We start from the raw sequence: 72,089 nt of genomic DNA, 5'->3' as shown, positions 1-72,089 counted from the left end.
CTCCTTTTCCCCCAAATTAAGGTCGTCTTCCTCTTCTTTACTGCGAATCGGCGGCAATAATTCTGAAAGTACTATACAGCAACAAAATCCAACTCCTCGTCGTCACAAACGTCTACGAATATCTACGTCACGCAACAGATCGAGTGAGTTTTGTTTTGAATTTTTTTTCTGAAAACTTAAAAATTAGGGTTTTACACAATCTAATATGCAGGGGAGATGCGAATGAAGGGTTAGTAGGACATAAATGTGCTAGATCCAGATTAGATTGTGCATATGTGCAATTTTCTGTTTCATTATGTTCAATCATTGGGTGTCTATGAAAATAGTTTGGTGGTTTGAATCTCTAATTGGAATTTACTTATCTGTGTTTACATTCTGCATATTTTTTCAATTATAGTTATAGTCAGTGATATGTTTAGGCGTATTTCTATTGTAGTCTATGGGAATATGCAGTGGGTTGTGGTGTAGTAACTGTTATGGTAGTTTATGTTTAAGATTTCTATCGTAGTCTATGAACTTCTCACTGCAATTCTATGGTATTCCGTAAACTGGTAAGGTATTTTGTACGGCTGTAGTTATGTATTGCTGGGATTCGTTTATTTTGGCTGATTACAAAGTAGTTGGTAGAAGAAAATTGTATATTGAATATGCTTCTGGGTATTTGTTGTTGTGGCATAGTAATTGCTATTGTAGTTTATGTTGTAATATTTCTATGGTAGTCTATGAATTGATATTGTATTTCTATAGCAGTCTATGAAATGACAATTGTATAAATTTACTTATAGTTATATTGTTGTGCGATTTGTTCATTTTTGCTGACCTATGTTACCGACCTACGAAACAGTTGCTATTATATGATTCTCTGTGTAATTGAGAGGCTGGCCTATATTGTTTATTTGTTAGTTTATTGCTAATGAGTTTTGTATGTCTAACTGTATGTATAATTTATGTAGTACTGTGGTATACTATGGGTACTGTGATATTCTATGGTTTTCTGTCGATTACGAATATTCGAATTTTTTAATAAAAAACTATTGATTCTACAATTACATGGTATATGTACTTTTTTATCTTCCCCAAACATTTATCTTTGTTGACAAATAAAGATGATTTTTTATATTTACAGAGAGGCCATGAATGTTGCTCAAAGAACGATAAAAAAGGTGGTTACATATCTCAATTCAGGTCTAACTTGACGTCTACTGGGCTTTCTTCGAAGAAGTGCGACTGAATAATGCTCACCTAGAGTGCCTGAAGAGAACCCCATTTTCAACCTCGTATTACCATTCGCAAATCACAAAATCACGAATGCTTCCGTTACTGGGACGGAAAATGGGTGTGTAGAGTTTTTTTTTACCTATAAACAGAGAACATTGTATAGCATCTTTTGAATTACAATATCATTTGAGCAATGTAGTTGTATTATTTTGTTTTGTCTCGTGTACGCGACTTCGTTTGCGCAAATGAAATTTAAATTGTTGGCATGTAAACATAATTATGGTTATTAACTCTAGTTTGTTGGGTAAAATATTCGAAACACGTTCGTCGTTGTTGACACTATGTCTTATTTATATATTATTGGTTTTATTTTGGATTAGGACCTTTGGTCATAGTTCAACATAGCTATTGTCTAACATTTGGTTTCATTCACTGCTTTACAAGAAATAAATGTACTAACTAAGAAATGTTGTACACAAACTGATATTCTATATCGCAAATTTTGAACCATAGTTTTACTATGACATAATGAATTCATCTACGGTATCCTACAAATTACTGTAGATACTTTGTATTTACGCAGTTGGTGATAAAAGTGCACCAATCCTGGAAGAATACAGTGGTGGAAGATCATGTCAAAGTACTTAAACAAGCCTGGTGTGCAATATCTCTTTGTTGATCTACAAATATATTATGATATACTGTATTTATCAACAGTATCCTATAGATGACTATAGATACTTTGTATTTACACAATTTAAAGTGCACCATCCCTGTAGGAATACAATTCTGGACATTGATTTCAGAATACTTAATAGAATATGATTCCATAATGATTAAACACTCCAGTAATTTTATATTTAAAAAACATAAAAATATATGAAATACACACAAACTCATATAGCATAGAGAAACAATAACAAGTTTATTGAAAATTTGCAATTATGTAATTGATCATATGTAATTCCTAAAAGGAAAAACAAAACAAATCTTATGTAAAACAAGTGAATCCGGAAAACTTAAACAAAACATACATCGCAAATAAACCACGATGCGGAAATAAAATAGTACTACCCAAACATAAATGCAGGAAAAAAAACCAAAGAACACTATCGTTTAACTTACACTCAAATTCAAAAGGCTAAAAATACTCCAAATCAAAACTACTAAATAGCCCTTGTGCATGTCTTCTTGTTGTGAGTTCTAATCTGGTTGCAACGACTACACATCGAGCCACGGGAAGCCCGAAATTTTCCACATTCGGCATGAGCATGATATGTTCCATAAGTCAATCACAGCAACAGGTTCACTCACACCTCATACCCCGAGTCAGATGCTTTCCTTGGTAACCATGTGCTACTTTCCTGTACCAATACACCAAATCGTTTTTCATCCAAAGGACAAAGTTCAATGTGTCAAGGCACAGTAGTGTCGTACCTCAAGCACATCTGCAACATCAGTAGACTCCTAATGGCATTTATCATCTCCGTAATAGGTAGTTCACGATATTTGCTAATCTGCGAATACCAAGACTCTGTTAAATTGGAAGTCATCTCACCAAATCCCTGGCCAACAAAACGGAAAGAAGCCCAATTTCCGTATGGCGGATCTAGCAAAAAATTATTCACTCTCGGGCCACTATTTTTCGAAAATTCTCCATGCTATTATCAAACTCAGCACGTGTAGCAGCGTAAGCACCTTTTCAAAACAAAAAACAAAAAATAAAAATCGAAAGGCATCGAACCAACAACGCACGAAGAAGAACCACTGTTATACGATGATGGAAAACAATACATTCTTGAGGATGAGACTGAAAATACTACGCTCAATGTTTTGCAGATTAACACTGTATATTGTTATCTATCGGATCTTCTTCACTTACGTGAGATATATTAATGAGATTATATCACAGTTACAATCACGATGGACGTGATTGATACGTGATCCCTAATTATAAGGAATGTGATTTATTAAAAAGATGTAACTTTTTAAAACGTCACACAAACGTTCTGTTAATATTAAGGGTAATATTGGGATATTTAAAATAAAAAACCCTTATATCATATATTTTCTATACTGAGGGATTTAGTTACCAAAAAAATATTGGGCTCGTATTCTATATCTAATAACGTTTCGTTTGGGGGACCTCTAGCATATTAACCCTTAAATTTTTGCTTTCACCTTCTTTATTAGATTCATTCCGAAAACGCCCTTAACGAAGAAAAAAAATTGCACCAAGTAATATTCAAGCTTCATTTATCATTTTTTATTTTGCATGTAATATCTTCATATTTGTATCCATCATTTCACTTAGGGGTGGGAAATCGGACGGAATGGATCAGAAATAAATTTTTCGATAAAAATCCAATTTTTTTCGGAAGTAGAAAATGGGTTCCAATTTACGTTCCGAAAAAAATCATAATGCAATCTTTCATCCTGATTTCGAAATACTACGGAATCGGCGGAATTTCTGAAATTACATTAGCTTATAATCTTTTGTTCCAAATTCGGTCACAATGGAAATTTTCACAATATTTTTCTATCCTTTTGAAATGAAAATGCAAGAAAATCGAAAAGAGAATTCGACAAGACACAATAAATAAAAACACAAGTCGGAACAACAAATTGAAACATAGATTTTCTTATAAGCAAACAAATGCAACATAAACCTTTTGATACCTAATCCTTTTTAAGGTTTCAATTCACTTGTGCCTTCGATATTTATAATTTTTATATAAAATATAAAATAAGTTTTATTATCGAATTACACAATATAATATAAAATTATATTATAAATTTCGAAAAATTATAGAAATATTCGGAACTAAAATCGGATTGAAAATTGGATTTTCGTATGATTATATTTACCATTCCAACTATGTTCCATATAAATTCGAAAAAATCGGAAATCGGAACTTCGAAAATCGTAATGAAAAATATGATTCCAAATTCAGATATTAATAAAGTCTAGACAAAGTCTAGAGATGTACAAGACTAAAATACCTCTACACTTTCGTATAATAGCTTGCAAACTATACGAAAAAGTTAAAGCACACTGGGCTAACCATACGTGACAAGCTCCAGCTAACGACCGTTGACAAGGAGATTCGAACCTGGATCAATTAACACAGACTCACTTGCCCTAACCGCTAGGCCATCCATTGCGGGACTTTAACTCACAAATCTTACGAGGATGTCAAGTGGTTGATAATATCGCTCGAGGACTAGAACTTCTTGTTTGAGAGGCTGAATACATTAAATTCTATCAACCAATAACGAGTAATCCTAATGTGGGTGGATTTGAAAATAAACCTCAATTTGACCGTTAATTGCACTAAGTATTCAATTTTGACCCATAACTCAATTTTAATCATTGTTATCACCATTGACTTAAAAAAAAATTAAAGCAAAATTTATTTTGGCACATGTAAAAACAGTAATATTACTGTGGTTGACAGTAATATTAACTATGTTATTGTTTAACACAGTAATACTGTTATATTACTATCAAGTATAATAATATATATTAATTCAACAAAATTACTATGTTACATAATAAATTATTGGAATAAAATAATATTATTAAGTTGACCGATCAACAAAAGTGTACAAAATAAAAAAGGCAAAAAAAAAAAAAAAAAACTAATATGTTTGTGGTTGACTGTAATTTTATTTTTATTTTCATTTTTAATATATTTTTTTAATTTCGGTTTTTAAAAAAATGGGTTTTTTCAATTTTTTGAATAAAAAATGTTTAGCTTAATTTTATTTTTTTTAAACAAAAATTTGTTCGTGTTTTTGAGTTCAAATAAAAAAAAATCTTAACTTTTCCGGCCAGTTTATCAAATTGAAATTCACTACACACTTATCGAAATCCACTATAAATTTATCGAAATTCACTATAAATTTATCGAAATTCACTATAAAATAAACCTAAATCTACAATAATATTGACGTAATCCACTAAAAATTTAACTTAATCTACTTCGATATTTATGTAATCCACAAATTAATGTTATTGGCTACAAAACTTTTGTAGTCAAATTTAATAAATGTAGACAAGCAAACCATAAAACTTTTGTAGTCAACTTTAACAAATGTAGACAAGCAAACCATCGATGGTAAAAAAAAAAAAAACAATGTGCTTTAGAAGGAGAAATAAAAATGACTTTATAAAGTCATCACTTCACGTGCTCAAGAACTTGAACCGAAGAAAAAGAAAGTAACGATGTATTAGTTCAATTCATTCAAAAAATTCCTTTTAAAAAGCAATAATTTAAAATCCACTGCAATTTCATCAAAATCCACTACATAATTATTAAAAAACACTGAAAATTATTATAATCTAGTACGAAATTAACCCATTCCACTGTAAAAACAATATACATAATTATTGTCGTTATGAATCAAACTTCTATCAAGAATTCAAGAATTCATCCGAATTTATGAATGCAATGTCTACATGTTCTAGTGCGATTATATCTAAATTTCCATTATATAGATACATAAATATACATATATGAAGTACAATATGAATCCTAGAATTCATTATTTACAAAAAAAACATATCCTACCATTACTTGAACATGATCTAATTTATTAGAAAAGAAAATCACAACATATATGATAAGCTAATCTGGACTAGTTTGTCTTTAACACGGCCCAAGTGGTTTGGGCTGATTTGCTTTTAATAAACGCATGGTTCAAATAATATATGAGGTCCACTTGCAATCGCTCATGTGCGGAACAAACAGGACAACCTTGTAGAAATGTGTCAGGAACTAGGCGGAAAGCCTGATTAAACAGGAGAACTTGAGAGAAATGTGTCAGAAGTAATAACCTCGCTAAACGAAAGTCAACTCTTGATCATCTCGCTCTGGAACGACGAAATAGCAAGGACCACGCCCTAGGGAGGATGTGCGTTGGGTAACCTCGCCAAAGGGTATTAACCTAGCTAGTCTAAAGGAAATGAGGAGACGGGAGGTCTGATGTGAAGGGACATTTGGCAGGACAAGATAGGTGAGTGGCAACGGCTTCCCACGTGGCATTGTAGGATAGATACGTGGCGATAGCTCAGACTACTACGAGCCTCCCACGTGGCCCGATGAAACCTATGGAGCTCAGACTAATACTATGCCTCGCTATATCGTCTAGTGATTGTGCGTATTAAATTAATTTTTTATTTAGAATTTTAATATAACTTTTGCAACGTATTTAGTAAAGGACCCATCCCTCTCTAATTAGAATTGTTGTTTCAATTAGACTAATGTAGCGATGGAAATTCGAAATGAACTCTGTGATGAAATTAGAGACGAATTTAGCGATGGAACAACATATGTTGGTTCATCAAATTTAGCGACGTCGTTTTGTCATTACTAATGGATTAATCCATTGCTTGAGTTAATGATAGATGATACATAGTCGTAGCTAAAATTTAGCGAGGCGTCGTATAGCGAGGCTATTAGCGACGGTTTTTTGTCATTTAGTGACAGATTCGTCCGTAGCTAAATCGTGATTTTTTAGTAGCGCATAGAATTACATATTCCTTCCCTGTTATCGTTACATTCCGACTAACTTCGCCTTCAGAGTGCTAATGTTAGGGAAAACACCCTCCAACACTTTTTCTTTTGCAGTTAAGGGTCTCGGGAACCAAGTTCGTGGATTGGAGAATCTATTAGACCCCAAAAGCTCATATCTATAGAGCTCATACTGATAAATCCCACAATCTTGTATAGTCCATATCTTGTTTGGCCAATCAGACTTCATCAGAAGCAAAGAAAAAGAAATAAACAAATTAGAAAATCAAACTTCTCCTAATCCTAATAAAAATCATAACATATATGAAAATCCTAATAAGTCTCATTTTTTAACTGAATTGGTAAGAGTCAGTTGGTTCCATTAGCTAGTGTCATCTCAATTGCATTGAATATTGATGCGTCTAACCAAATTAGAGAGATGCGCTATTAAGAGGTCATTAATTAAAAGCTTATTAAGCACTATCAAACAAGGCCTAAGTTTACTTTTACATACATGCAAAGTAAATATAACACTGAACCTAAAACAAAAAAACCCATAACAATAATAATAATAATAATAATAATAATAATAATAATAATAATAATAATAATAATAATAATAATAATAATAATAATAATAATAATAATAATAATAATAAAAGTAATAATAAAAATAATAATAATAATGGATGGACTTGCATGTATAGTACTTTAAGAGCAAATTGGGCATGCAGCATTAAATGTTGGGGGATGAGTGCATGTGCAAAATTTATGACAAGGCAGACCAAGTCTTACACATATATATATATATATATATATATATATATATATATATATATATATATATATATATATATATATATATATATATATATATATATATATGAAAACTCGGATAATATTATCTTCGTAATCCAATGAATATATAAATGAACTTACAAAATAAATAAATAGATGGAGTAGCTTAGACTTAATTTATTTAAGTAGAGAATTAATTAGTTGTGGTTACAAAAGATTTCAACTCCTAACAACATTTCACATGACTTTGAAACAAACATCCCTTACACTCACAAAAACCCAGTGTTTGACCAATTCCCATCACCATTAATAGTCCATTTTAGTGTGTGTGTGTGTGTGTGTGTGTTTTAAAATTTTAATCATAGATATATACTATATCTGTACATGCATGTATAAGTGGGCTGTGTGTGTGGGTGTCGGTTAAAGTGATGATCTAGACCAGATATAAGGCCTCCCTATTGTATGTATGTATGTATCTATCTTGATGCTTAATTTCACTTTGCACCCTTAAAATATAGTGTTTTGCACTTTGCATCCTCAAAAAGAATTTATAGCATTTTGCATCCTTAAAACACAACGAATTATCTATAATGCATCCCAAATGAATTTTAAAGGTGATGAATGTAATTTAATATTTTTTAGTTTTTTCCGATTCCAAATGTCAAATTATTCTTTTTATTCATCAATCATTTCGAAATTACAAAGTGCAAAAATTAAAATAAATCTCATCAACATATTAAATTTTTTTTGACACACACAATAATTTACAATAAACGAAGAGAACAAAAAATATTCTTTAGCTATTTAGTTATCATTGAAAATTATATTTTTCTTCCAAAGATTTCTACCAAATATTTGTAAGTGAGAATTGTTTTTTTTTATTTTTAAGAAAATATAGTTTTTTCAGTAATTCATTGCGATATTTGTTTTTTCGTATTTTGTACCTCAAAATTATGTTGGGGTGGAAGAAGATACTAATTTAATTTACTATTTTACACACTGGAAATAAAAAAAAAAAAAATCAATAAAAAAATGAAAGTATCCTCATTAAATTTTAAACATTCAATTCACGGTGCATTGTGAATGATTTATTGTGTTCCGATGGTGCAAATTGCTATTAATTTTTTTTAAAGGTTGTAAAGTGGGATTAAGGCATATCTTGATGATTGACTTTTGAATGTGCAATTTGCGTCATTAAATGCGTTCCCGCCAGTTCCCCATCCGCTCAAACGCGTCGTCGTCGTCGGGCATAATAATAATAATAATTAACCATGTATGTATGTATATATGCACAGTGTTCACATCAATTAATGTTGGTCTGATCTTCTAACTGCTAAGTTGAAAATTTAAAACGTCCATTATTGAACCAGTTGCTTGCTTGCTTCACCCTATATATATACATACATACGCTCATCAGTTTCAAGAAAATACAGTGCAGAGTACTCAACAGTGAATTATATAATATATAATATAATGGGTTTATCTCGGAAATGGGTTTGCTCATTGGTTTTTGTATTTGTGGTGGTGTTGAATCTGAGTGCACAATGTGCTTTTGGTGATGAGAAAGTTGATAAGGCTGATTGGAGAGGTAATGATGATTGTAGATACAGTAGGCGTGGCTGCTACGGCCGTGGCCCCGGTGGTGGTAATTGGGGTGGTCCTGGTGGCGGCAGAGGAGGGTTTGGTGGCGGTCCTGGTGGTGGCAGAGGAGGTTTTGGTGGCGGTCCTGGAGGAGGTCGTGGTGGTGGAGGTGGTTTTGGTGGAGGTGGAGGACTAGGTGGTGGTGGTGGTTTGGGCGGAGGAGCTGGAGGAGGTCGTGGTGGAGGTGGTGGATTGGGTGGAGGATCTGGAGGTGGTTTTGGTGGAGGAGCTGGAGGAGGAGTTGGCGGAGGTGGTGGTTTGGGTGGAGGAGTTGGAGGAGGTGGAGGGTCAGGTGGTGGGGGAGGTGGTGGTTTAGGAGGGGGTTCAGGTCATGGAGGTGGTTTTGGAGCTGGAGGCGGCGTAGGTGGTGGTGGTGCCGGTGGAGGTCTCGGAGGAGGAGGTGGAGGAGGAAGTGGTGGGGGAGGCGGCATTGGTGGTGGTTCTGGATCAGGAGGAGGATTTGGAGCTGGAGGTGGTGTAGGTGGTGGTGCCGGTGGTGGTCTTGGAGGTGGAGCTGGTGGAGGAGGAGGAAGTGGTGGTGGAGGAGGCATTGGAGGTGGTTCTGGATCAGGAGGAGGGTTTGGAGCTGGAGGTGGTGTAGGTGGTGGTGCCGGTGGAGGTCTTGGAGGAGGAGGTGGAGGTGGTAGTGGTGGTGGTGGTGGTATTGGGGGAGGATCTGGACACGGTGGTGGATTTGGTGCTGGTGGAGGTGTTGGAGGTGCAGGTGGAGGTCTCGGCGGTGGAGGTGGAGGAGGTGGTGGCGGCGGCGGTGGTGGAGGTTTAGGTGGTGGTTCAGGGCATGGTGGTGGTTTTGGTGGAGGTGTTGGTGGTGGAGGAGGTTTGGGAGGTGGAGCCGGTGGTGGTTTGGGAGGTGGTGGTGGCCATGGTGTTGGAGGTGGTGGAGGGTTTGGAGTTGGTATTGGAATTGGTGTTGGAGTGGGAGTTGGAGGTGGCTCCGGCAGCGGTGTTGGAGTCGGAGGTGGATCTGGTGGTGGCGGCGGCGGTGGACGGTGAAGATCATTTTAGTTTGGTTGATAAAATGTTACTGCATTGTTTCAGTAATCTCATGCATGTTTCTAATTAATACTAAGTTTTTGTTATGTAATCAAATGTTGCTTCAACAATTTCCATCTTCTTCCATATTGTTTGCTTTGTATTGTTGCTTTCTCAACAAAAACAAGAGAAAAAGAAAGCAAATTAAAATTTGTGGTTTTTGTTAATGAATGTCTATTACATGTTTGTTCAAATCTTACAATTTACGATTCAAATATTACAATTCGTTTCGATTTATACTTTTCTCGGTTCGTTCAAATCTTAGAATAAATCTTGAATTTCAAGAATCTCTACTGAATTGGTTAAATATAGGAAATTTCCATATACTACTTACTTTTTGTGGGATTGTCTAGGGTGAAATACTCCAGGAACACAACTTCCATAAGATAAACTTTTTTTTTTCGGGAAAAACATAATTATATTAGACACCCACGATCATAAAAGGGGGGAGAGTTACACCTTCCAAAGAATCCAAAGTCTCGCACAAAGAGATAACATGATCTAGTTTATTGGCATCACGCCTTAATCACACCCGTCGGTGGTGGAGACTAGACAATGACATGGGTCCGTTTGGCGACGACGCTTCGGCTCACTAGAGCTTCACGATATGAAGCAATATACGTGCTGCTCCATCCCACAATTTCCCCAAGTGCTTGATATTCCTCTCCATGCACAAGTTTATTCAGACGATCCCAAATGCTCCAAAGAATCACTATTGCAAGAGGAAACGTTTCAACAGTTACTCTTGAGCCAATCTGCATACCCAGCTCCAAACCGAATGATGCATGTCACCGTTTGTAGAGAAACGGGTAATTGTTCCCACAGCTTCCTAACTCCATGACACTGAAAGAAAATATGTGGCGGTGCATCTGATTCTGTTCCACAATCTCACACGACGGGTCTGAGACAATCCTCCGCCGAAACAATTTAACTTTACATAGTAATGCTTCCATACATACCCTCCATAAAATTAAATACACGAAACTTTGGTGGCAGATCAAGTTTCCAAAGCCATTTCCAATTGTATAAATGCGATCTACTGTTTGATCCGGACGAGCTATCTCCGACCTGCAAACATTGGCGATTCATAATGTCATGACAACAAATTTTTACCGTAAAATTTCCCAATTTCGAAAAACCCCATATAATTCGATCTGCCGTTCACATGCCCCCTGCTTGTCACCGGCCAAAAAACACTATCCAAAACCTCAACATTCCACAAACCCATATCATTGTCAATAAGGTCCAGTTTGACCCGGACCCGGTCCGAACCTGACCCGGAGACCGCCCGCCCCGCCCCTGCCCCTGCCCCATTGACCATTGACCCGGACACGGACCCGACAAAGTATGGGTCGGTTTCGGGTCCCGAGGCCCGACGGGTTTACTCGGCGGGTGGACCCGAGGACCCAACCTGAGTACCCGTCGGGTCCACCCGGATAAAAAAATGTTTTTTTTTTTCAAATTTTGAAAATGCAACGACTATAAACCGGACCCGAACCGGACCCAACCCGGATATTCAATTTTTTTTTAATTACAACGGCTAGAAACTCGGGTCCACCCGGAACGGACCCGAACCCGACCCGGACCCGATCCAAAAATTCAATTTTTTTTTAATACAACGGCTCGAAACTCAGGTCCACCCGGAACCGACCCGGACCCGAACCGGACCTGGTCTGACTGATTTCAAATTTTTTTTTTAGTTTTTTTTTTCAACGGTCACGATCATCCGACCGTTTGAGATGAAGGGCCAGGATTGTTCGACCGTTTAACCCGACCCAAACCCGACCCTAACCCGGCCGGTCAAATTAAATATGTAACTTTTTTTTTCTCACATTTTTTACCTATAAATAAACTTATCCCCTTCTCAATTTTCTCACCAATCCACTCACAATTCTCTCTACTCTCTCAATTCTCAAATCTCAAGTGTTTTCTATTTTCGATTAAATTTGCAAGCATTCTACTCTCATTCCGATTTTCCATTTTCGTTTTTGTTTTCGTTGCTCTAAGAAAAAAATGTCTTCAAGTGGTAATCGTGGAACGGGAAAAGGAGTAATCCCTCCCGAATTGGAGTAGGATTGTTCCGATAATTGGCAACACCAATCAATTCCCGAACTCGAATCTCACACTCTCGATTTTCGAAATGTACTTGTTAGTAGTGATGATGAGCCGACCGAGGTACCGCCTCCTAGCCGACCGACCGGAGTGCCACCCAAGCCAAGGCGATCAAGGGCCTCTACGCCATCTCCTAAGCCATCTTCTATGCCGTCTCAATCATCACTCGGTGGAGGATCCTAAATGAATGACACGGAAACAAAATCCGAAATGTTTCGTGTCCATTTTACTAGAGCGGTTATGGGGGACGGGAGCATCCAAGCGTTTTGCAATTATTGCAAGTTATTTATTTTTGCAAGCTTTTTATTTTTTAATTATTTGTGTATTTAATTTAGCAAGTGTATTAATAGTTTTTTTAATTTAATATATAGGGTGCACCTACATCATACGCGTGGAAAAAGGGCGACGGGCATGGGACCTTTCGTAAGCACTTGATTAGCAAACATCAGACGGAATTCTGTCGCAACCAAACTCAAACACAAATACGATTTAATTCTTCACAGGAAAGTACCGATTCTCAACTTTTTAAATTTTCAATAACTGTAGAAAGAGAAGAATGGGCTAGAGTTATTTCATTAGCATCACTTTCATTTAGTTTTGCTGATAATGATTGTCTTATAGATCGTTTTAAAAAATGTATGAGCCTAGTTGTTCTTGTCAACCAAAAACTACATCTACTCTAACTACAAAAGAATTGGTTTCTAGTACAGGAATTTCTTATGCTAGACAACAAAGTTTCTATTTGTTCTGATATTTGGAGTGATCATTGGGGTCGTAATGACTATATGGGTGTAATATGTCATTGTATTAATCGTGCATGGAAACTTGAAAAAAAATTGGTTTTCCTGTTATGAATACTGGTCATACTGCATCTGAAATTGCACAATCACTTCGCTATGTGTTAGATTCATATTTATTAACTGAATTTTTTTTTTCAATTTCATTCGATAACGAAAGTGCCAATACGGCTTATATCCCTGATTGTGTAGCTGCATGTAAGTCAGCATGTAGGGGAATTTTTTTTCATATTAGGTGCATATGTCATATTTTAAATTTATGTGTGCAATATGATGGTTTACGAATGTTAGTAACGCATAGTACTAAAATTAGAGCATGTATTCAATACATATGGTGACACAAGTCGGTTACCAGACAATGGTGGGAGTTTTGTCAAGCCCACCACATACATCAAGTTAGATTTAACAGAGATACTCCAACTCGTTGGAACTCAACATATAGACTTTTAAAACAAACTTGTGCATATAAAGAATTAGGACAATGCTAAATGCAGAATCTGGCCAGCCAGAATCTGATTTTTTTTTAATTTTTTTTTTTAATATTTTATTTAATACCGTTTCTACCCCTTAATAAGGGTCTGGTTCCAAATTTACTGCCGGGTCCGGGTTCGGACCGGGTCTAGGCCCAAACTGGAATTTTAATCCGAAAAAGCTGTGGTTGAAATTCGAACTCGGGTTGCTAAAAAGGTAAAGGATTTACCTAACCACGGAGACATAGAACAACTTAACGAAATAACTAGCAGGAACACTAATCATTATGATAAATAATAAATAGATTATTAATTAGCACATTCATTATTATTTAATAATATTAATTAAATTATTGAAAATGCAATATAATAAAAAAATAATAATAATATATTTTTTTTAAAAGAACTTGAGTTTAATCCATTTAAATCCAAAGATTCAATTTAAATATTTAAATAAAATGTAAATGTCAAAAAATGATTAAATTTTATTATTTTTATACAATAAAATTCACTTAAAAAGATATTACTTAGTTAATTTGATGAATACGTCATTGTCAATAGTTGAGCTTTATCAATTCAAATCTTTGAATAAAGCTTACGAATTGAAAGAACTTGATCTTAACCGATTCAAATCTTACGATTAACAGATTAATTCTTACGATTTTAAGGAATTGTATTAATATTATTTTTATGATAAAATTTAATTAAAATATATTATACTTTAATTATAAATAGTAAATTCGTTTAATATCTTCTTTAAAAAACTAATCAACCAAGTATTAAAAGAAAATCACAAATGTAATATTTTTATTTTACTCATCATCTATAGTTTTATTTTAAAATATAAATACTAATTAGAATAAGTTATAATATGTTTTTTTTTCAAATAAACATCATCTATATTTTTTTTTTATAAATATGTTCTTCTCAATAATTGGAATTTGTTATAATTTATTTTTATTAAATAAATATCATCTACATTTTTTTTATAAATAAATTATTTTCAATGATTTTCCTATATAAAATAATCAACAATTTCAGTACGTTCTTGTCAATAATTGATGTCAATCGATTCAAAATTATGAATAAAATTTAAGAATTAAAAGAACTTGAGTGTAATTACTCCAAATCTACTATTTGATTAAACTAAGTATCAAGTCATGCATTTATATATATATTATATATATATATATATTACAGTAAATAATGGATTTGTTCGACCCTACACCCGGTGAAAAACATCGGGTGGGTCTTCTGCTGCCACGTGTCTTTTTTTTGTATTTTATAATAGATTCCCCGCTAGGGTTTACCTTTATGGATTTTAGAAAAATAAAAAAAAAGAACACGTGGCAGCAGAAGACACACCCGGTGTTTTTCACCGGGTGTAGGGTCGAAGGAACCTAAATAATGATAGATGTTTGGGAGAGTTGAACTGCGGTTCTTTATATTTTTTAAAATTTAATATATTAAATTTCTTAATATTAATTAAAATTATTGAATATAATGAATACGACAATTAATAATTTATTTGACATTGTTTATATAATAATTATAATCATTTTATAGTATAAGTGTATTATATATATTTATTTGCAATTATATTCCAATTATGGGATCAGCCTGATGGTTTGTACTTACTATATGCATTCCGGCGACCCAGGTTCGATTCTTATTTGAAGCATTTTTGGGCCAAATCTCCTCATTAAAAATCAGTGGGTCCCCTGGAAGACCCACAAGACCCAAGTTCGAAACTGAACAAAGAATATCCCGGGTTGACCCGGGTCTGGAAATGAGGAAGAGAAATGTAAGTAAGTTTAATATTAATAGTTTGTAGGGGTATAATAGTAATTACACTTTGTGACTTTTTCCAATTTTACAATATTGCCATTTTCTGGCTGGCCATAATCTGGCCATGTAGCTTTATTGAAAGAATTAATATGTCAATTTTTTTCAAACGGAATTTCCTGAGGGTGGAATTTATATTTTACCCACTTAATGGGATACATGCTTGAAAATTTGTAATGTTTTAAGCATTTTTTCCGAAAGTTATGATTTATTATCTGGTACTTATTATCCTACTGGTCATTTAGTTGTTTATCAGTTATGCAATATTGTCGGTGTTATTAATGAAGCTATGCAAATTGAAATTTTAGTTCCGTATCGAAATGAAATTAAGAAAAAATTCTGCAAATATTATATAAATATTCCTGAACTATATTTGGTTGCTACAATTTTAGATACTTAGGCTTGGTCTATTACCTGATATGCTACAAATATATTACGAGAATTTGTCTAAAAAATATATCATTGATTGATTGCCCTCCACTTCCTAACGTACCTACTCTTATTAGCACTTCGCCTGCATTATTAAATGAACTTTATGATGAATATGCTACTATATTTGGAACATCTAATGTTCCAAATAACGATCCTGCTTTAACATCGGATACATCTACTATGTTGGCGACCCAACGTTTATTGCATTAGCGCTTCAAGCGCCCAAGGTCCTCATCCTCAAGTTCCAATCAACGATTAGAACTTGAGAGTTATTTAACCGTTAGATTTGATTTCACAGAAAGTACATATTTTGACATACTAGTGTGGTGGAAGTCAAAGAGTTCATTGTTTCCAATTTTGGCACATATTGCCGAGGATGTTCTCGCCTGTCCCGTCTCCACTGTTGCGGTCGAATCCGCCTTTAGTCTAGCCGGTAGAGTGTTGGATCAAACAAGAAGCAATTTCGGTGCCGACAATTTAAAAAATCAAATGCTTTTGGGAGATTGGACAAAAACCGACTACAGACACAAAGATGACCATATCTACAAAGACGACGACGATGATAAATATGTTCCTACAGAAGGTGGGAATGCAACTTCACCCGGCGGCAGCAACGACTTAAAAGGTAAGTGAAGGAAAGAGAACTACGTGGACTTTGATTCCGTACCGGATACGTAGGCAACTTAGTTTTAAATTTAAAATTTTATAATTTTGAATTTAAAACTAAGCTTAAGTTCTTTAAATTTAGCTTCTTTTTTTTTTTTTTTTTTTTTTGATGTATGTGAAAATAATAAAATTAAATTAAAAAAAAAATTCAAAAACCGATTTTGGGCTAAGACCCGGAAGGACTCGAGTGGACCTGACCCGGACCCGGTCCCGCCTCTACACGGGTCGGTTTCGAATCCTAAAAAAGTAGGACCCTGACCCGCCCTGTGGCCGTGTCTAAGGTCCGCCACCATATTAGGAAAAAACGAGTGCATTGGCCTCGGCGTGAAAAATTTCGGACGACTATCATGAAGAATCCACGGGTTGCACCACATAGATGTGTTCTTACCATCCCTTATTCGCACCTGAATACCTTCTTTCAAGTGGGCGTGGGTCTCAACGAGCTCGCCATGTGGCTGACGGGCAGTGGCCCACTTCCGCAGACCAGAAGTCCGAACCGAACTATTCAGTGCGGTACGATTTCTTACGAATATAATTTGGTTTTCTCGGTTTCGTGCCGCTAAAATCGAAAATATGTTTTCTTATTTTTAAAAAAGATAAAAAAAAATATTTAAATTAATTAATTCTTGAACTTGACATTCAAATTTCAATAATTGACCCTAAAAATAAAAAGTGATTATTAATAGAGGCTAATTTGTAAATAATGGAAAAATATCAATCTATAAGTATTTTATAATTTCTTTTTACCTTAAAGAGGATTTAAAATAAAAGAATTATATATATATATATATATATATATATATATATATATATATATATATATATATATATATATATATATATATATATATATATATATATATATATATATATTCGATACGGTACGATAATACGGACATCAATACCATACACAGTACAAAATACCAGAATTCAAAAACAAATCACCGAATACCAAAACGAATTTTCAATTCGATAATTGACACGTACCTTATTTTCGATTTGGACAATTTACCGACCAGAGAAAATACCCCTAGTTTTTGGGATCTCACCCTAGAAGGTCCCTACTTTTGTATATACGATACTATACAACTTACTTTTGTATATAAGATAAATTTCCAACTTCTTGTTGACACTTACATTCTCTCCCACTATTATACATTTCTTGAGTGTAAACAAAATGATAAGAGTTACTATATAATATTGTTTTTGTACTTTTCAATGAGCTACGCACCAAAGTAGGAGATGTATTCAATTCCTATACCCTGTAATGATAATTCATAACCAGAACAACTAATTCTAAAACCAACAACACATTCAATTCTCCAACACTTCCAGGTACAAATCTGAGGCTACCATTTTTCAAATCTTTCTACAGAGAATGTTACTCGAAAACGAAACAGTTGACAGATAACAACTATATGCTAATTTGCTATTTAAGGACGCAAATGAAATTAATACCGAAAATCTGTATTACTAGAATGTGAAAAGCTGCGCATAAGAATAAAAGCAGCTTCAAGTAACTTAGTACAGAAATCGACAAATTTCCACAAAAAAAAGAAAAAAAAAACAATTCACAACTTCGTGTATGCCATATCATCTCACCTTTAAAAGATGCCACAAGAACCGAAGGAAGCAATTTCATACACCAAGAATCCTTATATACGATACAGAACAAAAGTGTATGACACAAATTATAACCCAAAACCCGAGTACTATAATAAATCCTTAATGAACTCCAAGTTTAACGTATCACGAACAAGGAGGTACACCCCAAGAATTAGGACAAGCGTAATCCCGGAAGACATAATCGTTTGCTCTAATTCCAAAGGGAGCTTTCTCCCACCTCTTGCCGCCTCTACGAGTATCAACGCCAAAGAACCACCGTCTAATGCAGGCAGTGGAAGAATATTTATCACCGCAAGATTAAGATTCAAAATAGCAGCAAACTGATAAAGCCCGTCAGAATTCGACCTCGCCACCTCAGCACCCACAGCTATAATGGCAACAGGGCCCGAAACTTTACTTGCCGACTGAGAGAAATTCATGAACGTCTGCCTCAAACTGTCCACGACGTTATACGTTAGGCCCCAAAATTCACGGCCCGAATAAGTGAAAACTTCGAACACATTCTTCGGCCTAGCTTTGGAGAACTTCACATTTGGAGATAATTGAACTCCGATTCGGCCCGTACCGTCTGTACTCTCATCAGGGGTGACATTAATTTGGAGGTTCTCTCCTCCCCTACCGATCTTAAACAATACCTTTTTATTGGGACTTTTTCGAATAACGTCAACAACTTCGGTTACTAAATTCGGACCTGTTTTGGAGATTTCAAAATCATTAACACCTAAAATAACGTCTCCGGTCAATAAACCGTCTCGTAAAGCAGCTGAAAACGGCCTAACCTCGGGCACAAGCACCCCGGGGAACGATTCTTGAACAGGCAACCCAACATACAACACTTGAACTAAAACAATCAAATAAGCAAACACAATATTAGCAATCACACCAGAAGAAATAACAAGAACCCTATCAAAGATTGGCCTATTTTTCAGCAAATTCACATCATCGACCGGAATATCGCTATCGGGATCGTTATCGGGAAAACCCACAAACCCACCAAGAGGAAAAGCCCTAATTGAATACTCCACATTATTCGAATTAAATTTAGCCAAGATCGGACCAAACCCAACTGCAAATTTACTCACATGAATCCCCTGAAGATAAGCTGCAAGAAAATGGCCGCTTTCGTGGACAATGATAATAGCTGTCAGTACTGCAACCGCTTCAACAACTGACTGCGCGTTCTCGAAATCGAACCCGTTTATGGCCAAAGTTGTAAACTTTTTCCTCGTACCTTGTCGGAATCTTGTATTCTTGAAAAGCAATAGGCTGCTGCTGCTGCTGTTGTTGCTGGTGGTGGAAAATCTCGAACATGGAGAAGAAGATAAGGGTTTGGAGAAGTGGGTTTTGGGCTTTAAGGAGAAATCTGTAATGGGTGTTTTTGAATTGATGAATCTGAGAAGAGAGTGAGAGGAAGAAGATGAAGGGAGATTTATAATCATGATTTATGATTTTCAGAAGATTATTTTTATGATTATGATTATTATTGGAAAGAGGAATGAGGGGAAGTTAATGAAGGCGGGCGGGGCATTGATTTCTGGTATAGAGAAATGTGTAGTAAGTAGAGCACTGAATGGATAATTGGTAATTTCGTTTTTGTGGAGGTGAAGAGAGAGAGAGGTTGCCATCCATTTCCACAAGCTTATTGTTTTTGTTTATTTTTGGGTTCATTTAATAATCTTGACTTTCTTTTTTTTTTTTTTTTTTTTTTTTCCTTTTTTCTTTGGGCTTTTGGGTGTTATTGCAATGTTTGTTTGCCATTTGAATTCTAGGGAAGATACGGTACAATATACACCATAACCTTGATTCCAATAATTTAGAGCAAATTACGAGGACACCCTGAGATAAGGTTCGTTACCAAAAAACCCTCATTGTTTGCATAATTACGAGCACTCCTAAGGCATTCTCCATCTAATGAATTTACTCTCACAAAATTAATAGTAATGGAATCAAAATAGGTTTCATGGAATATCCATTTTATTATGAGCAGAATACTTTTAGGCCTCTTAGGTTTGCTTGATTAGGGGTGATATGATCTTTAATCAGGCGTAAAGGCGTAATCAAGTATTATAACGCCCGCGCTACACAAATCCTCCATCCAACTGATTATGAATCCACCCACACCCCGTTAGATTGTCTAATCCGGTATCTAAACCAAATAAAGTTGCATGTGAATGTCTAATTGGTCATCAAAAGACATATATATATAATATCGTAAAATACCTCCACCATCGCACGATTAACTAAATGCTCTGATATAAACACTAGTAACACAATTCAATCATTCCCCTTGATACACTAACCCCTTTTCACAACGGTATTATGATCATTAACCGCTTTTACTGCAATAAAATGAAATATATTTTTTATGGATGTAATTTTATTTACTGGTAACAAGAGATATTGTTTTGGAGGAACCGAAACCTGAATTGTGCGTTTTAATTCATGGTAGATCTGAATACCAATTCTAATCGCTAGAGGTTTATGGTTTACGCTTTCTATTTTCAAAGGATTCGTGGTATCCTGTTTTACGTTGGCCGAAAATCTGATAAATTGAACCTTTGGGTGTGCACATCTTTGATGTTGTGTGTGTCAGTTGTTGTTGATTCTTCGCTTACAACATTATATTTGTGCATTTTAGTAAATTTTGTTGTGTGCGTCAGATGTTCTTGATAAATTACATAATTATTTTTTAAACTTATTTTATTGAACTGGAGTTTAATTGTGACTCTCTAAAGATGACTATTTATTATGATTACATGTCCTTTTGACATTCTTTGCATGTTCACAAAATTTCATATTTGTGTGACATTGTTCGAATACAAAATATCGTATTGGTAGATTCCGAAGGACTCCGAGAAGCTGGCAAACAAGGAGCAGGGCCGGTGCGGCGTATTTTTGGGCCCCGGGCAAAACACAAAATTGTGCCCCTATATAATACGGGGTTCGGTACCTAATTTGTTTTTTTTAAATAGGGAACATCCTCGATTTTTTTTGAAAATATATACATGTAAATTATAAACATATTTAATAACAATACAGAGAAGATTAGCATGGCGCCTGCACAAGGATGACACCCATAAATCGAGATATGGTCCAAATTTTTATGGTAATCAAGATTTTTAACTGAGTCATTATCATGAATTTTTCTTTTAGTAAAAAAAAATTAATAAAATTATATTAAAAAAATTATTTACTTTAACAAAACTAGTTTAATGTTAGGAAATAAAAAACCAATAATGATTAAAACAAGAATTAAAGTATAACTTATAGAAAAATAGAAATATAAAATAGTATAGGGGTTCACCCGAGAGAAAAATAAAATAGGAGTAAAAAGACATATATGGAAAAAGTGGGAGTAGTATTTAAGAACAAAAAGAATTGGGTAAAAGCATTAGTGATAGGGGAGCATGGTAGTTAATCTCGCGATATACCGCGATATAGTATGGTTCCAATCAAAACGATACAACTCGATTTATGTATCGCTTATTGATAAATACCGTCAAAAATCGCGAGATATCGTATCGTATCGTTGTATCACGATACGATACGATATTGACGATATTAGTCAACAATTAAAAAAATGAAAAAAAAATGCAGAAAAAAACGAAAAAAATGCAGTCAACTACTCCGAAAAACGGTTTTGAACAGATTTCTTCAATATCCCAGCCCTAATTCACATTTTTCTCTTCAATTTCTTCACAAACCCACACAATATTACAACCCTAATTCAATTTCTATAAATTCTTGCGATTCAAGACCAATTCGAGGCTTTTTTTGTTGGATTTTGCGATTGATGATGACGAATGCAATCATTTAAAATTGGTAGATGATGACGATTTAAGTGACATTGATCTTCAAAATTATGAGATATCGAATATTTTAGAAATTAGGTATTCGTATTTGAACTTAGGGACAATTTGGCTAAGCTTATTTTAAACAGTTGATAAACTCTTACATCTGATAAGTTGTTTTAAGAGTTGATAAGTTGTTACGTCTTACTTTTAAAATTATTTTTTTCAAGTGTTTGGATAGTGATCTTACAAGCTATTTTACTCATTATAAGATCTTAAATAAATAGGTGGGGTAAATATACTTTAAAAAAAAATCTTATTTGCTCTACAGTAGCCTATAATATTTTGACTTTTAAAGATCTTTTAAAAAAATTACCTAACACACTAGAATAGCTCTTAAACATCTTATAAGCTCGTTTTAACATCTTATAAGCCTAGCCAAACACCCTCTTAGATGATGTTATTTGATGAACATATATGATTTTTGTCATATTTTATACTATGATGTTGAAACTTGAATTTATATCTATTTTGAAATAAGTAGTTACATTAAATTTTACATATTTATAATATTTTTATAATGTAGATATATATTTTTTACTATTTTAATAGTTGGTTAAATATCTTACAATACGATACAAGACATGGAGAAAAACGATACGAGATATTTTTACGATCCGATAACCATGTAGGGGAAGGAGTTGAAAAGTCAAAATAAAAAAAAATGAGTGCTTTTCTTGTTAGTAGAAGAAAAAGAGGACTGAAAATAGGAAAAATTTGGAGCCCTGTTGACAAATGAGCCCTGGGCCTGGGCCCTGCTCGCCCTGGTCCAGGGCCGACTCTAACGAGGAGTTGGTGGCCGAGGAAAATTGTGTCAATATGAACAACGATGGCGAGCATCAAAATGCGAACTAACCAAATCAAGTCACCAAATAGGAAATGCAACAATAGTGTATTAATTGACTTAAGCTCCATAGTTACTCATGTTTGAAAGGGGTGAAACTCGCTAGGGGTTGCGCGGGTCATAAAATCGCGGGTTCTAGCGAAACCCACCACCTTCTTATCAATTAATGGTTCTTGATTTTAAGGAACAAAACTTGTGGGTTTTCGACGAGTTTAGGATAGACGGGTCCATGGCGGGTTTAGTAGGACCCAATTTTCACGAGTCGAAACTCGTCATAATTAAAATTTATTATTTTTAATAATTTATAAGTTTTACGTGAAACTATTTAGAAATTAAAATGAATGACCAAGCTTAAAATTTTAAATTGAAACCAACGTGAATAACATCAATAATAATTATCAGAGTAAATCAAAATTAATATGTTTTAACCATAAATTCGTTAAAAAGAGTAACTAAATTCAAAATTTTATAAAACAGCAATTAAAATAAAATAGATGACTATAGGCAAAACGAGACGATGTAGTCGTTATAGATATAAGTTTTGACATGTAAGAAATACTTTATTCATGTAGTATATATTATTAATTTATTATACTACATAGTATAAACAAAATGACGTCGTTTTGTATGGCGGGACGAGACGGGTTTTACGGGTATTAATTTTTTTTGAACCTGTCTTAGACCCAAACTTGCGGATCTTCTCCATTTCAGGATCCAATGTTATTGATAGATCTATCCATCCGGTCCTAGCGGGACGATTTTTTACCGGATTTGACGATTTCAACGGGTTGGTGAGTCCGACTAGCTCACCCCTAAAGCTCGCTACTTATCTTTAAATATTATATTGTAGATAATGGTATTTTGTTCTTATGTTTCTGCACTTTGGTATGTAATTTTGAATCTGTTACATATTGCATGGTAATATGCAAAATATTTGTGAACAAGAATTGATTTGAGATTGGTGAATATGTGCTAATATCAGTTGTGATGAAGTGGAATTGCAGGAATATAGTTATTATATAGGGACGTTGTAAGGGCATTATTGACATTTCACATATAATCCAGTTGAAACTGGTAGACCAAACAACAAACCTCAAAGGTCCCAAATTTTGCAATAATGCAAACCAAAATGGAGAATAAAGAGGATTTTGCAATCCTTAACGGTGAAAGTTTAATTAGTCCATCAATAATAATCTATCTTGTCCACCAAATCAAAAGAGGCCTTAGTGTTACGGACTTGTTCCCTTAACAAAGAACCGTGCGGCCTTAGCTCCTTCTCGCCCCTCGCGATAGCTAAGTCAGCCTCTCTCGAATTGTGTTGCGAATACTTAATTGATGGAAACGAAGAAAGAAAGTAAGAAGACAAGAGAGTTGGTAGGAAAAAGTACTTTATTACTTGAATACTTGTTGGATTGTTGGATTGAATGAATACAAATGAGGACCCTACCTCTATTTATACAAGACCACCTCCTCAATGGACGGTGGAGATCGATATGATCTAACGGATGGGAGTGGAACAATCCCTTGATTGTCTCTACCTACCACCACCTACCTCTACCTACCAAAAATGGCTCTACCTACCACTATACAATTGGGCCAACTTGGGCCTAACCCTACTTGGGCTAATTCTTGGACTCTTTAACCTCCCCAACTCAAGGGAAATCGGCAAGGGGTTGGGTCAAAACTAGCGGGCCGTGACATCCTCCCCCGCCTAATCCGGCGACGTCCTCGTTGCCTCGAACAAGTGGAGACGATCTCGAAATTTCCACAAGTCTTCATTCGTCTTCCACGTTGCCTCGTACTTGGGTAATCCATTTGATGAGGCTCCAGTAACCCTGCCGGTTGTTTATTCTCCACTTTGTCTTGTTGGCAGACAAGACAAGTCTTCACACATGCATCGACACCGTCCCGCATGTGAGGCCAAAAGTAGGCCGTCTCGAGCAACGCCATTGTCCTCCTTTGGCCCGGATGCCCCGCCCACTTGGTGTCGTGGCATTCGTTTATGAGGTCCTTCCTCAAGCTGCCCCACTTCGGAACGAAGAGTCGCTGCCCCTTCGTGTAGAGTAGGCCGTCCTCTACCCAAAATTGTCTCGTCTTGCCCTCCTTGACGAGTCGAATTAGCTCCTTGGTCATTGGATCATGTTCGAGCCCTTCTCGGATCATGTCGGCCAAGTTCCCCCTTGTCGAGCTAATCGCTGCGGGTTCGGCTTTTCTACTCAATGCGTCGGCCACAACGCTTGCCTTCGATGGTCGGGTCTTCCCCATCCCGACCAACTCGTTAGGTTGCTTCCGGAGTTCCTCGAGCTCCGGTGGTGATTCGCGATAGGGAGCCATGGCGGGTGGCTTGGCTCCCGGCTCCAACTCGATGGCATGATCCACCTTCCTCCTTGATGGAAGTTTGTTGGGCGAATTCGGTGGCATCACGTCTTGGCTGGCCTCCAAGACGGTTTGGATGATCGGTGGCACGTCCTCCTCTTTGTTGATGGGCGGGCTTTCCTTCTTTAAAGTCGCTAAGAATGTCGGCTCGCCCCGTCGAACTCCCCTGGCAACTTGCATGGCCGACAGTTGCCTTGGTTGTGTGCTTTCTTCCTTAGTGGTGCCGTTGATGGCCGGCACCATGCAAGGTGTCCCCTTCTCTAAGATACAAATCGAATTAAAACAAGGCATCGGGATAGCCATTACCTTGCGGAAGAAATCCATGCCTAGCACCACCTTGAAGTCATCCATTGGTGCTACCGAGAAATCCACTTGGCCCTTCCAAGTGCCTAAGTGCAGCTCCGCGTCTCGTGCTACACCGTTGAGCGGTTGGGCCTTAGCGTTAGCGGCCTTGAGCCAACCGTCTCGTCTGGTCCACCGTAGGCCAACCCTCTTGGCCTCTTCCTCGGTGATAAAGTTGTGGGTCGCTCCCGTGTCCACCATCACCTTTGCTGGGGTACTGTTGATGCGGGCCTCCACGTACATCAGCCCCTTGCTTGATGTTGCCGGCATCGGATTAGCCTTCAAGGCGTTCAGAAGTTGGAGCGATCCCATGTGGCCTAGCTCCTCGTTTGTGTCTTGCTCGGCCTCTTGTTGTAGGAGTGCCGACAAGGACCCCATCTTGGGACATTGACTCATCGCGTGCGGCCCTTGCACACGAAGCATCCTCCCTTAGGCACAAACGACTTCTTCTTCTCTTCAAGTTGTTGGCGTGAGGATGGCTTGTCTCCTCCCCTCGAGGTTGACGCTCGCCTTGGGTCTCGGTTGTCTCGATAGTCCCGACCATGATTGTCCCGCCTCTCTCCTCCGTCTTTAGTCGGGTTCCACTTTTCTTTTCGCAATGGCTCTCTCGGTTGATACTCGGTTAAAGACTCGGCGGCGGCAATAGCTTCATCGACGGATTTGATGTCTCGTCGGTGGAGTTCTTGCTTGGCCCAGCCTTGTAACCCATCGGTGAAGTGGAAAAGGAGATCCTCCTCGGAAAGGTTGGGAATTTGAAGGGTGAGGGTGGTGAACTCCGTCACGTACTCGCGGATTGAACTTCGTTGCTTGAGTTCCCTCAACTTCCTTCGAGCCTCATAGACGACGTTCTCCGGGTAGAAGTGTCGCTTGAGTTCCCTCTTGAACTCTTCCCAAATATCGATTTGGAAAATGCCTTTCTCGATATCGGCGTGCTTTCTACGCCACCACAACATTGCCGTATCGGAAAGATAAAGGGAAGAAGTTCTTACCTTGATCGTCTCGTCGACTAGACCGATACCCTCGAAGTATTGCTCCATCCTCCATAGGAAGTTTCCAACTTCCTTGGCGTCCCTTACGCCGTTGAATCCCATTGGCTTCGGACAGTCCACCCTTGGACTCGAAGTAGCGCCAACGCTACCGTTAGCGGCGGCCTTTTTGCACAAGGCCAAGTCGTCGCGCATCCCCTCGATGCTCTCTTGGAGGGATTGGATGATGGCCTCCAATCGATCCAACCGTTCCTCCCGCAACGCCTCATTGTCCCTAGACAAATCGAGTTGCTCGGCGACGTGATTCTCCAACACTCCCGTATCGTGCTCGAGCTTCTCGAATCGTTCGCTAAGCTCCGCTATGGCGATGTTATTCTCGAGCCTCTCGAGTCTTTCGCCATGATCCGTTAGCACGGCCTCATTAACGGTACTCTCCCCACGAGCCTTGCTGTGGTCCCTCTTCTTCTTGTTATTTACGTGGGCCTCCCTGCCACGTCCCTCGGTTACGTACGAAATATCTTCAACGTTCGCCATCGTTGAGAATTCGATCAACACAAAGCCCTTAGCCGGGCTCTGATACCACTTGTCACGGACTTGTTCCCTTAACATTAACCGTGCGGCCTTAGCTCCTTCTCGCCCCTCGCGATAGCTAAGTCAGCCTCTCCCGAATTGTGTTGCGAATACTTAAGTGATGGAAACGAAGAAAGAAAGTAAGAAGACAAGAGAGTTGGTAGGAAAAATACTTTATTACTTGAATACTTGTTGGATTGTTGGATTGAATGAATACAAATGAGGACCCTACATCTATTTATACAAGACCACCTCCTCAATGGACGGTGGAGATCGATATGATCTAACGGATGGGAGTGGAACAATCCCTTGATTGTCTCTACCTACCACCACCTACCTCTACCTACAAAAAATGGCTCTACCTTCCACTATACAATTGGGCCAACTTGGGCCTAACCCTACTTGGGCTAATTCTTGGACTCTTTAACCTCCCCAACTCAAGGGAAATCGGCAAGGGGTTGGGTCAAAACTAGCGGACCGTGACATTAGGCCTCTAATTATAAGGTTTGAAAAATAAGTGTAATTGTCTTTATAATTTTTTTTAAACTCTTTATTTTTAAATTTTTTTCAACTATTAACTAGTCGTTTTTGCCTCATAAGGATTATGTTTAAAATTTTAATCAAAAAAATAATTATGACTGTTTTTTTCTCTTTTATTTAATTATTTTAAGGGCAAATGGCAAAAAGACCCATCACATAGGACTTAAATGCATTTTGGTCCACAAAAAAAACAGTCTCTCAATTAAGCCCATCCCCATGTCTTTAGTCTAAAATACCCTCAATAATATAATTCTTATCAATTCCACCCATTATGCTCTAACTTCCTTAATATTACACATTGACCCCAAATTTAAACAAATATATCACATTAACCCCCAAAACTTTATTTTTTTTCAGAAAATAATTTTTTTTCTGAAATGTTTTTTTTTTCGGCCAGATTCCGGCGTTGACTTTTTTTTTTTTTTTTTTGAATTTTTTTTTTCCTGAAATTTTGTTCCGGCCGGTCAACCACCGTTAACCGCCGGTCTCCGACGTTGACTTTTTTTTTTTTTTTGAATTGTTTTTCTTAGAAAAAAAATATTTTAATTAATATTATTGTCTTGACTACTAAATTACTGTCTCAGACAGTAATATTACTGTTTGGGACAGTAATATTATGAATATTATTTTTCCGAACAGTAATATTATTAATATTATTGTCTAAGACAGTTAAATTACTGTTGGAGACAGTAATTTAACATCCAAGGCAGTAATATTAATTAAAATATTTTTTTTAAGGAAAAAAAAAAAAGTCAATTAACAGTTTAATTACTGCCGGAGACAGTAATTTAGCAACGAATACAGTAATATTAATTAAAAATATTTTTTTTAAGAATAAAAAAGTCAATTTACAGTTAAATTACTGTCTCCGATAGTTAAATAACTGCTGGAGACAGTAATTTAGCAACGAATACAGTAATATTAATTAAAATATTTTTGAAGAAAAAAAAAAAGAGTCAATTAACAATTAAATTACTGTCTCCAACAGTTAAATAACTGCCGGAGACTGTAATTTAGCAGCCAAGACAGTAATATTAATTAAAATATTTTTTTTAAGAAAAAACAAAATTATAAAAAAAAAAAAAAAAAAAAGTCAACGCCGGAGACACGGCGGTCAACGGCAGTTGACCGGCCGGAAAAAAATTTCAGGAAAAAAAAAATTTCAAAAAAAAAAAAAAAAAAAGTCAACTCCGGAGACCGGCGGTCAACGGCGGCGACCGGCGGTCTTCGGTGGTGGCGGGTCAAAATTGGGGTCAAAATTGAAATTAGGGTTAAAATTGGTTAATTGATGAAATTGGGCTTAATTGGGGTGTAAATCATAAAATTGGAGTTAAATTGGGTTTCAATTAATTGGGGGTAGTTTTGGTATTTATAAAAGGATTTTCCTTATTTGCAAATAAGTTTGAATGGGCTGGATTTATTTGAAAAACAAAAAACTTGGATATCCCTCTTTTAATTAAGTGCACATGGGCTATTTGCCATTACCCCTTATTTTAATACATGGGTATTTTAGATAATCACTACGTTCTTGTAGGATTTTTTGTAGCTCATTAATTGTGCAAACATGAAAGATTTTTTTTTTAAATAGACCTCACCTTTGGGCTCCTTGTATTTGCCCATTAATTTATAATCTTGCACCAAAAGGCGAAATCCCTCGCCCCCATCCCTTGGCCCGACAAGGATTGATGGAGGAATGTAAATCATGGTAACTCAACGGCCCGTTAAGATAGCGGACCCGGACCTGGTGCCCACAAGGGAGATTAATTTATAATCTCTTTTAACTGAATTCTTTTGTTGTTCCACTTGAGTAATAACTTGTTAAATCAATAAATAAATTTTTGGTGTTCCACTTGAATAATACAGTTAAACCTCTATAAATTATTACAGTTGTGACCATCAAAATCCTATCAATTTAGTAAAATATTAACTTATGGATAAATTAATAATTATTAATTTAAGAAATTATTTTTATTATTATTTTCAACAAATACAGTTTTTTAATTTTTTTACTTATGTATTATTTATTGTACCATTAGTTCAATGACATAGCCCGTTTCTCGAACGGAAGCTCTTAAAAGCCGCAATGGTATTGAATAATTTTCTGTTGAGTTATGAGAAAACTATACCAAAAGATCTAACCATATTAAGAAAAGTGAAGGACGATATTGATGGTGATGTGAACATCAACAAGAAACAAACGACAATTAAATCATATTTTATTAAGTCGTCATAGATCTATAAAATATGCAATTTAAACATTATTTTTATGCATTATTAATTTATATATTATATAGGCCTTCTTAAATTTTTTGAATGTGTATTATCTTATAAATTTAACGAATTATTACTTTAGCATATTGTCCCGAAGTCGAGACCAGAAAAAAATATTATTTAATCAAAGTTATTAATTTATCGGGCCTTAATTTATCGAGGTTCTACTGTAACTTGTTAAATTAATAAATAGATTGATAGCTTCTTTATCTAATGTAAATTATGTTGTATATATAGCATATTTGTAAATAAATTATGAAAACTCTTATGTTCAAAAAGTAAATAAATAAATAATGTGAAACTCATAAATAATATTCAACTAACCTGTTGATCTTCCCTTGAATTAATTTCTATTTTTTTTTATAACGTAGTATTAAGTTTTGGAGAAGTTTTCTCATAGCTCAAATTAAAAACTTATTATTGTCTTTGCTTAAGAATATTTTTTTTTTTTTTTTTCGAAATGGTGATTTGTATGAGAAGTAATATCTTCAATCTTCAGTATGAGTAATGAAATAAAATTAACAATGCCTCAAATTAGCCACTGGTCAACAATTTTAAAAAAATATCAAATTATTTTTTAGTTACACGAATTGACTCGTTGAATTGACCAGTAACTTGTCGAGTCGACTGATCAACCCGACAATTCACGGGTTTCACAAATTAGAACCCATACCCAACTCTCCGTATACAAGTTGGTTGATGAGCTGATAGCGTTTTAAGAAATCTTGTGCAACAAGATTCTAGTGGTCGAATCGGGTGTAGATGCACAAAATTTTGTTGCTTTTTTATTTTGGTGAATTCATTCATTCCTAAAATAAATGGTTAATAAATATTTTGGTCAAATCAAATAAAGTCCAATTAAATTCCAAGATTATAATATCTTGTAAGACATTTTATATCAAACCAAGGCAACCTTTTTTTTTTTTTTTTTTTGAGTAAATTCAAGTCCATTACAAAGGGAAATAGGGGTGGGGGACTCGAACCCTAGACCGTTACCCTATTGGTAAGGGCTAGGTACCAACTCTCCTAATGAGGGTTGGTAAACCAAGGCAACCTCGATGCTACACTCGGTTAACATCTCTGGATGAGCTGTATGCTGATATGTGTGCTATTGAGTTTTTTTTTTTAATTAATTGTACTGTTTTGTAATTTTTAATTAATGCCTTATTCATTAAACCAGGGTTAGATTAGACTTTTGGTTTTTTCTCTCATTCGTGTACTTCTCAACTTCCCCTTCGATATGGTCAAATCATGTTTGTTAGAGAGGGAAACATTTGAATTTTTTTGGAAAAGTTTTTGAAAATATTGTAGAAAGATAATTTTCATTTCGGGGAAAGTGTGAAAAGAATTCGAAAACCTTACCAAACATAAGTTTAAGGATCTTCAAATTACAGAGGTTGATGCTCTAGTGTTTGGTTATTGTTGGTATACTGTTGGGTTTTTCGGACATGGGTCTCTTGTTTCAAATTACACAGGTTGATGTTCTAATGAAGAAAAGAGATGCAAAATTCTTCCAAATGAAAAGACGAATAAGAGAGTCTGAATTTGAGTAAGAAATTAGTGAAGAGAGAGAAATAAAGCTAACCATGGTTTAGTATAACACGTTTAGTTAGTAAATATCTAATTTGTAAATATTAAATAAATATATTGTTAGAATAGTAGATTAAAAGTCTCGCTTTTAGCTACATAATTTTATTATCGAATTAATAAAATAGTTTATTATCATTTTATCTGCACTAGAGTATTCAATGCATTTAATTGATTGTTTGCCAATTAATTTAATAACATAAGTCTAATAGTATTCGAAATGGTGTGCTACGGTGCACAAAAAGATCATTTTGAAAGTTCGTTTAGAATATAAAGATAAACGTTCACAATCTAGATGGAAATGGACTAACCATTGGTAAAAGATTTTAGCACAATATTTAAGTGATTAGTCTTGATCACAGTAAACAGAGAATAACTTTTGTAGTTATTGTTTTGATTTATTGTGCTAGCACACCCGATATGTGTTGAACCGGACAAACTGAAATAATTGTTTCATCACTGTTCATAAATGAAACTGTATTACTTCTAGTTGACAGTATATTACTTACTCTCTTAATCCCTAGATAATTAGCGTACACATTTAATTGATGATCTCTACTTTGATATCACAACAGAAGAGATTCCTATATTGAGTCAAATGGCCCCCAGTGCGTTGGGTAGAGACATTAAGAATTAATAGGTGAAAATTAATTATCGAAAGGAATCCACATTTCTGAAATATGGGTTTGATAATAACCATTGAGTAGCTTATAAGATTTGTTTATGTCAAGTCCTGGCCAGGTGGATTTCGTATCCGGCATACTCAAATAAGTTAAGCGGGTAAGACTCATGAAAAGAAACCATTTAATTTATTTAGCAGTAAATAAATTATTTGGTGGTTATAAGATATCTTAATGCTGGGAGAATCTAAGTAATGATCGACCAGAGCTCGAATGTAATATTTAAGAATATAAATGGGAGTTCAATAATTATTTGGTAGTGGAAAATAAATAATTATTTAATGATTAATTAAATGAATTCTTTTTAAGAGTTTGGATTTAATTAATTATTAGTTGCCCGATTTATATTTTCTCAGGTAGCCCAAATGGATTTTCTAATTAATCGAGAAAATCAAGTTCTACCAATATTATATAGGGGTTTTTGTGCATAAGTCCCCAACCAAGCATCTTTATTATTCTAGATTTAGGGCCTATATTTCTCTCACCAATAAGCTCATTCCTTTAATATTTATTATAAATAAAGGAAACATTCATGTATATGCCAATATTACCTCCAACCATTTATACCCAATTCTTAATTGTAACCCTAATTTAATCAATTTTGTCCACAAAAAATCCAATTTTGACCACAAAAATCCAATTTTGACTTTTGTTTTTCAAAAACTTTTTTTTAAAACAAAAACAATTTTGCCGCCGGATTCCGGCGTTGACTTTTCGAATTTTTTTTCTTCTGGATTTTTTCGCCGGTTTCCGGCGTTGACCGGCGATCAACGACGCTCTCCAGCGTTGACTTTTTTTTTTTTCCTTCTTCCGGATTTTTTGGCCGGTTTCCGGCATTGACCGGTGGACTCCGACGTTGACTTTTGTTAGTGTTTTTTTAAGTTTCTTTTTTTGTTTATTTTTTTTGTTTATTTTTTACGTCCCCCGCTAAACGTTGACCGTAATTGTGCTGTCACTGACAGTAAATTAACATAATTATACTGTCAATGGCAATTAATTAACGTAATTGTACTGCCGTTGACAATACATTTATGTAATTGTTCTGCCGGTGACCGTAAATTAACGTAATATTCTTTTTTTTATTTTTTGTTATTTTTTTTTATTTTGTTTGATTTGTTGACAAGTCAACGTAATTATATTACTGTCGTTGACAGTAAAATAACCGTAAACATAATAATATTACTGTCAACAACATCAATATTATGATTTTTTTGGATTTTTTGTTTTGTTTGAGTTATTCACGGAGTAACGTAATAATATTACTGTCTATTATTGTAATATTACTGTAAACACAATAATATTATTGTGGTTGACGGTAATATTACTGTTGTTATAGTAATATTATTGTCACTCACAATAGTATTAATTCTTTTGGCTTTTTATTATGTTTACATTTGTTAAACGGTCAACATAGTAATATTACTCCATTACACAATAATAATGAGTTTTGTTGTGTTAATATTACTGTGCTAGAGATTAATATAAAAATATTACTGTGTTAAACTATAGTTTAGTTAATTTTATTGTGTTTAACAGTAATATAGTTAATATTACTGTCAATCACAGCAATATTGCTGTTTAAACGAAAAAAAAAATGTTACAGGAAAAAAAAATCAACGCCGGAAACCGACGAAAAAATCCGGAAGAATTTTTTTTTGAAAAGTCAACGCCGGAGACCGGCGTTGACCGCCGGTCAACCCCGGAATCCGGCGGCAAAAAAAAATGTTTTTGAAAAAAAAATATTTTGGGTCAAAATTGAATAATTTGGGGTCAAATTGAGGTCAAATTAAGTTAATGATGAAATTAGAGCATATTAAACTATGAGAGGATATTTTAGTCTTTTACAAAAATCTGGACCATGTGTGGACTTAGGTAAATAAGTTTTTTATATGGATCTCTTTATGAATAAATACCCATTGATGGGTTTATTTGTAATGACCCCTATTATATATTGGAATTAATATTGTAACACCCCGTATTTTTATTTATTATGATTCCAATTTCGGGCCTTGATATATATTTAACTAAGTTTGTGTACTTTATATATTTGAGAAAGGATAAATAATAAAGAAAAGAGATGAAGGGCCAAAATGCAATAATGGGTAACATAGCCAATTCTCATTCTTTAAATACCGGCATTTCTTGTCCCAAAAAATATTACTCTCGTCTCTTCACTCATCTCTCGCTTGCTCTCTCTCTCTCTCTCGCGGCTCGCCTGCTCTCTCCTACTCTCTCTCGTTTCTTGGCTGAAATTCCAGAAATTAATTGGAGAAAATTCGAATTCAAGAAGGGGTTTGAAGAAGTGAGGTATATGAAACAAATTTGAGGTTGAAATTGCAAATCCCCAATTCAATTATCGACAAAATTAGGGCTGTGTGAACGAGGGGTTATGACGATCAAGTCACATCGTTGGAAAGCTTGGGAAGTCAGCTTTCCAGTGGTGGTGGCCTCCAGCGGTGGTTACATCAGATTTTCGCCGGAATCGGGCGAAGAAGACGACTAGCTGTCCAGAAATCGAATTCCAGCCTTTGGCTCTTCAAAGAATTAATTCAACGGAGGCCTTAGAGGGTGAATCTCGACGACCAGGACCCACGGTTAGAAACCTTGAAAAGTCAGCCTTCCATGGGTGCTTGTTCTCGGTGGTATTCATCGGCGGTGGTCGCCGGAATTTGGCGAGAATCCCAACTGCTCACCGGAACTTTAGGGAAAGAAAACCTGCTGCCGCACCTGTTTTCGGAGCAGAATTTGGAGGGTTTGGAGTGCGAATTTGGGAATCATTCCTTGACGAAACTCGTAGAGGACCTTGAAAACTATTGATTAGTGTAAAATTGTATCGAGTTAGAGTATGTTTTGAAGCTGATTAGAGGTCCGAATTAAGTGACTGTAAATCTGTCAAAACAGGCCAGTTTTGAGTATTCATCTTACGGGGCTGTTTATGTTATGTTGAGCTAATAATTTAGGCTATATATCTTCTGAGAACTTGTAGATTACATTTTCAGGTTCAATTTGGTGTATTATTTGGACAATTTGGATAAATTTTCAAATTGTTATAATTTTTCGAATAAACAGTGCCAGCTAATACATTTGTTTAAAAACCTGGCAGTTTCATGCAATCAATTTCCGGGGCTGTTACTGCTGTGTTAGGTCGATAATTTGGGGTTGGTTTCTAAATTGAACTTGTAGATGAAGTTGTTATCTTTAATTTGATGAATAGTTTAGGCTATTCGGATAAGTACGATGATCGTAGTGATTGTTAGAATTAGCCGTGGCGACAAGAAATTCTTAATAAATGTTTCAAGAAATTGAGTATGTAAATCTTATTAAGTGATAAATATTTGTATAGGTGTTGAGCGTAGTAAAAGCTCTCACTCACTCAAGGCTTGAGCGTAAGGATATTTATTTATAGCACCTTGCACTGGACTTCAGGTGAGGATTCCTATCCCTTGCCTATTCTTTCTGGATCTTTCTGGAAAAGCCAGGATATATGCCGAGCATTTGTATCGTTCGGTTTGTTATTGTTATTATTCGTTACTTAAATCTGATATATCTTTATTGTGGCATATCTTGTGAAGTAAACTAATTTGATTTCTAGAATTGTTGATCCCTGAGCTATTGAAATCTCTGATTGATTCGGAATCCATTTTCCTCGAACTATTCTAATAAGTTCTCATCTTGACACGGGAATTATTCTAATAATTTCTCATCCTTTCTTTGACTACTCAATCGAGCTCTTGTATCAATTGTTGAATAATTTGGAGTTTTCAGTCTGATTCTCTATCGATTGTGAATCGTTTCACATATTGACTTATATACTAGTTGGAACCACTTCCTCTATTATGTTTCAGTAAATTATTTGATTTGTTTCTACAGTGGTTCAATGAACATAAATCTGGTTCAATGAACATAAATCGTTCTTTTCCCGACTCTTGGATCATTTAGGATTATTGTATTTATCCACTAAATCATTCATTTCGTACCTACTGTGAATTGATGGATCGTTCATATCTTGACTTCTCATTGATCTTCTCGAACCATTTGTCTTTCGAGCTATACAATTCTACGGATTCAATTCTAACTTTAGACTATTGTTGTTGAGATCCATCTTCATCAATTGTTATTGAAATCGTAATTGTTCTATATTCACTTGAATCGTTGTTATACGATCCTGAATTGTGGTCACTCTTCTATTTAAACCGTTTATCTTACCTTTCTTGACATGTGATTTCGTGACCACAAATTATTGTCACTTGTTATTGGAATCCCATTGGGAATATCCTGATTAATCACTTATTGAAATCCCAAATTATGGAATTATGATTCTTTCCAAGTGGAATTTATTATTGGGATTCAAACTGTAAATTGAGATAGTCGGAAGCATATCCGATATCTATATGATTGTAATCCTTTGGTGACGCCCTAAGGATAATTGAACAGTGGGCCCGGGGCTGTTCGAAAAAGACTGATGGGCGGTACTGGGCCGACGGTGGATGGTCTCTTCGATAGTACCCATATTGGATTCAGATCATTGGCATAGGGGTTAACTGTGCTGATGGCTGAATCGGCATGCGCCCGGGCATGCCTATTGATTGATTAGCAGGGTCATTCCCTGATCGGTGTATAAGGTAGTAACGGCTAAGGTAGTCATAAGGCAGGTACAGAACAAATTGTTACCATGGGAATCTCCATGGTCTTCCTATTTGATATTCAAAATTATTACCATGGGAATCTCCATGGAATTCTTATGTGATATCTAGAATTGTAACCGTGGGAATCTCCACGAAGTTCATAATTGATACCCGGGAATTTCCCGTTGAAATTGTTCTCTACCTGTACACATTGATTGTATTGTTTACTCTGATCAGATTGTTGTGCTCTCATACTTTGGCTTCGTACCTTACAAAATGATCCTTCTCTAGATGGTCCAATTCCAATATCATGTCCGACTTGTCCATTGTTTTGTTATTGTCCTTATTATTTGATTCCACTGTTTTTCCCTTGTACTCCTCACTAAGTCCACTTGGACTTACTCCTGTATTTTCCTTCTTATTCTCAGTAACAGGTGCATTAGTGGACGATTATCTTGAAGACTCTTAGGAGTAGAAGTTATTCAGAGATTTTAGAGAATTTAATCTAGTGTTGTGTTCAAGAATGATTGTAATTCAAGAACTATGTATACGAGATTAGTTGTGAGCTTTGGTTGCCACTTGTATTTGATTTTAATGTTGAGTAGTTAAGTTGAAGTTGTTGTACTGATTAATAGTCATAGTATTTATTTTATTGTAAAAAAAAAAAAAGTTACAGTGTATTTCGGTAGTGGGCGTCACAATATAGCCGAAAATTATGTCCCCATTGGACTGCAATTTTCGACTATACAGAGTTATAGAAGAGTGGGATTTGTTTCCATGTAATCATCTCTATGTGTGACTCTAATTCCTTGTGATATATATAATAGAGATTGAGTTGATGAGAGAGAACAATTTTTTACACGCCTATTTCTGTTGGGAGAGAAAATATTTTTCTCTTCTTCTTTTCTCTCTAAGCTTCTCGATTATAGATTTAGATTTCTTCAAGTACAAGTCCACCCTTGTAGAAGAATTATTAATCCGGGATATACAATAGAAGATTATAGGTTTTTCGAGCAAACTATTATTCCCGAAAGTTCTGAGCAGTTCTGCGAAGAAATTCACCATAATTCAACTGTTTATCAGATAGGCTTGAAATTTATACAGTAGCTTCCTACCCATAGTAGTATAATTTTTTTAAAGAATTTCTTCATCAGATTAACCGTCTCGGAGATATCGGTGAAGGAAGATGGCTGAAAGTTTTTGGACAGCAGTTTTTCGAGAATTAAAGGCTTGGTGTGGATCCTCATTCGTGCGACGAAGATAGAAACGAATCTGCTCGCGAAAACTGTAAGTTGCTAGATTAGATTTATTCCGCTTTAAATGAATCTAATCAAAGCATGTTAATAAAATTAAAACTGGCTAATCTAGAACCTCTTCCGAATTTTCATTGTCTCCTGGGCTTCACATCCCAACAATTGGTATCAGAACATCTTTGATTAATTTGTTTGAGGTTCGCCATGTTGTCCAAAGTTGCATGAAACGGAAAATTGATATGTTGCATGTAGAGTTTTGTTTCTGACTTTGTTTTGCAGAATAGAAAATCCGCTATTATGGTTATATTTGTTTTATTTATGTTTTATATGAATGGATCCCACTGCCTCGTGAGTGGTTACTTGTTGGTTTTAATTTCCATCACGAGATATTGATGGAACATCGTGTGCCCACGATATTTTTATTTTTTGTAATTTTTCTAGCGGATTTTTAGATAGAAATTACATAGATAGAATAGAGCAGTTTTTGTTCTCGGAATTGTCTACACAGTCGTGCAGACAATTCCGAGAACAAAAATTGTTTTATTCTATCTATGTAATTTCTATCTAAAATTACAAAAAATAAAAATATTGTGGGCTTCTCCATATCATCCCCTTCTTCTCTGGTCGTCTCGTAACAATCGGTAGATGCATCTTCATCCGCCGCTTCCTCTCATCCATCTTCATTACCCATTACATCTTCCCCACTAGAATCCTCAAAAACCCTGCGAGTACACGTCCAAGGACTGATTGCACCCAATGGTTCATTCAGTGGCTCAGGGGGAGTCATCGTGGCTGTAGCATCTTCTGGAAGAATGGTTAGGGTTGCCTCCCTTTTCCTTCCCCGGCTGCGTTTATTCACTTCATCCGCCCTACACTTCTATGTTGTATAGGACATCGTTTGGCATTTAGTGCAATAAACCGGTACGTAGATTTTATCAATCTGAACCCCATATGTTCGGTTCTTTGAGTTGATTAGAGTAAGTGATTGTCGTAGAGGTTTCGTTGCATCAACCTCCACCTAGATTCTTGCATACCCGAGACAACCCAATTGTTGGGTGATTTTGTCCATTTGGATCGGACGGCTAATCTTCTGGGCTATCATACTAAGTGACTTTTGATTGTACAGCTCCGCCTTGATATTGCGAATCGTGACCCAAACCGGAATGTATGCCATTTCCCGGATATCGAAATTGAAGTATTCAGGCATGATGCGAACATACAAGGTTGACGTACCAAAGTTGTATTTACCCATCTTCATGATCGTCATCCATTCTTAGTCCGTTTTGAATTTAAACAAAATCCATCCAGTTGGGTGGATTTTGTATTTCGAGGGGACCTCCTTTCGTGACTTGATATCCTTGACTACATTGAATGGCCCCGGAAAGTAACCGACGGATAAGAATACACCTTTCTTTTCCAAATTTTCAACGCCAGTCTTCTTCAAGCCGCAAGATGTCGGAATCATCCAAACCCTCCACTAGGTACAACGCGAATTCACTAGTCGGTGGTCTTGCCCATTTGAAAAAACGGGCCCACTCCATTGGTACCTTGTTGCTGCCAGTGGTTGTCTTACCACTTTTTTCGGCCGCCTTAGAAGATTCAACATGGGGGATGGCCGGAGTCACACCCTCCATGGTGACCATGGTTGACATGCCATCCCAAGATCCTTGCTCCCATCCGTAGACAAGGGTTTGGTCAAACCCTCGACCGCCGCCATACCCTTGTCACCCACACCCTTGCCCCGACCATGTTTCTTGGCCATTGCGATGTCCTAGAAACGTGTGACTCCGCCCACAGCCTTGTCACGAAATAGAGAAATAGATCCCTCGCTCAAACATGTACCAATATCCAAAAGAAAGCCCTTGAAGAGAGGAGTCCAACGTCGGTGAACCGTCGAATTCCCATCGACGATTAAGAAGTTATGGGGATGTTTGGTTATGTTTCCAATGGGAATTTCTAGTTATCAAAATTTCTGATGGAAAAAGTAGATGCATTGGTTTTTGTGTAGAAAATGAAAATATGTTTGGATGAAGTGATATTTTTAGTTTTAAGTAGGTGTAGAAATGAGAATATGTTTGGTTGTGCTGAATTTTTTCTACGAAAGTACGTGCAAAAGTAGAATATAATGATTGAGGATGATGATGATGATGATGATGATTATTATTATTATTATTATTATTATTATTATTATTATCATCATCATCATCATCATCATCATCATCATCATCATCATCAAAAATTCTAATTGTACAAATGACAGATGAATCAAGCAAGTTTCTAGTTATAAAAAAAAACACAAATGCACAACATTAACTAGGAGTCTAAAAGTCGAATTATAATACAAGCCGCAAAATTACTTGATAATCTGCCACTATGTGTCGGATCAAGTAGAAAGTGATATATAATAAGTACATTAGATATATAATACAGTACGGAATAATATATAATATTAGTAAGTCGTGGAGTAAACCAAGTCGTTCATTAACATAATCACGGTTCCCGAAATGGCAACTTGGGAGTTGACGCTCTCGTGGATTGCTCGCTCAATGTAGGCATCGTAAATGTTCATTCAGGGGTGAAAACAGGTCCGGTGAAAACGAGACTCCCTATCTGAAAGAAGTTCGTGAGCAGGAGTATGTTGCACTTTCATTTCTTCAGTTCGTGTGCCTCTGTGAATCTTCTTTCTGTTTCATCCATATTTATCTGTGGAAGAGTCTGAGATCTCAACCGAATCATTTGCATTAAAGCCACTTCTCATTTTGCGTGTCTTGGAGCCTTGTCCTGTTTTAGTTGCGTTTGATCCATGTCCTGCTTTGGTTCCTGCAAAGAGTTTCTTCACTGGGGGAACATTGAAATCGTCATTACTAGGGGTGAAAACGGGCGGGTTTGGGAAAAAAAATAACTCGACCCGAAACAGGCGGGTTACTAAAACCACAAACCGCACCCGTCTAGTTATTCTTGAAAACCGCACAGTTCAGGTTCGTCGGGTAGGGCAGTTGGCAAGCGGGTTGCGGGCGGGTGAAGAGAAAATGGATTACAAATTTTTTTAATTCTAAATAATGTACATCCAACATCAGTTGAGTAGAAATAAGCTAATTCTTATACAACTAAAATTTTCAAAACAGACAAGCAACACAAATATATAAAAGAGAGTCCATCTGAACTCGTGAATAAATAGAAAAAAAAAAGACTAAAAATAAGGCTCTTAAAGTTATGGTGTTAATACTTAATACGGTGGAAATAAGACCGAAATGATTCCACAATCTAAAGTGTTTGAGTTTATAACAAATTAACACCTGCCATGAAAATGAAAATCTTTTTATTCCTCAAATGAAAATTTAGATCTGCTGCCGGTGGAAGAATCCAGCTGCGTTGCCAATGGTGGTGAATCTAGTAGCGATTGTGGATTGTATAAAATGAGAAGAATCAGAATAGTAAAGTTGGGTTTTGGGAATAGGGTTGACGGTGCATAGTGGAGATGGAAAAGAAAAAGCTGAGTTATCATATTTATACTTAAATTGTGGGTATGTGTGCGGGTCGGGTTTGAAGCGGGTTTCAGTAACCTAACCCGCCAACCGACCCGTACTGTGCGGGTTTCTCACTTTTCAAACTGCTGTACAAATAATAAATTTGAAAACATGCGGGTTTTGGGCGGGTCGGCTCGGGTTGAGCGGGTCGAGAGAGTCGAGCGGGTATATGTTCACCCCTAGTCATTACTTCCAAATAATAGCTTCAAGTCCTCCAATTTTCTGGTCCCTCGTTAAAAAAAATTGAAACTCCCGAATAAGTCTGGATGTTAAAAATAGAGTGTATTAAATAAATAATAATAATTGTGTAAAATGTGTATCTTGTACGTATAAAGTCTGCTTTGATTCAGAAATTACATTGTATCATAACGGAATAAAATGATACAAATATTAGAATTATATTTTATAATAATTAGTACTGAATCCTTAATTAGTACATACATGTACAAATGAGACTATACAATAAAATGAATTAATGATATACATGCATGTATGTTACCGAATCATTTTATTAATGACTCTAATATTTGTACAAAAAATCCAGATATTTATCTTCCTAACTACCATCTTACTAACTAATCGCTTTGGTTCAGAAATTCATACCATCACATTTTAGTAAATTCCATAAATACATACATATATCTTACTAACTGTAAAGTCTCAAGGAAAAAAAATATAATTAGTTTGAGGGAAGTAGACTTACAGCCTCAAGTGCACTTCTTTCGACAACCGGAACATAGACATAGTTTATTTGAGGATCAAAGATGACTTCGTGTGTTGTTAATACTGCGTTGAACATATCATATCTTCTACGGAGTGCTCGAAATTTCAACCTCATCACTTCAATTGGAAAATTCTTCTTGTACCTAGCTATAAGTTTGTCACGAACATTCATCAAAGCCCATTCGACATCTCTTCCGCAGTTGTTGGATGAACCGGCTGTCTCAATTAATAAGTAGCCCATGAAGCTATCATCCTCGCTAATTCCCATACTTGCACAGTCAACTGCATACAAATCTTTCAAATGACCGCTACCACCACTTCCCGCATCCATTTCTACAAAATACAATTATGTAGCTTAAATAACGCGAAAATATAGGATATATGAGTTCACGATAAAAAAAATCTGCACATATGAGTTCAAGATAAAATAAATCTGCATATATGAGACCGGGATAAAAATATGCATAAGAAAAATTGTTCCAGTCACATTCTGCATAAAAAAATCTGTATAAGAATTACTGTTCCAGTAACGTTCTGCATAAAAAATCTGCAAAATAAATATTGTTCCAGTAATATTCTGCATAAAAAAAATCTGCATAACAAAAATCTGCAGACATAAGAAATTTGTATAAAAAATCTGCATATAGGAATAAACAATATTACAAATTCACCCAACATAACGTCTATAAATGAGGTCTACAAATAAGGAGTACAAATAAGGTTCTAAACAATTCACACAATATAACGTCTACCAGTACAGTTCGAAACAATTCACTCATCGTAAGGTCCACAAATAATATAATATGCCGAATATTTTATCGAAGTGCCCACATAGCATTAGCTATGTCATCACGGAATTGAGTTTGTTCTTGTTGGGTCACATGGGGGATGTTTTGAGCCTCATCGTCGGCATCCAAATCTGGGTCAAATTCACCTTGTTCGACATGCACAAAAAAAAATGTAATCTAAAGAATTTTTACGGAGCCAATTGTGGAGCACACAACAAGCAATTACGATTTGAACTTGTCGTGTTAGTGAATAACGCGGCATTGGACCCGTAAGTATAGGGAAACGTCCTTTCAAAACGCCAAATGCACGTTCAATTGCATTTCGTATCATTGCATGTCTTTTATTAAAAAGTTCTTGAGGTCTGTGTGCCTCTTGAGCCATACTACGCCAAGCATTTATGTGGTAACGACGTTGACGATAAGGTGATAAGAATCCCAAAAAATTGGAGTATCCCGAGTCGACAAGATAATACTTACCTAATCAAATAAAACAAACTTGATGTTGGGCTACGTTATTAGAATAATTTTTAAATTGGTTAGTAAAGGTAAGTGTGGTTGTCGGTACCTTCAGGAGGCCATAGAAAATTTAGCATCACCTCTCAATGCATCCATTAATACACGAGAATCATTAGCACTACCGTCCCAACCGGCTAATATATATGTGAACATAAAGTCCAAAGCACATACGACCATAACATTTTAGGATAATTCGGACTTCCGAGAACGATATGCATTGTGTTTTGATGCAGGTACCCAAGCTGAGACAAGAGTGCCATCAATGGCGCCCACACAATCCTACAAGGATTGAGTGACCCAATTGTAGCATTACAAATGCGATGGCAAATATGTATTCTTAAGAGCATAAGTACCTTGAAGAAGGGATAAAACTTTGAATCGTTAAGAATTTTTGAGTGAACAACATCAAATGGCGGTGGTTTTATCATTTCTGGTGCCAATATACAAAGAGCCTTTGCAACTTCGTTTGACATGGAGAGATATAGTTTCAAGAGAATGTTGGAATCGTTCGCTCATTGTCCGTTGACTAGTGCAAAAGCCAATGGTAGTAAGAAATATAGCAACAGATTCCCTCACTCCAACCCTTGTTGATTTACCGTTTGGCAACAAGTCACTTTCAATTAGTAAGTCACATAATGCATTGAAAGAGTACTGATGCATTCGCAAACTATTGACTATACGATTTGGGTGTCCATCTAGAAGTTATCCTACCCAATCTTGGCCTTGTAATGCGGTAGTATACATCGGGCGTTTAGGGTAAAAGTGATCACGACACAGTACCTCAGTCACAAAAAAAAAATCCATACCATCGTTAACCTCGTTGTTGCCACTAGAATCACTGTTATTTGAGTCGTTACTAGAATCGTTTGAATTAATACTTGAACTACCGCCCACAGACATTTCTACGTTGCTAGTATTTGTAACACTCATATTTTCATCTTCAGAATCCATGACAAAAAAAAAAAAAAAAAAAAAGTTCCCTACGAGAAAACACACATAACATTACTCTTAAATAAAAGGGCGAGTAAAAAATAAATTTGAATCAGCATAATGATGTTACAGATTGTTCATATAAACAAAAACTGAAAATATAATAATAAGTTTCTACAAACAACAAAGTCGTAATACAACAAGTTACCAAATAAAACATTTTACAAATTCCAAATGAAGTCATTTTGGACCTAAGGACTCCACCCAAGCTCTCTTTTGTTCATTAGTCATAAGTAAAAACATTTTGCGCCTGACTTAGTTCAAGAATTCATTTTGAGCAAGAAACAAAAGTGGAACAGGGAGGTCTTCCATATTTGTACACGCGGCCATGCATTCCTCAATTGAGCTGCTAGATTGTTTGATCATTTTACTAGCACGTGCGCTATTTACTGAGGTCCAAGCATCTGAAGCTTGATCAATTCGTAAGGACCGATTGCTTTTAGATTGTTTCTTGTCATTAATTTTAGGTGATCCTATGTTTTTGAGATTGGAAGGGCTCCCTAAATTGCTAAAAGAAGGACTCCCTAAATTGCTAAAAGAAGGACTCCCATAGTTGGTACGAGGCACCCGACTAGAACCTGCTGAACTTGTGGTGTTCAAAGCATCCTCGTCATCAGAGTCCAACGGGGCCATCGTCGACGATCTTGAAATTGAACCAGTTGCAACCGAATTAGAATACATTTCGGTGCATAGATCGTAATAGGGCAGTCATTTCTTCCGCAAACTAGCTTCATTGGGATTTTCCTACAATGTGTGGAGGTAAATGATTATGGACAAATTTGTGGTGAATAAATGTTATTTAAATGATAAGCCACGTTTTAAAAGGTTTTACCGCAATCCACGATGACCAATAATATTCAGGAGTTGTGACGGTACACGTGAGAGGATCCCACCCAAATCTAGTTTTTTTTGTGATCAAATCATGAAACTTCCGCCAAAGCACTCTTAGCTACATGCTTTACCCTTAAGTTGAGTAACTGTGTACTCCTTTCTATGTTTTACAAACATTTCTGCAGCAATTCCTTTATAGATCAGATCACTAAACGTAGAAGATAAGAACTGCCTCTTTTCAAATTGACTATGCATTAGTTCCAAAAAGGTTCCTATTGTACGTAGATCCCAACAAGCATCATCTTTCCGAGTTCGACATGGTTTGTCGATGTTATCGTCGAACATGCTACCTCCATCACCCAACTTTCCCTTTCCACTCATCTAAAATTAATTTTGTTCAAACGCATCACAAAACACCAAAATATATATATATATATATATATATATATATATATATATATATATATATATATATATATATATATATATATATATATATATATATATATATATATATATATATATATATATATATATATATATATATATATATATATATATATATATATATATATATATATATATATATATTTCAATCCGCATAGAAAGAACAAAAACCAACAAGAAACATTGTACAAATAACTGCTTTTCAACCCAACGTTACTCTGAACATTCAATCATATTTTACAAAATTTATAGACCTTCAGATTTAGTATAAAAAAATTGGTAGGTACTAAAGATTTTGAATAAATATGAGTACATTTAAAAAATTATACAAATACATCAAACCTACCTTGAATTTCTTCGACGTCGGAGAGGGGACGTTGTTTTTGCCGGAAGATTCGTCCTTAAAGCTAGCCGTCGTGTTCAAGTTTAGTGCAGCCGTGAAATAGCGCGTTGAATTTTATTTCTTTTTTTCCTTCTACAGCGGCTCTTTGTGAGGAAGAAGATTACCAATTATAGTACAGAGAGAAAGTGGAGGGTTTGTACAGAGAGAGAGTGGAGGGTGAGGGAGAAGAGATGGGTCATATTAATCATAGTTGAGAGAGAGAGTAGATGAGAGAGAATTTGTGAAAAGTAAAAAGGAGAAGGGAAACATACGGGAAAAAGAGAAGGAGAGTGGGATTGTTGAATATTTGTGGTGGATATTAATATATATTAATTAAAGATAAGTGTAATGGGAGAAAATAAAAAAACGAAATAAAGAAAATAAAGAAAAAATATACACGAGGGTGAGAGAGAGTGTGTAAAGTGGAGATTGAAAAGTAAATATTAATGAGATGTGAGAAAAAATTGAGGAGAGATAAATAGGTTAGTAGGTATTATTATAGGTTTGAAAAGTGGGAAAAGTATGAATAGTATATTTCTATTGGAAAAATTGTTAAGAAAAATAGGAATTTTCAAGTGAAAATTCTCAAACAAACATAATTTTCAAGTGATTTTACAAATAGAAACAAACATACCCTATGCCTCCAAGAAGTTCCATCGACGACAATACCGCGCATGCACAATAAAACTCTCACAAAAATAGATCCAAGGATCCGTGCAATCACAACGCCCATCGATAGGGAGAATCCAAGGGGCAGCTTTTTTTAGTGTTGTTTTTAAGCAGGGCAAGTAAACTAGGATGATTTTCGAATGAGTATACAAATTAGAGTAGACCGCCAACCATGGTGGCGACTTTAAATGTTGTCGCCAGCCTCGGTGTGGCAACTTTAAATAGTGTCGCCATCCATCAAACCGTTTCCATGTATTTTTAATATTTTTCAAATCCAAATTTCGGTGTCGCCACCACCAATGGCGACTTCACCTTTTTATTTATTTTTTAATTTTTTTTCCAGCATTGTTTCATGTTTTGTATTTTTTCTCAAAAAAAGATAAAAGATAAAAAAATATAAAGAACAACAGAATATATATCATGTTGCTTTTTTTTTTTATTGTTACCATTAAATTAACCATTGCATATTTTTTAGTATGAAAAATTTCTATATTTCAAATTAACGCAATAAAAAAGTGTACAATATTTAAAATAAGTTAAAAATAATAAAATGGGTTTTACCAAATAAAATTAGTTATACAAATTAAATATCACCAAAATAATAACAAAAGAAGTTCCATAAAATAAAAGAGTCATGCAAAAAAAATATAGCCAAAGACAATAACAAAAGAAGTTCTACAAAATAAAAGATTCACTAATGGACATACGCAGTGACTTCTTAGACTCTTTTATGTTGTAGAACTCAATTTGTTATTTTCTTGGCAATATTTATTTTGTATGACTATTTTATTTTGTAGAACTCTTTTAGTTTTTTATTTTGGTGATATTTATTTTGTATGACTAATTTTATTTGGCAAAATTCTTTTTATTATTGTTAAAGTATTTTTAATGTCGTACACTTTTTTATTGCTTTAGTTTGAAACATAGGAATTTTTCATACTTACAAATATGCAATGGTTAATTTAATGGTAACCAAGAAAATAAAAAAAAACAATATGATATGTATTTTATTGTTTTGTATATTTTTTTATTTTTTATCTTTTTTTTTTTTGGAAAAATACAATACATGAAGAAAAAAACGGTGAAGTCTCCATTGGTGTTGGCAACACCAAAGTTCGGATTGTAAAAATATAAAAAATACATAGAGGCGGTTTGATGGATAGCGACACCATTTAAAGTCACCACCATGGCTGACGACCTACTTTAATTTGTTTACTCCTTCGAAAACTACCCTATTTTATTTATTCGTCAATTTGCGTCCATCGGAGAGGGAGATTTGCCTCAAAATAGACATTCGCCATCAAAACGCGCGCTCTCGGTAGAAAGCCCACATGAACAGATCTAGTGATCCAAATTGAACGAAATCACATCCCAAAGAAAATCCTTTTCGGGAGGAATCTTGTAACACCCCACATTTTCAAAACTCAAAAATCCGAATTTAAACTTCCTGAACTCGAAAATTCTTACGTGAAATTAGTTATGTGATTTGCATGGATAATTTGTGTGCATTTATGTTGCTATATTTGATTTATAGGTTATTTATTCTTGTGTATTAAAAAAATGTAGAATTATTAGTCCAACAATTGTGTGACTTATTTTAATTGACATATTTATAATATATTTTCGTAATAACGTGAACTAATTTACATGATTATAATTACTAGAAGTTAGTAAATATATGATTAAATCTAGTTAATATATATATATATATATATATATATATATATATATATATATATATATATATATATATATATATATATATATATATATATATATATATATATATATTGATATGCCTAATTTCACCAACCCAATGGGCTTACAATTTATTGATTTATTGGGCCACGGGCTCAATATTGAAGACCACTATCATCGAGGCCCAATCACTTTCAAATAAGGTTTGAGCCCAATAATCTCGACTAAGCTATAAATAAAGGTTTGAACTCATTCCTTAAGGTACGTCCTATTATCTAAGTAATACTACAACATGTATTTTCTGGACCATTTATACTATCAGCACATCTGACTTGAGCGTCGGAGGGGTTTCCGACGGATCAACCCCGGCCTAGTTCACATGTTCTATGATCGCAGGTCTCTCAAGGTTATCAAGCTCGTGAGCCAGTGATCCACTCTGCTCTTCCAGTTCATCCTACTTCAACTCTCTAAGGTGATCTATCTCTAACATCATCATTTTGGCGCCGTCTGTGAGAAGGAAAACATAATCACGTAGCGCGCATGATGACCTTGAGACATTTGCCCAGGGGGAGTGTGACACTGCTAACGACCTCCCACCTTGTGGAGACTCTGTCTTGCCACTTCCTCCTCCTCGTGCTCGGGATCCACCACGAGACCTTCCTCGGATGTCCCACTAGATCCTCAACAGGATTCACTTCTCCCCGCCCCTCTATCGGTTCAGACAACCGAGGAGGCCCTTCAACGCTAGCAAGGGTTATAGACTCTCTCGGGGCTTACCTTTGCCCCCAAAATATTTCGTTCGCCAAGGGTTATCGACTCCCTGGGGATTTACTGTTCCCCCTAAACATTTCGCTCGCTAAAGGGTTATCGACTCCTTGGGGGTTTACAGTGCCCCCAAAACATTTCGTTCACCAGGGGTTATCGACTCCCTGGGATTTATAGTTCCCCCTAAAAATTTCGCTCGCCAAGGGTTATCGATTACCTGTGGGCTTACCTCTGCCCCCAAAATATTTCGTTCGCCAAGGGTTATCGACTCCCTGGGGGTTTACAGTGCCCCCAAAATATTTCGTTCGCCAAGGGTTATCGACTCCTTGGGGGCCTATCTCCGCCCCCCTCGAACGGTTCAGTTAACCGAAGAGGACCTTCAGCGTATGATCGCAGAAGCTTCAACTCGGGCTATCCCACCCCAAGGTTGGGCATCTTATCCCAATGGTTAGTGATCGCCTCATCCTAAAGTTGGGGGCTATCCCATCCGAAGGTTGGACATCACCCTTACCTTTCAACACCAAGTGGGTTCACATCCCATCTCAAGAGTCGGATATGGCTTCCCTACTCAAAAAATAGAACATTATCCCCAATGGGTGGACATCAACCCGAAAAAAAAAATGAAGAAACGCGCGTGAAGTACACGTGTCAGCAAAAAAAAAAAAAAAAACGGAAAAACGCGCAGTAAAAGCACGCGCGCGTGGCGGTCACGCGCCAAATGCGCAGCCCCTAAGTCCATACGCGCGCAAAAAAAAAAAAAAAAAAGAAAAACTGAAAAGCGCCTGGACAGGCTGCGCGCGTGGCAGCCACACGCTTACGTGTGACGCGCGCATGCGGGCCACGCGCCTGCAACATCCGTCCTTCTTGTCAAGTCGCCGTCACTTCTCCTTTCTCTCTCCTCAATGCCTCCTCTCACCTCTCTCCTCATTAATTACGTGTGCAATCAACTCTCTCCTCATTAAATGATGTCTCACCACTCTCTCTCCACGCATTAAATGCGTGCGCCCCTCCATGCCCGCGCATCCTTCAATGCGCGCGCGTTCTCCGATGCGCGCCTACACTCCCGTCTCGGAGCGCGCATAATTTTACTACTCTCCACCAAATCGCGCGAATATTTTGATGTGTTTCACCAAATTGCGCGCGAATTTCAACACGCTCCACCAAATTGTGTGCCGATTTCACCTCGCTTCACCAAATCGCGCGAGAATTTCAACGAGCTCTACCAAATCGTGTGTGCTCTCCAAATAAAGATTACTATTTCTCCACGTCACACCAACAGTTAATGGAACCCTACAACACCGACCTACTCTCGACACGATTCGGTACCCTTTTCGACATGACTCCCAAATCGAATCGAGAGTGGGGGGCTCGCGAGACAACTCCCACGAGGAGAAAACTCGCTCGGTCCTACAAACCCGTTGCGAGGCAACTCGCACGAGGAGCAAACTCGCTCGGTCCTACAAACCCGTTGTGAGACAACTCCTACGAGGAGCCAACTCACTCAGTACTACGAACAAGTAGCGAGACAACTCCCACGAGGAGACAACTCGCGCGGTCCAATATCTTGCAGCGAAACAACTTCCACGAGGAGACAACTCGCTCGGTCCTACAACCCGTTGCGAGGCAACTCCCACGAGGAGCCAACTCCCTCGGTACTACTACCCACAGCGAGACAACTCCCATGAGGAGACAACTCGCTCCGTACTACCAACCCGCAGCGAGACAACTCCCACGAGGAGACAACTCGCTCGGTACTTCCAACCCGCAGCGAGACAACTCCCACGAAGAGACAACCCGCTCGGTACTACCAACCCGCTGCGAGACAACTCCCACGAGGAGCCAAATCGCTCGGCAGTACGAACCCGTTGCAATGCCACTCCCACGAGGAGCCACCTCGCTCGGTAATAAGACTCGATGCGAGACAACTCCAACAAGGAGACAACTCGCTCAGAGCGATCTGAATCCGCATGCTCCCCAGTCGCGCGTCCAATGCTCCTACAACTTCGCTGCGAGACAACTCCCATGAGGAGACAACTCACCCGAAATTCACTATATAATCGCAAGCTCAAGTTAGCACGATTACAACCCTAGAAACACTTAGAGATATTATGGGAATCTATATAGCCTGTCCAGCTTGATTACTCAAAATTTATCTACTTGTTTTCGATGGGACCTTCATTAAAACGTGGCCACGGTCCAAACATACTTACGACCCACGAGGTCTAACAAGGGGCACGATCCCCATAAAAAAATGTTCAGATTCTGATCCCCTCCTCAAGTACATCACGCACAAGGCTATATGTAAACACATACAAGCAACGCGTCAAAACATTGACAATGTCGATAAATAACAACTCCCACGAGGAGAATACTAGCTCCGTGCTACTACATTATCGCGAGACAACTCCCACGAGGAGATAACTCGATCAACTCTATTACCCCACGACGAGACAACTCCCACGAGGAGATAACTTTATCCGAGCTACTACATCGTCGCGGGACAACACCGACGACTCAAGTAACTTATATCGCGACAAATTGGTCGCGCTACGCGCCAACGCGCCTTCACTCCCCTCCGACACACGCTCCAACGATATATATAATCGTATATGTATGTATAATAAGTAATTTGAGCATTTTTGCTAAATAAAATTTTTAGAGATTAATGCATGCTAGTACACTTGGAATTTAGTAATCATTTTAGCTAAACACACACTCAATCTTGTTTAGTAAGATGAATAGACACTCTCTTGTTTTATTCTCCCAACACTTAACCCATACTTGTCTTCCTTTCTTCATCACCATCAAGGTAACACCACCATCTCAAACCTCTCCTTCTTCCACCTCAACTTCAATTTTCAAGAAAAATCCAAAATTAAAATGAGTCCCCTATTTAACTCTAGCCTTAGAGTATGCTAAGTACACCTTGAAAACCACTTGTCCTCTCATGGTAGAAAACAAAATATTTATCCTAGAAGTCCACACTCTCTCTTTCACCATCAAAATAGCTTGACATCAACAATTGAAGCACTCTCCTTTGATTTCTCTTTTCCTTTCTTTCGGTTATTAAGGTAATAAATTTCAATTTCTTGCTGTAATTAGAAGATATCAATAGTATTAAAAAGAGTTTTCAAGATTATTTAAAAGATTTGAAAGAGTTCGAAATTTTAGGGCTTTATGGGAAAAATTAAAAAAGTTGTGTTGATCTTTGATTTCTTGTTCTTGAATGTCTTTTTTGTGTTAACGAGTAAATAATTTTTTTTATTGGTCTAATGTTTGAATCTTTCGTATTTACAAGGATATTTGCAAGAAAAATGAATTTTTGAACTTCTAATGGTTTGCATGTATAAATCTAGAAACTTTTGGGCCAATTCTGTAATTTTTCAAAAATGCCGCTCCATGTAAGTTTTTAACATTATTTTCCAGTAAGTATTAACTAATAAATAATCTTATTTGGGATAGATTCATGATTTATTTAGATCTATGAAAGAAAATCAATTTCCGATAAAAAAAAAACATTTTCTAGATTTTTATGTATAAAAGAATCGAAATTTTTTAAATCTGTAAAATGATTTCAGAATCTTGATACTTGGTCAGTTGTGAGTCTTATAATTTAACTTGAGAATTTTTTGAAGTCATTTACGATTATTTTCGATTTTTTGTTGTTTGTGTGCTATTTATGATGATTCTTGTGCCTTAATTGCTACATCTTGGAGATTGAGTCTTAAATTGTGAAACATTAGGATTATGAACATGACTCAAGCAGAAAATATTTTAAAGGGCTGTTAGAATTTAATGGGGTAAATTAAATTAATTTAAGTTGAAAGAAAACTAATTTAAGGGAAAGATATAAGTATTATTACTATCTAAGCATGAATTGGCTAAGTAATGGCATTGTTAATGATTGATCATGGATTGCATGACATGTGTGTGTTGTGTGTGTCGTGTGTGTGCTGAAAAGTGTTGGATGGTGTGAAACTTGGTTAAAAGCTTATTTGTTAATCTTGGTGAATTATGATGATTATTGCATAATATTTGCCTTGTGTGTTACACTTGATTGGTAGTTGTGATGTTATGTGAAAATTGAATTGTTTGATGATTCATGATCATTATTTATAAAATATTTACCTCGTGTGTTTTGAAAATTGAAAGATTAATGGACTGTTTAGTGAATAAATAGGATACGGTGGGCCGGTATCCAACTAGGATGAAATGCGTGATTTGATTCCACTATAGAACGAACTCGAAACGATTTATAGTTGATTGCTAAGCACAAAAAATAATCTTTCACGGATACGATAAAACTAAAATGGATTTCACAGGATTTTAACCAAAAGGGCATTTTAATCATTTTTGCATAACGTGTTTTATGACGAATTAATGTGTTTTCATAACGTATGTGCTTATTCCGATATTGAGTTATGTTTGGATGATGAATGAAAGTGATTGAAGTAATCTATATTATATGTTTTATATAACATATTTCCAAAGTTTGATATTTACTCTGATTTCCTACTGAACTTTATAGTTCATATAAATACCTTTTGATTGAAGGTAATAGTAGTAGCAATCCTCCACCATAATGGATCGAGTAGCGTGTCGAGGTCTTGACCGGTATTTTGGGAGTTAGTTGGGGGATTCTATAAACAATGCTACTATAATATTTTGGTGATGTATAATTAAATGAAAAATTTCCCTTTTTGTTTATTCTGGTTATCAAATTCCTCCATAAATGAATGAACTTTAAAACGTTACGGATCTTATTTTGTACTTTAATTCGTTTATGTTCAGCTAGTTTATTTTATGTCTTTATTGTTATTCGAAATTCTTGCCAAAATATTCATAAAACTCTGATTTCAATCTTGAATCGATAATAAAATGTTTTGTGATAGTGTAACACTCGAATAAACTCCTTGTTCTAAAAGTATATAGTCATCTAAAAAGCAAGTTTTCGAAAAAGGTAACTGTTTATATATTTAAAGATTTGATTTTAAATGACAAAGGTTATAATAAGTTTTAAATTTACAAAAGTGATCCGTTTGCTTCCACTAAACAAAGTAAATTTCAATTAAACCGGTTCGATTTTTCGCCTATTTGAGAGGGGTGCTACAAATACAACGATGGGTGCACCGTTAAATTATGACCGGTAAAAAAAAGTTACGGATCCAAGAAGCACTGCCTGCGGTTGAAAACCCTAGGAGGCGGAAATTTATTTTCCTAACTTCAGGGAACTTTTTTTACTGAGAGTTCTTTCTACTAAGAGCTCTTTCTAGATTCTATGGATGGTGGTGCATGTCCATCTGTCCCAAAAGCATATTCTCAGCTTTATCATCAAACTTCAAAATTCTTGGCATAATGATGCATCTTCTATGCTTCATCATCAAACTTCATTTTACAATTCTAAATTAGATGGGCCAAAGTTTTTCATTATGTGAAATATTTAGGGGTATGTTCATATTCATTTTATGTAATCCATCTTGACATATGGAAATATCAATCTCGTCTCCTTCATCAACGTTTTGGAAGCAATAACATGAACTAAATTTCTTGCATAAGTCATTCTAAGGTTATGCCTTGTCAGATCATCAGAAAACACACGATTCAAAAAAATAACCAAATTGGCCCAATTCTTGAGATCAACTCACACATGTCTAACGGACATGTAAGCAGGATCAAGTTAAAACATTGAGGGGTAAATTTGCATCTAGCTTGTAAGCTCGATCGTTTTATCTCTCTATATAAAATAATGGAATCATCAAAAAATTATAGTAGAATTGAAATAACCCAGAGTGCGTGAAAATTATGGTTCATAAATCGCAACAGCATGAACCAAAAATAAAAAAGGGAAAATTGAAGAAATGAAATAAACTCATAAGCAAAGGATGAGTAAAAAATTCTACATTTCCAGGCCATGGTTCAAGAAATAATCGAAGAAAAAACAGCATGGAGAAGAGGAGAAATCAACCGATGTATTTCTAACATTTCTCTCTACTGAGAACTCTTTTTAAATTTTATAGGTGGTGGTGCATGACCATCTACCAAAAATTCATGGCATGATGTTGCATCTTGTTTGCTTCGTCATAATTAGTCTTCAAAATTACGTGCATGATGTTGCATTTTCTCTTCTTCTTCATTAAGCTTCTTTCTACCTACAAATTTCAACCGAATGAGCCAAATTTGTACAATATTTAAGGGTTATGCTTATATTCTAAATTATTGTGATTTATCTAGACGATATCGGCAAAGATCATTATCATCTCATCCATCAACAGTTTGGAAGCATCAGTATGAACAAAAATCCTTTCACATGCCACTCTAATTTCATTCTTTTTAAAGCATCAAAGCACACATGCTTCCAGGCAAACAACCAAACAGACTCGATGCCTTTTTCTTTTTTTTTTTTCTCTGAAATAATAATTTGATTTAAGTTTTGTTTTAGGATTTTAACACATTGAATTGTTATTACAATTTTATTGGGTATTATGATGTAGTTTATTTTTTGAACTGAAATTTAGTAGTTATTAATTTTACTTTTATAGACATGAATTTTCTTATTTTTGGAAAATTATAAAATTTTCAGAAAATTTTCGCTAAGTTTTGAAATTTTAAAACTTATGTGATTTCGAAAAAAAATCTGAAATTCCAAAATTTCCAGGCTTTTGGAATTGGAATGAATTTTTGGATTCCAAAAATTTTGGAATTGGAATTGATTTTGTACTTTCAAAATATTTTTGAATTTTTCCAAAAATTCTAATCCCGATCCGATTCATCCAACTTCACCCTCAGATGAATCAAACAATCGAAGGAGAATCGAGTGACCCTGGACTGCGGAAAAACTACGATCCACGAATCGCAGCAGCAGGAACCAAAAATAAAAAAAAAGAAAGTGAAGGAATCAACCCAGAAACAAAGACGGAGTGAATAATTATATATGTTCAGGCCAAGATTTGAAAACTAATAAAATAAAAAGCAGCACGTAGATGATGGGAAAGTCAATCTATACAAATCGCCTTGAGTGCTTCTCTCTATTTATCTCTACAAAGAGCTTTTTTTCTTTTAATCAAAATTGAGAGCTCTTTTATTTTATTTTTTTATTAAAATATAAATGTTATAAATCAAAAAATTTGTAGATAATTACAACGGACATACCCGAGGAAATTGTAGCACCTACTACTAAATGTAGTAAACGAACATGACTAACATACGAAACATAAGAAAAGTGGGATAACCCACAAAACCCTAGCCTCTAAAACTCGCCCATCATGGGTGCATAAGGCTGCCCGATTGACCTCTCGTCCTCGAAATAGCAAGCTCCGGGTGTTGGTAGAATATAGCCGAATAAACATGTATTTTGATCTTTCTTGTGTGGTCCTTAAGACTAGTTTCAGTTTTATCAAATTTCCACTTGTTTCGAGCCTCCCAAATGTGGTACACCACACTAGCCAATGCACATATTTGCGTCTTGTTGCGATACGACTTCCCTGGTACGTCCTTCTTTAACTATTTGCGTGTTGCATCCAATGTGGTTGGTCTTCGTCTGATCCCCAACCATATTCGAATATTGTCCCGCACCTCTCGTGACATGCTGCATTTGAAGGTGTTTCCTATTCTCGTTAACTACGCCACATAAAACACTTTTGGAGTTCTCGGTTGGGTGACCCTTTCGCTCCACCCATCCATTGTGGCCATTCGATCCAGTGCCGCCATCCACAGAATAAACGAGTGATTTGGGGTCATTAATGGCTCCCAAGTAGTTTTCACCCATTGTTTTATCGGGGCCTTATCCCTGATCCAATCGTAGATCTTGCTCATGTTCAATTTGGAAAGCTCCGTACACGATTCCAGCTTAGCAATAAGTAGTTGAGTAGTCCTCGCGCTCTCCACACCTTCGTCCCGGATCCGGATAATGTTCTTGAAGAAGGGTGAAGCTGTAAGTGGCTGTGACCACTCCCAAATGGTTTGTCCATTGAGATTAAAATTATTCACCCATTGTATCTACAAAGAGTCTTTCTTAAAGTCAAAATCCCACATGCTTTTCACGGGAAGGCTTCGATTCCAGTCAAGTCGAGAAGGCCCAAACCCCCTTCTTCTTTCGGCTTACAAATCTTAGGCCACGCCACTTTCGATGACGCATCATAAAAATATTTTGCATAGTTTCTCAATATTCTCCAAGATTGTATGTGGGATAGAAAATATTGATATTTAGTAGCAACACGTACCTTGCACCACTTTTCAAAATCTCCAATCGGCTGGCATACGAGAGTGTTTGGCGAGTCCACGCTCCTATTGCTTGTTCAATTTTATCGAGCAGTGGTTGGTAGTTGAGCGCTCGTAATTTGGAAGCTGCAAGTGGAATTCCATGGTATCGAAATGGGAACACTACCGTGGCAAAGTGAAACTCATTTTTGATATTTAATCGATCCCTAGTTTGACGCCCGCAAAAAATATATTAGACTTCGCATGATTTTCCTTGAGACCCGAAACTTGCTCAAATTCGTGTACCATTTTGGCAAGGATACGGACCAATTCCACATCTCCTCGAGAAAAGACCATTAAGTCGTCAGCAAATATCAGATGTGTTATCTTGTGAAGATGGCACATCGGATGGTAGTAAGGTACTCCATGCATATGACAAACAAATATGGTGATAAGGGATCCCCTTGCCTCTATCCTTGCATGGTCGGGAAAAACCACTTCGTCTCACCATTTACCGAAATCGAATATGATACGGAAGTTACGCATTGCATAATCCATCCCGTGAATTTAACTGGGAAGCCCAAGCCCTCCAACATAGCTTGGAGAAATTTCCAGTTAACCGAGTCATATGCTTTGCGTAAATCCATCTTCAACATCTAGGCGAAATTATTTTCCTCTCATAATGCCACATAAGATGTTCCACCAAGTGTATGTTGTCCTTGATTGATCTCCCTCCCACGAACGTTGATTGAGCTTTATCAATAATTCTTGGCAGAAAGGTTGCTAGACGGGTCGTTAAGACTTTCACAATAACCTTGTAGATCATATTGCAGCAAGCTATTGGTCAAAAAATCCTCCACTTCTTGTGCTTGTACTTTCTTCGGGATGAATCCCAGAACCGTGTTATCCCATTGCTTCAACAAGGATCCACTCTGAAAGAATTCTTGCAGCGCTTCTGTCAAGAGTGGCACCACCGTACCCCACGCTTGTTTGAAAAAGTGGGCGGAATCCGTCAGGCCCCGGGAGCTTTGTCATCCGAAATATTAAATAATGTATCCTTAATTTCGGAATTCAAAATCGGGGCCAATTAGTGTACCCAAGTCTTTCTCATGAATCCATGGTCCGGAGTGCAGTACTTCCAAGTCAATATCTCCAGACGGCTGTCGTATTCATAACAATTCCATGTAAAATTGAAAAACATCTGCATGGACTTCCTTATGTGAAGGGGTCGTCGTCCCGTCCACACGGCGAATAGATGCCACGTGATTCCGTTGTGCATTCCGCTTGACCATTCCGTGAAAAAAGGGTTGTCGGCCGATCGTTGTTCTTCAAATAATGTAGCTTCACATTTTGATAGAAGAAGCTCCGTTTTTCCTTTGTGAGAAATTTCGCCCTCGTCGATCGGTTAAGGGCTTCTCGTTGCAGGGATGCATTATGTTGGTCATCGTATAGTTGTTGTTGTGTCTCCTTTAGATCAAGTGATGCCCGTTTTGCACGTTCCGATATATGGCCCAATTATTTTCAGTTGAGGCTCTTGAGAGGGGATTTCAGAGCCTTAAGATTTTTAATAACCGCCCCACTTTCGGCTTCTTTGGCGATCAACTACCCATACTTCTTGGAAAAAGGTCTTAAAATCCCCGTGCATTGTGCACATGTGGGAGAACCGGAACGGGCGTGAAATCGGCTCCCCATCCACCCCTATCTTCGCTAAAATCATAGAGTGGTCCGAATTCTTCCCAAACGGTAGGAATGTCGTTGAGCTTCCTCCGTAAGTTTGCAGCCAAGTCGGATTTACCATCGCTTGGTCAAGTTTGCTCCAAACAGTGTGATATGACCAAGTGTAGAAAACTCCCGTAGAGGTTAAGTCATCCAGCCCGGTTAGCCGGCAACACTCCTGGATATCATTAACCATATAAGGGGTCACCACATTGCCTCCCGATTTTTCAACCGGTCGTCGTACCGTGTTGAAGTCCCCTAAGCATAGCCACGGTAAGGTAGAACCTTGACCATCATTTGTTAACGACATCCATAACGGCCTGCGAGATACGATCGAAAATAGTCCATATATAAAGTTCACCTAAATTTGTCGATGTGCCACAAGACAAGATACTTTGCAATAGATAAGTTGGCCCGTCATTCCCATCTTTTCCACCTGTACCAATGCCAAATTCCATATTAGTAGAATGCGGACCGCCTCATGGGTGGTGGTCCATGTCCATCCACGTAAAACTCTTGACATGTTGTAACATCTTATCTACTTCATCATCAAGCCTTTTTCTATAATTTTTATCTAATGGACCAAAGTATCAAGCCTTTTTCTATAATTTTTATCTAATGGACCAAAGTTTTGCAATATGTGCAGTATTTACATGTATGCCTATATTCCACCTTGACATGTGGAACTATGATTATTCTCACCTCATTCATTAGCTGTTTAAGAAGTATCAACGTAAACTTAAATAATTGCATATGTCAGTCAACACTTATGTCTTTCCCAACAGTATCAGAACACAAAGGGTTCCAAACAAAGCCGGAGTAAAGATTTCTACATTTTCAGGCCAAGAATCGAGCAATAATTGAAAAAACAACAACGACAAAGAGGGAAAGTTAGCCGGTGTTCGTCTTCTTGAGAGTTTCTCCCTATATTGAGAGATCTTTCTATATTATATGAGTGGTAATGCATGACCATCCTCCCAAAATGATTGCCATGATATCTTGAATTTTCAAAGTTTCATCACTAAGTTTTTTGTACTACAATTCTCAACCGGATGGGCAATATTTCAACTGCAACATGTGGAATATTCAGCGCTGTACTCTTAATCCACCTTCATGTAATCCACCCTTCGACATCTGGAAAGATCATTCTCATCTATTTCCTCAATGGTTTGGAAGCATCAACGTGAACGAGAATCCTTGCCTTAATCAGTCTAAGTTTATGCCTAGTCAAAACATTATAACACACAACGATTCCAAGCAAACAACTAAATTGACCAAATGCCTCTTTATTACAATACGCAAGAAACCAATTATTGAACTTGGCCCACACATGTCTAATAGACATTTCAACAGGATCAAAGTTGAAGTATTTCGAGATATGAGTTCAAGTAAAGTTGTATCTGGCTTGTAATGTTGTTTCTTTGATCTCTCCATAGAAAATAATGGATACATTCAGAGTAGAACCGAAAGAACTCAAACTGCCTGAATACTAGGATTCAGGAATTACAACAACCATATAAAAAAATGAAAAGGGGAAGATGAATAAATCAACCTAGAAGTAAATATTCTACGTTCTAAGGTCAAGATTCGAGCAATAATCAAAGGAAAAAAAACAGTGTAGAGAAGAGGTGAAAGTCCGTGGATGTGAATCGCCTTAAGAGTTTCTCTCTCAATTGAGAATTATTTTTAGAGTATGGGTGGTGGTGCATGGTCATCCTTAGATGGAAGAGCGATTGGTCTGGTTAATTATGTTATTGAATGAAATCTCAGCCTGCTAGCTAGCTATGCAGACATATCACTTTGTGGCCAACTTCTTAGAGAGAGTACAACGTGTTAGGTCGTGAATGTTTGAGGCAATAACATATTTGTGACAACCTTTGATGATCTGAGGTGCATGTGTGCTATATATTTGTATTCAATGAGTTTATAACATCGAAATTTCATTTTGATGACATAGATCATTGCAATTGTTGGTCTTCAACGAGGAATTACTAGTATACACGAGTTATCAGCTCGCATGTACTATGTCTATGTAGGTGAATCTACTGATATCCACTGAACCTTATCATTTAGAGGAAGGATAAGTTTTAACAAGGTTTTGTGGAGCAAATTTGTGTTTAAATAATTTGGGACCGGGGCGCGAGTCTGAAACACCGCGACGTCGTCCCTCCTCGCCAATGCACACAAAATTGTGTCTAGTGCAGAATAACGTATCGTGAAGCAAAATGCGCCAAGGAAACATTAACGATGTGTCTGCCTCAAGTTGCCTCATTAGCGACATGTGCGTGGGTACGAGGCATGACTTGAATATCAAAATGACTCTTGGCAATGGATATCTTGGCTCTCGCATCGATGAAGAACATAAGAAAATACGATACTTTGTGTGAATTATAGAATCACGTGAACCCATCGAGGCTTTGAACGCAAGTTACTCCCGAAGTCACTAGGCCGGTGACATGTCTGCTTGGGTTGCATCGCCCAGTTCTTGCTAACTCAGAGTGTGATATGGTGCATATATTTATCCCACGTGGGTTTGTGTGTGCGACTGACTCAAATGAGATCCCTCAACGATATATGTCACGGGCAATGGTGGTTGAATTATAGGCTTGCTTGTTGTATTATTTGATGGTATAGTTCGTTTGGGCATCACCAACAATCGAAAGATGCTCTTTGGCGCATTTGATTGCAACCCCAAGTGAGACAGAATAACTTGCTAAGTTTAAGCATATAAAAAAGCAGAGGAAATACTATTACAATGATTCTCTTAGTAATGTTGAGCAAACCAAAAATATCCTAACCTGAGATTGTAGTCCGGAAAAGCTTCATCAGCTGTGGATCGAGCTTAGGTTCCCTGGGAAGACAGCGGTGAGAGCCCCATGTTGGGGATCGTGCATGTATACGCAGCGGAATTTAAAAATTTTAGATCGAACTAGTTTCGATTATATGCATAAACTAATCACATAGTCAACGTACCTTAACGCTTCCGCCATACATATGGTAATTATCGATTTAATTGAAAAACACGTAAAACCGAAAATTACGAAACATGCTTGTTCATCATTCAATAAGATCGAAACACGTAATCACATATTACTCATAATCATAAATTATAATTCATACAAACATGCTCGAATTAATTTACGATAGTTTCGATTTATTTACCTCTTGTAGCGTGAGATTTCGACGAATCGAAACCTAGAACCAATCACGTACAAGCTGCAAATTACCATTCCTCGGGGCTGGAACTCACGGCTGGAACAAGCTGATCCAGCAAGTGACGAACGGCGGTGAATGGCAGCAGCAGCGGCGGCGCGTGGCAGCAGCAGCGGCGGCGCGTGAGCGGCGTAGCGGCGCGTGCGGCGGTGCGTGGATTCGTCGGGGCAGCAGCTCCTCTCCAATTAGGTTTCACCTCGTATTTTCGACCCACTCGAACTACAGCACTAGATGTAAATGAGTTAGATAAACAACAAGTAAAACGAAGGAGAAGAGAGGAGAAAACCGGCGGTTTCCCGGCGGTGGTCGGCGGTGGTGCGGCGGGGCAGCAACGGCCGAAGGGGAGAGCGGCTAGGGCTTGGGCGGCTAGGGTTTGGTCCAGCAAAATCTGATCTCAAACTCTTATTTGAGGTCTATTTATACTTAGGGTTTTCAACCCTAGTGGGTTTAAGTCATTGGGCTTGACCCACTGATGCATTAAGCACATTCCCTCGTCGGCCTCGTTTCTAATAAACGATCGTTCACAAAATTATAACAAAATTATATTTGTGACGAGCTCAAAGTCCTCATCGATACGAGTGCCTCTTCGAAATTTCCAATTTCCAAAATTGGAAACTTCCACTTCAGTGGACTTGCTAAATCGGGAAACTTCCCAATTTAGAAAGTTCACTAAATTCCGCATTTCTCTCTTTCTCCACGTTTATTCCGATTCGCAATTCACAATTACGAATCTTGGATTCAATCATATCGACATCCAATCGTTCAAAGATTAACACATTAATCTATGCTTGTTGTTATCAAGGATCTATATTACACGAGAAGTGTGACCCTCAATGGTTCAGGTGTATGCTAGCCGTGGGCTGACAACTCTTTGTGATTCGAACAACACATTGTTCTTATACGAACTCCTCCCAAGAGTCCCGATTAGAGTAAGACTCATTTTACCTAATCCCCGATCAAATCGGTGCCTAACGAATCAAGATTGGCGTCTAGCAACTACGCATCATGATTCCCTAGATATAAGTGAAGTGCATGCAAGAACCTTATGATATAGTTAGCGTACAGTACGATCCTTTCGCAGCATATGTCCCGATTGAACTAGAGGCATTGGTTCACCGAGACCTCTTATAAAGTTCAATAACCGTGCGAACGTTCTAGGTCTTATAAATCCGTTCGTGTGCGACTTAGGGAAAAACATTTCCCTAATCACCCCACTATCAACTCTGGCCAGAGATTCCATGGATTATAAACCGTCAGAACACACAGGACATCCATGACTACTCAAGCGCTCGAATCCCCTACTACAATACACAGACTTCACACTAGATTTCGGATTGCACGAACGTTGGCCCTTGGTGTGGTCCGCGGTGGGACTCAGGGACAGGTCACGATACAATCGGTCCTCTAGTGAAGTCACGGTGATGTCTGGGTCTTAAGGACTAATGGTGTACAACTATATCTTAGAAACCTATTACTCGATGAATGAGAACCACTTATAGATTTCTAGGGCGAGGGAGTTCAGTGAACTCATCTAATATGAGCACCCACTCAAGTATGCCGATGTCACAACACCGAGGACTGATGAGACGCAGTACACATACACTAAGTGCTAGTCTCAAAAGGGAAAGGCCGGTATCCTCATTATTGGCGTAACCCATCGACTATGAACAAGGTTTAACAGTTACATTACATTGTTGAGTTATCTCACAATTCTACTAGATCAACTCACAGTAATAGAGTAACTCGTTAGGACTATATCTATACTGCTTGCATGGGATAACAGATATAGAATGCCAAATGAAATATTTTATTATTACGAACGAAAAACGATTGTTTTATTACAAGGAAAAGAGAAAGACCACTGCCACAAGTTGGCTTGTTGGTCACCTACTCTAACAATCTCCCACTTGACCTAAAGCCAACTACTCATAAATCTAAGTCCCATCGACTCTCGATGTTTCTCGTGGACTGATCCTGACAATGGCTTGGTGAAGGGATCTGCAATATTGTCCTCCGAGGTGACTCTGTCTAGCTTGATTTCACCTCTCTCTATGATCTCTCGGATCACATGGTATTTTCTCAACACGTGCTTCGACTTCTGATGAGCTCTTGGTTCTTTAGCTTGCGCTACGGCTCCGTTGTTATCGCAGTACAGCCGTACTGGATCGCTAGCGTTCGGAAATACACCCAACTCTTGGATGAATTTCCTAATCCATGACCCTTCCTTTGAAGCATCTGATGCTGCAATATATTCAGCCTCGGTGGTGGAATCAGCCGTCGTGCCTTGTTTGGAACTCTTCCAACACACGGCACCCCCGTTGACTTTGAATATATACCCCGAGTTTGACTTCGAGTCATCCACGTCCGATTGAAAACTAGAATCCGTGAAGCCTTATAATTTCAACTCGGTGTCCCCATAGACCAAAAACAAATCTCGAGTTCTTTGCAAGTACTTGAGAATGTCCTTCACAGCCTTCCAATGGGCTGGTCCGGGGTCGGACTGATATCTGCTTGTGACGCTCACAGCATACGCAATATCAGGTCGTGTACACAACATGCCATACATTATGCTTCCTATAGCGGATGCATAAGGTGTCCTTTTCATCTCCTCGATTTCCATTTGCGTTTGAGGATGCATGGATTTCGAGAGACGAACCCCATGGGACATTGGCAAGAATCCCTTCTTGGATTCTTCCATGCTAAACCGTTTAAGAACGGTGTCTATGTACATGGATTGGGACAAGCCAAGATATCTCCTCGATCTATCTCTATAGATCCGTATTCCTAATACGTAGGATGCTTCTCCCAAATCCTTCATCGAGAAACGTGTGGATAACCATACTTTAGTTGACTGCAACATCCCCACATCATTCCCAATGAGTAGTAAGTATGTCATCAACATAAAGTACAAGGAAAATCATTGCACTCCCACTAACCTTCTTGTAGACACAAGGTTCCTCCGGGTTTTTCACAAATTCAAACTCTTTGATAGTTGTGTCGAACCTTTTGTTCCAACTACGGGATGCTTGTTTCAATCCATAAATGGATCGCTGGAGTTTGCAAACCTTTTGCTCATCTCCAGAAGATACGAAGCCTTCCGGCTACGCCATGTAAATTTTTTCCTCAATGTCCCCATTAAGGAAAGCGGTCTTCACATCCATTTGCCATATCTCGTAGTCATACCACGCAGAGATGGCCAGCAAAATCCTAATGGACTTAAGCATAGCAACTGGAGAGAAGGTTTCCTCATAGTCAACCCCTTGCTTTTGAGTATAACCCTTCGCTACCAATCTAGCCTTGTAGTTCGATACCTTTCCATCTACTCCAATTTTCTTCTTATAGATCCACTTGCAGCCTATGGGAACAATTCCCTCGGGTGGATCGACCAAGGTCCATACCTTGTTGGAGTACATAGAGTCCATTTCGGATTTCATGGCATTAAGCCAATGTCCCTTGTCTGTATCCAATACAGCTTCGTTGAAAGTTCTAGGATCACATCCTTGGTCAACTTCATCAACGAGGAATAACCTATCGGGCGCTCTCCGAACTCTTTAGGATCTACGCAGCGACGGTTCAGGAGGTATATTAGTGGTTTGTTGAATTGGTTCATTATCTGATTGTTGTGCTTGAACTTCAGATTGTGGTTCTCGAACTTCTTCGAGATCAACTACACTGCCCTTTCTATCCGATAGAAATTCCTTCTCAAGGAACACGGCATTTCTCGAGACGAACACCTTTGCCTCGGAAACATAGTAGAATTCGTATACCATGGAATCCTCGGGATACCCACAAAATAGCATAAGTCGGATTTTCTATCTAACTTATCTCCCACTAGCCGCTTCATGTAAGCGGGACAACCCCATATCCTAATATGTTTAAACGTGGGTTTCGTGGAGTGCCAAAGTTCATAAGGTGTGGAGTTAACTGCTTTGGTATTTCACTTGGATTTAGTTCATATAAGTTGTTTATAAGTTGTCCCTTACAAATCATATTTTGATCCTTTTGTATAATGCAAATCGAATTTCCAAAAACAAAAGTAAAACCTTCATTATCCAAAACAGGAATAGAAATAAGGTTTCGAATAAGTGACGGAACAAATAAACAATTGTTCAAAACAATGGAAAAACTAGAATCCAAAACAGAAAGATAAATTGTCCCAATGGCTTCAGCAGCAACCCTTGCTCCGTTGCCCATTCTTAGGTAGGTCTCACCCACATTAAGCCTCCTACTTCTTGTTATGAGCTGCAAATCATTACAAAGATGTGAGCCACAACCAGTATCCAATACCCAAGCAGAAGATTTAACGGACAAATTAACTTCAACTAAATACGTACCCTTTTCATAACGTTTCTGATCGAGGTAAGCCTTGCAGTTGCGTCGCCAATGGCCCTTCTTTCCACAATGATGGCAAGCGTCATCAACTTGCTTGGTGACCTTGTCATTCTTCACTCCGCTCGACTCGCCCTTCTCAAGTTTCTTGCTCGGGCCGAAACTCCTTTCTTTCCTTTTCTTCTGTAAAGAACCTTTCTTCGCAGAAGGAGCAACTAGGAGAACAGATTTCTCCTTCTTGATCGTGGACTCATAGCTGACCAACATGTTCAACAACTCATCCAATGGTGGATCGAGCTTGTTCATGTTGAAGTTCACTATGAACGATTCATAGGAACTAGGAAAGGACAGTAGGATCAAATCCACCGAGAGCTCGGCCGGGAGGGTGACATCAAGGCTCACCAGCTTCTCAAGGAGAGTGATCATCTTGAGACCGTGCTCGTGGACCGAAGCCCCTTCACGCAGCTTCATGGTGATCAACTCCTTAGTAGCTGAGTACCTCGATATCCTAGTATTCTCACTGTACATGCTTTCAAGATGATGCTTGATATCATAAGCATGCACGTGAGACTCATACTTCCTCGCGAGCTCTGGCACCATGGATGCTAGCATGTAGCACCTCGCATGGAGGTCGTCCTTCTTCCATGCCTCGAAAGTGGCAGTCTCGTCAGCAGTATCAGTCGCAGGAAGAGCAGCGGCGGGACTTTCATTGAGCACATAGAGACGCTCCTCGACTTGGAGCACAAGTTTCAGATTGCGAAGCCAATCCAAATAGTTTGGACCGGTGAGTTTGTTTTGGTCGAGGATTGAGGAAAGGGGATGTTTGGACATTGTTGCTGAGAAAATTTTAAGAAGACAATAGTTAGAGTTTAGTTCGTAATAATTGTTACAATTAAAATTTTGGACTTTTATGTTTTAATTGTTCTCCCACTAATTTTATCGAATTCCACCACCCTCTAGCAGACAATCGAGAAAACTTATTTTTCTTTAATGGGCTTTAGGTCCAATAGCGCTAATGTAACCCGTAGTTAATCTATCCCGATTACATAAGCCTAAAGGTAGAGTACTATCAATCACATCACTATGTGACCCTAAAGTTCGATTTACCTCACACTTGATAATGACCTAAGTTAATCTAGCGAATATCAAAATCTTCATGTGTCAAGTCTAGCCTACCAATTTGAGATGTCATAGATCCAACTATTTCAAACTAATGCAATCCCTAGTTAATCTAGCCGACCACATTAATCCAATATAATTTTATCTATGACCGTATCTCCATCTAATGTCAATTAAATTAAAGCTTATCCCACAATAGCACTCCCCGCTAACACGGCTTACTGCACTATTATGAGAGGCTACACATAATTTAATTGTTGGTAGAAGGAAAGAAAAATTCAACAATTTGGTTTTTCTTTATAGCTTGATAATTATTCTTGATTAAGAATGAGGGATTTTATTTATTTATCTTATTAGCTCATCGGAAGTTTTAGGTTATGATTGTTTGTGATTCTTACAACTATGTTCTCTAGGTAGGTGGAAACGCATATGGATCCTAAGAGAGACATACGATCATCATCGTACTTAATCACAATTATTCATCTCATGAATTAATTAATAAATACGATTAATTGCAAATCTAATTAACGGACTCCCTTCATTCATAAATCAATCAAATAAGAATGAAGTCCAATCATTATTTGCCATTTAATTTGTGTTCCATTAATTAAACTAATTTAACGATTAAATTAAATAATTAATCCAACACTATTCTTTGAATTCAAATTAAATTAATGGATCAATTATCTAATTGGGTTTAATTGATAAATAATTTCAAAAATTAAAAATCAATTAATTTTAATATTAATCTCACAAAATTAAACTAATTTTTTTTTTTTTTTTTTTTTTTGTGTGCTGACCGGACCGGTCGGACCGGACCGGTTCCGTCAGCTGAAAAGCAGCAGCAAAAAAAACGATTTTCTAAATTAAAAATTTTTTATATTTTCTGAAATATTCAAAATATTTAATTAATATTAAACCACCCAATTTGATAACACCAAAAATTCAACAATTCAACAAATCGAAGCATGCTTTCGAAAACGATAAACACGTTGACAAATAAACGATTAACCCGTGACTCTGATACCACTGTTGGGGATCGTGCATGGATACGCAACGGAATTTAAAAAATTTAGATCGAACTAGTTTCGATTACATGCATAAACTAATCACATAGTCAACGTACCTTAAAGCTTCCGCCATACATATGGTAATTATCGATTTAATTGAAAAACACGTAAAACCGAAAATTACGAAACATGCTTGTTCATCATTCAATAAGATCGAAACACGTAATCACATATTACTCATAATCATAAATTATAATTCATACAAACATGCTCGAATTAATTTACGATAGTTTCGATTTATTTACCTCTTGTAGCGTGAGATTTCGACGAATCGAAACCTAGAACCAATCACGTACAAGCTGCAAATTACCAATCCTCGAGGCTGCAACTCACGGCTGGAACAAGCTGATCCAGCAAGCGACGAACGGCGGTGAATGGCAGCAGCAACGGCGGCGCGTGGCAGCAGCAGCGGCGGCGGCGGTGCGTGGATTCGTCGGGGCAGCAGCTCCTCTCCAATTAGGTTTCACCTCGTATTTTCGACCCACTCGAACTACAGCACTAGATGTAAACGAGTTAGATAAACAACAAGTAAAACGAAGGAGAAGAGAGGAGAAAACCGGCGGTTTCCCGGCGGTGGTCGGCGGTGGTGCGGCGGGGCAGCAACGGCCGAAGGGGAGAGCGCCTAGGGCTTGGGCGGCTAGGGTTTGGTCCAGCAAAATCTGATCTCAAACTCTTATTTGAGGTCTATTTATACTTAGGGTTTTCAACCCTAGTGGGTTTAAGTCATTGGGCTTGACCCACTGATGCATTAAGCACATTCCCTCGTCGGCCTCGTTTCTAATAAACGATCGTTCACAAAATTATAACAAAATTATATTTGTGACGAGCTCAAAGTCCTCGTCGATACGAGTGCCTCTTCGAAATTTCCAATTTCCAAAATTGGAAACTTCCACTTCAGTGGACTTGCTAAATCGGGAAACTTCCCAATTTAGAAAGTTCACTAAATTCCGCATTTCTCTCTTTCTCCACGTTTATTCCGATTCGCAATTCACAATTATGAATCTTGGATTCCATCACAACGGATCCAATCGTTCAAAGATTAACACATTAATCTATGCTTGTTGTTATCAAGGATCTATATTACACGAGATCTATATTATCACTGATGCATTAAGCACATTCCCTGACAACTCTTTCTGATTCGAACAACACATTGTTCTTATACGAACTCCTCCCAAGAGTCCCGATTAGAGTAAGACTCATTTTACCTAATCCCCGATCAAATCGGTGCCCAACGAATCAAGATTGGCGTCTAGCAACTACGCATCATGATTCCCTAGATATAAGTGAAGTGCCTGCAAGAACCTTATGATATAGTTAGCGTACAATACGATCCTTTCGCAGCATATGTCCCGATTGAACTAGAGGCATTGGTTCACCGAGACCTCTTATAAAGTTCAATAACCGTGCGAACGTTCTAGGTCTTATAAATCCGTTCGTGTGCGACTTAGGAAAAAACATTTCCCTAATCACCCCACTATCAACTCTGGCCAGAGATTCCATGGATTATAAACCGTCAGAACACACAGGACATCCATGACTACTCAAGCGCTCGAATCCCCTACTACAATACACAGACTTCACACTAGATTTCGGATTGCACGAACGTTGGCCCTTGGTGTGGTCCGCGGTGGGACTCAGGGACAGGTCACGATACAATCGGTCCTCTAGTGAAGTCACGGTGATGTCTGGGTCTTAAGGACTAATGGTGTACAACTATATCTTAGAAACCTATTACTCGATGAATGAGAACCACTTATAGATTTCTAGGGCGAGGGAGTTCAGTGAACTCATCTAATATGAGCACCCACTCAAGTATGCCGATGTCACAACACCGAGGACTGATGAGACGCAGTACACATACACTAAGTGCTAGTCTCAAAAGGGAAAGGCCGGTATCCTCATTATTGGCGTAACCCATCGACTAGGAACAAGGTTTAACAGTTACATTACATTGATGAGTTATCTCACGATTCTACTAGATCAACTCACAGTAATAGAGTAACTCGTTAGGACTATATCTATGCTGCTTGCATGGGATAACAGATATAGAATGCCAAATGAAATATTTTATTATTACGAACGAAAAACGATTGTTTTATTACAAGGAAAAGAGAAAGACCACTGCCACAAGTTGGCTTGTTGGTCACCTACTCTAACACCCCATTGTGCCCAGACTCTATCGCAACACGAGGCGCTGCCAGTGAGTAGGGTTGTTTGAGAATGTAACCCCAATCATGCGGTTAACTCCATCCAAGGCTTAAAAATACGGGCCATAGACCGATAGAGAACAAGTATAGCTAGGGAATGTGAAAATGACTTTAATAAAGAGAGTTAAATACAGTAGAACCTCGATAAATTAATAACTTCGTTTAAATAATATATTTTTTTGGTCCAGACTCGAAGAATACATGCTAAAAAAAATTCGATAAATTAATATTTCGCTAAATTAATACAATTTGACTGGTTTCAATTGTATTAATTTACGGAAGTTAAACTTAAAATTGTCAGGAAGGAAGCAGATGAAAACCGGTGATGCGCCTTAGTCGGATGTAGAACGGTGAATGTCCGTCTATCCATAGATTTGAGGCATGAAATTTAAAAAATAGAGTTGCAGATATTTATTTGGTGAGAATTGACATAAATACAACTCCATATTGGGGTCATACAAATAAGTTCATCAATGGGTACTTATTCATAAAGAGATCCAGACAAAAATCTCCTTTACCAATAAGTCCACACATGGTCCAAATTTTTGTAAAGGACTAAAATAACCCCTCATACTTTAATATGCTCCAATTACATCCTTAACTTAGTTTAATCTCAATTTGACCCCAAATTTCACAAATTATCCAATTTTGACCCAAAAAAAATTTCAAAAAAAAAAAATTCAAATTTTTTTTTCTTCCCGCCGGTCTCCGGCATTGACTTTTTCGAATTTTTTTTTTCTTCCGGATTTTTTCGCCGGTTTCCGGCGTTGACTTTTTGAATTTTTTTTTTCTTTCTTTCTG

At 37.0% G+C, this 72,089-nt stretch overlaps 2 protein-coding genes, 1 long non-coding RNA gene, 1 other non-coding gene and 1 pseudogene across 4 annotated transcripts; 3 read left to right on the top strand and 2 right to left on the bottom strand.

The window, feature by feature from the left end:
* Positions 1 to 8,826: 8,826 nt before the first annotated feature.
* On the top strand, positions 8,827 to 10,420 carry LOC148768604 (uncharacterized). Its single transcript, XM_088821960.1, has one exon. It carries the CDS (start codon positions 9,006 to 9,008, stop codon positions 10,185 to 10,187), a length of 1,182 nt encoding a protein of 393 aa, XP_088678086.1. The 5' UTR covers positions 8,827 to 9,005; the 3' UTR covers positions 10,188 to 10,420.
* A 7,579-nt stretch (positions 10,421 to 17,999) lies between these two features.
* On the bottom strand, positions 18,000 to 19,812 carry LOC105951245 (Peptidase M50 family protein). Its single transcript, XM_012974638.2, has one exon. It carries the CDS (start codon positions 19,611 to 19,613, stop codon positions 18,261 to 18,263), a length of 1,353 nt encoding a protein of 450 aa, XP_012830092.1. The 5' UTR covers positions 19,614 to 19,812; the 3' UTR covers positions 18,000 to 18,260.
* Positions 19,813 to 21,170: 1,358 nt separating this feature from the next.
* On the top strand, positions 21,171 to 21,277 carry LOC148768603 (U6 spliceosomal RNA). The gene has a single exon (XR_016033333.1). It is a non-coding gene; the product is annotated as a U6 spliceosomal RNA (small nuclear RNA).
* Positions 21,278 to 42,117: 20,840 nt separating this feature from the next.
* Positions 42,118 to 46,609, bottom strand: LOC148768602 (uncharacterized). The gene is made up of 2 exons (XR_016033173.1): positions 46,268 to 46,609; positions 42,118 to 42,682 (listed from the first exon to the last, which is right to left on the bottom strand). It is a non-coding gene; the product is annotated as an uncharacterized LOC148768602 (long non-coding RNA).
* Positions 46,610 to 61,664: 15,055 nt separating this feature from the next.
* LOC148768601 (5.8S ribosomal RNA) lies at positions 61,665 to 61,821 on the top strand (annotated as a pseudogene).
* Positions 61,822 to 72,089: the final 10,268 nt, after the last annotated feature.

This window comes from Erythranthe guttata, chromosome 8 (assembly GCF_056151865.1).
Source record: "Erythranthe guttata isolate IM_541 chromosome 8, IM_541, whole genome shotgun sequence".
NCBI lineage: Eukaryota > Viridiplantae > Streptophyta > Magnoliopsida > Lamiales > Phrymaceae > Erythranthe > Erythranthe guttata.
The sequence above is the reverse complement of the archived record's forward strand: the minus strand, read 5'-3'. Positions and strand labels throughout refer to the sequence as shown.

Excerpts from the sequence above, each read along its gene's own strand:
- LOC105951245 (XM_012974638.2), bottom strand. The coding sequence starts at position 19,613 with ATGATTATAAATCTCCCTTCATCTTCTTCCTCTCACTCTCTTCTCAGA.
- LOC148768604 (XM_088821960.1), top strand. The coding sequence starts at position 9,006 with ATGGGTTTATCTCGGAAATGGGTTTGCTCATTGGTTTTTGTATTTGTG.